At 40.9% G+C, this 72,089-nt stretch overlaps 1 protein-coding gene across 1 annotated transcript; it reads left to right on the top strand.

Moving 5' to 3' along the window:
- Window positions 1-16,742: 16,742 nt before the first annotated feature.
- Window positions 16,743-59,747, top strand: BEST3 (bestrophin 3). Its single transcript, XM_049783027.1, has 9 exons — window positions 16,743-16,894; window positions 20,789-20,883; window positions 21,356-21,589; window positions 30,511-30,665; window positions 32,242-32,319; window positions 32,428-32,580; window positions 34,943-35,023; window positions 35,406-35,557; window positions 58,805-59,747. The coding sequence occupies exons 1-9, from the start codon at window positions 16,743-16,745 to the stop codon at window positions 59,745-59,747; spliced, it is 2,043 nt and encodes a 680-aa protein (XP_049638984.1).
- The last annotated feature ends 12,342 nt before the right edge of the window (window positions 59,748-72,089 follow it).

Genomic DNA, 72,089 nt, shown 5'->3' with positions numbered 1-72,089 from the left:
AATAGGATCCAAGTGTTCATCAAAGTCATACACCCTGGCCAAGTAGGATTCATTCCCTACATACAAATATGGTTTAACATATGCAAGTCCATCAACATAAAACATCATATCAACAAAAGAAAAAATAAAACCATATGATCATATTATTAGATGCAGAAGAAGCATTTGATAAAAACCAACACCCATTCATGATTAAAAAAAACCCTCTCAGCAAGATCAAAATTTAAGAAATGTTTCTCAATATAATCAAGGCCATTTATGACATTCATGACAATATTGGCAAATATTATACTTAATGGGGAAAAACTATAAGTCTTTTCTCTAAGCTCTGGCACAAGACAAAGTTTCCCACTCTTGCCACTTCTATTCAACATAGTAAAACCAGAGATAAACAAGTCAGACTATATTAAACTGATAAACTTCTGCGCCTCAAAGGAAACAATAACTATATACAAAGGCTACTACAGAATGGGAAAAACTATTCAACCAATATCCATCTCTAAAGGACTAATATCTAAGATATATAAGGTACTGACAGAATTGAACAAGAAAAAATCTAAACCATCAAAAAAATGGGGAAAAGAAATGAACAGACAGTTCCTCAAAGAAGAAAAACAGGGGGCCTGGAGAGATAGCACAGCAGCGTTTGCCTTGCAAGCAGCCGATCCAGGACCAAAGGTGGTTGGTTCGAATCCCGGTGTCCCATATGGTCCCTCGTGCCTGCCAGGAGCTATTTCTGAGCAAACAGCCAGGAGTAACCCCTGAGCAGCGCTGGGTGTGGCCCCCCCAAAATAAAAACAAAAAAAAATAATAAAATAAAAAAGAAGAAAAACAGGTAGCCATAAGAGACATGATAAAATGTTCCTCATCACTAATCATCAGGAAGATTCAAATCAAAGCAACAATGAGGTATCATCTCACACCATTGAAAATGGCACACATCACAAAGAACAAGAATAATTGGTGCTGGTGTGGATGTGGAGAGAAAGGAACTCTCATTCACTACTGGTGAGAATGCCATGTAGTCTAGCCTTTCTGGAAAACAATATGGATATTCCTTAAAAAAAAAAAACTGGAAATTTAGCTTCCTAATGATCCATCAATACCACTCATAGAGATATACCCTAGAAACACAAAAACACAATACAAAAATGCCCTCTGTGCTCCTATGTTCATCACAGCACTATTTACAATAGCCAGAATCTAGAAGCAACCCAGGTGCTCAACAACAGGTAAATGGCTAAAAAAACTGTGGTACATAAATGGAATACTATGCAACCATTAGAAGAAATGAAGTCATGAATTTTGCTTATCTGTGGATGGACATGCTGAGCGAAATGATTCAGAGGGAGAAAGATAAATATAGAATAATCTCACTTTTCACTGGAATATAATGAAAATAAAAGACATTGTGGGGATGATTTCCAAAGACAATACAGATGAAAATCAGGAGAACCATTCCATGGTAAGTAGCTTGCCACAAAGAGCAGAGAATGCAGTTAGAGTAGAGCAGGTATTCTATAAAAAGGACATTCATGGCATCCCATCATTTGCAGTAGTTCAAACCATAATGTCACAGGAAAAAAAAAAAGAGATGGAGCAGAGAAAGAGAACTAAAATGCTTGCCCCCAGAGGCAGAGGCAGGCAGGAGAGGGTGGGTGGGAGGGAAAAGGGCATCAGGAAGGGTGAGAGGGAAACCGTTAACATTGGAGGGAAATGTGCACTGGTGAAGGTTGCTATGTATTATATGACTGTAATTCAATCATGAACAACTTGATCCGTAAAAAAATAACTGTAGTATGAACAACCTTGTAACTATGGTGTTTAAATCAAAAATAAATAAAACTAAAAAAAAATGTAAAAATAGAGTTTCCATATGATCCAGTTATTCCACTTCTTGTTATTTATCACAAAACCATTAATTAAAAAACATATTTACACCTTTTTTAATTGAATCAATTAAGATAATAGCTTAGGATATGGAATCAACTCAGGAGCCCAATAGCAGAGGAATAAATAAAGAAGGTGTGGTATTTATACATAAAGGAAAACTATGCAGTGGAATAGAACAATGAAATCATGTAACTTACTGAAAGGATGCAACTGAAAGGTATCATATTGAAAAAAAAAAGATATATTGAAGTAAATCACAGGAAAAAGGAAAAATACTGAATGTTCTAACTTAGCCATAGTATATAGAATAATATGACAAGGGACTGGAAGATATCAATAGAGGAAAACTTTAGGGCCTCAGTCTGCAGAAATAAAAAGGCCATTCAGAAGAAGTGAAATAGAGGATTAAATAGGAAAGGTGATCTCTAGGTAACTTAGAAGCAAGGTGCTCAGGGATTACTCCTAACTCTGAACTCAAGGCTCAGAGAACCATATGGGGCACTGAGCATCAGGTTGACGGCATGCATGGCAAGTGCCTTACTAGCTGTTCTGTCTCTCCTGCCCAAGAATGAGAGATAAATTTAAAAAACAATATCATACACAATTGTGCCTCATAAAAATAAAGTACCTAGAGGAATCAGAATTCTCTTGGGCATATCAGGGGTGTAGAAACGAGATATCTGTGTACAAATGAATCAAAGTCATAAAGTCTGGCTTCTCTTGCTGGAATCTCATCTGATCACTTTCTTTCTTTAGGGCAGGAAATGGAACAAGATTAGGCCATATCTAACAGTTCTTAGGGCTTATTCCTGACTCAGAGATCGAGGATCATTTCTGGAGGTGATATGAGGACCCGATGTGATGCCAGAAATTAAACCCAGGTTGACTGCAAGCAATGTAAGCATCCAACACTCTGCCGTGACTCTGACCCTATCTCACTGTTTTAAGAACCTCCAAATAGTTTCCTCCTCCCCTACATTCACACAGCTGTACCATTTTATGTTTCTACAGCAATGTACAAGGATTCTACTTTCTCCGCCTCCTTCAGCAATGCATGTTATGTTCACGGTTTTTCTTTTTGTATTATAGTCACTGTTGTGTATGTAAATATTTTATGAGATTATCATGTTACTGATCCTACCCTGATCGGTGATTGTGCCATACCCTAGGGTGTGACCTGGCATTCTGCCCCACCCTAGGGTGGTACCTGATTCTGCTTTCACCACTGGGTGGTATCTGATCCCACCATTGGGTGGTACCTGATTCTGGGGGATAAAAACAAGGGTCTGTGGAAGGCGAGAGGTTTTTGGCTGGAACTTATGCTAAGTCTTTGGACTTCAGTCTTGTCCACCGAATAAAGCTAATATTTCCACAATCCTGACTGTCTGCAAGCTGTTTACCCGCTGCTTCACCTCAAAACCGCCGGCTGAACAGGGTGGCAGACGCGTGCTCGGAGCTGGAGGGGAAAGACCTCAACCTCCATCCCTCCATCAGTCAACCTCTTCAGGGGCTGACTTGCCACAGTCACTCGTAGGCGTCAAGTGATATCTCACTGTTGTTTTGATTTGCTTCTTGTGACTAATAATTTTAGCATCTTTTTGTGGGATTATTAGATAGTCTTTGAGTATTTTCATGTATTTCTTGTTGTTGTAGATATGCTTTTACGCCATGTTTTTTTTTTTTTTATCCAATTCATGTTGGAAGTCATTTCTTATTCTTTTTGTACCGACTTGGTACTTACAAGAATATTGGCATAAGTAGTAGGGTTTTCTCCACATTAAGCACAGTTAAAACTTCAACCTGAAGGAGCTACATCTTTATTGCACATTTGGGAAGCCCAGGACATGAATGAGTCTTTGAGCCCATATGATGAAGTGGCACATGGTTTGCTGAATTTAGAAAAACAGATGCTCTTTGGTTTAGGGAAAACAACAGGCCTTTGAAAATGGGTCTTGCAAGATGCAGTTTGCTGACAAATGGATGGAACTGGTGAGTATCACGCTGAGTGAAATAATTCAAAGGGTGAGAGGCATACATAATGATCACACTCATTTTTAGGACATAAAGAAACATAGCAGAAGAATAACTAATGTGCAAAGACTATAGAAAAGGACAGAAGAACTAGTCCTTGTCACAGTGTGAAGAGGAGGGTTAGGATAGGAAAGGGATGACAATGATAATAATAGAGGGAAGTGGTTGTTCTGAATGAAAACTGGGTGCCTAAAAGGAGAAAATGAAAAGTGTCTTTCAGAGAGGAAGGACTGGAGGGAGGGGATGGAAGAAAATCTAGGGGCATTAGTGAAGGGAAGTGGACACTAGTGAAGGGAAGAGTGTTTGACCATTGTGAGACTAATGCCCAATCATGAATAACTTTGTGTTTCCTGGTGATTCAATGAGTTAAATAAAAAAGAATTAAATAAAAATGAACAGTGACAGTGAGAGAAAATATTTGCCTGAAAGACACCATTCACACCCTTATTCTCAGTTCCTGGCTTGGTCAGCAAAGGACACAGAAACTCAGAAGGTAAACAGCCACACAGAATATAGATGTGATATTCCATAACACAGAGAGAATGCAGGGTGAAAGAACTCAGAGTCCCTAACTGATGCCTATCTTTAGGCTTCTGGAATGCAGAGAAACCTATAATTTCTTGGGAAATATAGAGAGACTTTGTTTAAGTTCATTAAGAATTATTATTAATGGGCTGGCTTGGTGGCACTAGAGGTAAGGAGCCTGCCTTGCCTGAGCTAGCCTAGGAAGGACCTAGGTTCAATCCCCCGGATCCCATATAGTCCCCCAAACCAGGCGCGATTTCTGAGCGCATAGCCAGGAGTAACCCCTGAGCATCACCGGGTGTGGGCCAAAAAAAACAACAACAACAAAAAGGAATTATTATTAAGAATTGCTGGATCAATAGCACAGCAGGTAGGGCATTTGCCTTGCATGCAGCCTACCGGGGACAGACCCGGGTTTGATTCCCTAGCATCCCATATAGCCTGCCAGGAGCAATTTTTTTAAGACAAATAATATTTATTATGTTTAGGATTGTTTCTTTTATAATTCTATTTTTAACAATATCTTTATTTAAACCTTGATTACAACATGATTGTGATTAGGTTTCAGTCATGTAAAGAACACCCCCTTCACCAGTGCAACATTCCCACCCAATGTCCCAAATCTCTCTCTACCCCACCCCACCCCCACCTTATCTGATGGGCACTGGGCGAATAGTTTCTCCCAAATGGTGGGTGGCTCTTGGCCAGGAGCAATTTTTGAGCACAAAGCCAGGAGTAGCCCTTGAGCACCACCAGGTGTGCCCCTCCCAAAACAAAAAACAAACATATAGATGACCAAAAGGTGTATTTTTAAATACTATACATAACTTATTATCAGAAAAATGCAAATTAAAACAAAAAAGAGATATCATCTCACACCAGAGAGACTGGCATATCAAAAAAAAAAAAAAAAAAAAACTAGTGTTTGGTGCTTTGGAGAGAGGAGAACATGATCTTCATTCATTGCCAGTAACAATATCAACTGATCTAGCTTTTTTGAAAAAGAAAAAAATATATCCACTCCTTAAGAAAGTAAGAATTGGGCCCGGAGAGATACACAGCGGTGTTTGCCTTGCGAGCAGCCGATCCAGGACCAAAGGTGGTTGGTTCGAATCCCGGTGTCCCATATGGTCCCCCGTGCCTGCCAGGAGCTATTTCTGAGCAGACAGCCAGGAGTAACCTCTGAGCACTGCCGGGTGTGGCCCCCCCCCCCCAAAAAAAAAGTAAGAATTGAGCTTCTATATGATGCAATTCCTTCTTGGCATCTATGCCAAAAGTCCAGGAACTCTATTCAGAAAAGACATTTGCTTTCCTATGTCCATTGCAACACTACTTATCATAAACAAAATCTGGAAAAGATCCAAGTACCCAAGAACTGATGACTGAATAAAGAAACTATGGTATATATACACGATGGAATACTCTTCAGTTATATGAAAAAATGAAAGCATAAAGTTTGCTACTACATGGATGGCCTGAAGAGCAACATGTGGAGTGAAGTTAGTCAGAAGGAGAGGTACAGACATAGAAAGAATTCTCTCATATATAGGATATAAAGAAACATGCCCAAAAGCAACATAAATAGAACCAATTTTCAGCAAGAAGCTTACTACATGGCAGCTATGGAGTGAGGGATGGGAGGGGACATCAAGAAGGTGAAGAAGAGCCCAGAGTGGTGGCGCTAGAGGTAAGGCCTTGAAAGCGCTAGCCTAGGATGGACCGCGGTTAGATCTCCCTTCGTCTCATATGGTCCCCAAGCCAGGAGCGATTTCTGAGCACATAGCCAGGAGTAACCCCCGAGCATAAATGGGTGTGGCCCAAAAACAAAAACAAAAAAAGAAGATGGAGAAAAGTGGGGAAAGTCATGGTATATTCTGTTATGCTGAAATCCTAGTATTAACAATACTATAAGCAGGTTGCCTAAAATGCAATTGTTTTAAAGATATATTCATTTTGTGAATATTTATTGAGTGGCTACTCAGTCTTCTGTAAACATTAAGGTATGCTTACGAAAGCCAGTCACTTTTTCTGAGAACTGGACAAAAAGCAATTAATAAAAAGAATCATGGGAACCCCTTCTCATCAAATCCTCATTCATGAGAAGTGGACACCTCAGCCTCTTTATAAATGTATTTAATAAAACTTACTGAACTGTCTATACTTTAGAGCACTTTGTTTTCATCAAGAACAAATCAGACAGCATCCTACCCACATGAAACTTCCAGTTTAGCTGGAATATATTGACAATAAATACCATAAATATGTGAATTCTGGTATGTGTATTCAAGGGAAAGCATATAAGGAAAATTAGGAGTCGCCTGGGGATAGTGCTCCTGATATGTACAGAATCAATATGGCAATTGGGGATGAGAAATGAAGCAAAGCTTAAGGGGCCTGGGGGCCACTCCCAGCAACAATTGGCCAATTGAAGTGGAATATGTCATTCACACCCTCACTCTCAGTTTTTTTTTTTTATCTACAAAGGACATAGAAGGTCACACAAAATGTAGAGATATAAAATGCTTGGGCTTGGCAAAGTGGTATTGCTTACACCCTAACCCTAACCCTAAGCCAGTAGTGTGTTGAAGATATGCAGGGATCAAACCCAGGTCCCAAACAAGCAAATCTGAGTCATCTTCCTAGTCCCAGTGTGCAATTTTAAGTCAGCTGATTAGTTCATTGAAAAGACATTTGACCTGTCTCTCAGATACTTAGAAATCTATATACTAGGCAGGAAGACTAACCATTACCACGGTTTTAAGATGGGACTATGCCCAGTGTGTCTGAGTTGAGTACATGGAACAGGATAAAGTTTTCAGAAAAAGCAGAGTAGAGTGATAGCCAGGCATGAAGACATTGCAGATAGTTTAAGGTCCAGAAAGAAACAGGGGGCTATGAAGGGATGCTGACCAGAGGAGATATGCCACTCGCCAGGCTTTTTTATGCCTTTTTGTCTAGAGAGACTAAAGGGAGAAAGTTGGATACAGGTTATACCCCCCTGAAAATGTGCTAAAGTAACCACTGAAAAGAAAGATTATGGTTCTACTGAGGTGGAAAAAGTGGAGACCCAGATGTGAGATGCATGAAAATGAAGTGACAGATTCTGACTAATGTTTGAAGAGGGATCCAGCAGAATTGGCTGAAAAATTGAACTGTGTTCTGAGATACAGAAGGCACTGAGGATGGCTGCTTTTATTTTGCCTATTTTTTTTTTACTTTTGATTTTTTTTTCCTTTGGGAAGAAGGAGATTTCATCAACCTATAAAAGAAAGCAGAGCATTTTTTAGGGAGAAAATCAGAAGTTTAGTTTGGGGGTATGTTGGGAGTAAGATGTTTAAGGAAATATCATTGATAAAGCTAGACTTGGGTGAAGGATCTGAGCAAACGGTATAAATCTGAAAGTGGCAACTAATATGATTCTTCATTGCATGCAGTTAAACATGACTATATAAATGTTACTTTAAAATTTAAAAAATAATTTGGAGGGCTCGGAGAGATAGCACAGCGGTGTTTGCCTTGCAAGCAGCCGATCCAGGACCAAAGGTGGTTGGTTCGAATCCCGGTGTCCCATATGGTCCCCTGTGCCTGCCGGGAGCTATTTCTGAGCAGATAGCCAGGAGTAACCCCTGAGCACCACAGGGTGTAGCCCAAACCCTCCCCCCAAAAATAATAATAATTTGGAGGGGCTGGAGAGATAGCATGAAGGTGGGGCATTTGTCTTGCATGCAGAAAGACAGTGGTTCAAATCCCGGCATCCCATATGGTCCCCCGAGCCTGCCAGGAGCAATTTCTGAACACAGAGCCAGGAGTAATCCTGTGCGCTGCTGGGTGTGACCCAAAAACCAAAAATAAAATAAAATAATTTAGAGCAAAAATGGAAATTTGTCATTTACTCAGATGACTGCCTCGGTTCAATCCTTGGTCCCACCAATGGAAGGGGGGAAAAAAACCTAACAAAATGTCTTCCCAATGCTCAATATTAGAGAATCAGAACCAACAGCTTTTCATTTATACATGCATCTTACCACATAACAGAGTGTTTGAGTTGCCCAAGTATGTATTATAGACTTTTCTAATTCACATGTATTTCCCTTTGCCCAAATAGTAGCACAATTTCCAGAATGGCTACCTTCTACAGCTATGGTGGTGAAGAAACCACCATTTCACAGCAACATTCCGACAATATTAGAATAAGCAATATACTTGGGCTTGCATAACTGTCCTTGTGAACTTAAACTGAGTTTTAATTGACTCTACTTGCATTTTTCCCCCAGCAATCTGGAAAGTTCCTGAGCTAAGCGGAACCATCCATTTAAGAAATATCATTGATTATAAAGTACAGGATATACTTTCGGCCCCATAGTGGGAATTCTCTAGACTCTAAGCTTTCAACCCCAAAATAGAACCAAATTTCTATACCTTCCATTTGAAAAAGATAACCTTCAGAATGTGAACTAATGCATTTCTGTTCTGTTGAGTCGGCAAGTACTCTATGCAGAGAAAATAGTGATGACTCCTCAAATATCCCATCTCTTTTAAATTTGAAGCTTCCACTGTAATAAAACTCCTTGATAGTCATTCTATTCCTAGGAGTTTGCTATTTTTCTCCTAATATAAAAGAAGTGGGAAAAGTAATTGAACAGTTTCCCCACATGCTGTGCTTTGATTGTTGGCTTCTGCCGGCAATTCTGTCTTCAGAGTCATATTAGAAATCTCTGTTGAGTTTGGTGCAATGCTAGACTATCCCAACCAGCTATCACAACTCCATATGCTGTCACTGAATCCTTCATAGCATTCTAGGAGGTAAAAAAGGAAAGAAGGAAAGGAAAGGAAAGGAAAGGAAAGGAAAGGAAAGGAAAGGAAAGGAAAGGAAAGGAAAGGAAAGGAAAGGAAAGGAAAGGAAAGGAAAGGAAAGGAAAGGAAAGGAAAGGAAAGGAAAGGAAAGGAAAGGAAAGGAAAGGAAAGGAAAGGAAAGGAAAGGAAAGGAAAGGAAAGGAAAGGAAAGGAAAGGAAAGGAAAGGAAAGGAAAGGAAAGGAAAGGAAAGGAAAGGAAAGGAAAGGAAAGGAAAGGAAAGGAAAGGAAAGGAAAGGAAAGGAAAGGAAAGGAAAGGAAAGGAAAGAAGGAAAGGAAAGGAAAGAAGGAAAGGAAAGAAAGAAAGAAAGAAAGAAAGAAAGAAAGAAAGAAAGAAAGAAAGAAAGAAAGAAAGAAAGAAAGAAAGAAAGAAAGAAAGAAAGAAAGAAAGAAAGAAAGGAAAGAAAGAAAGAAGAAAGAAAGGAAGGAAGGAAGGAAGAAAGAAGAAAGAAAGAAAGAAAGAAAGAAAGAAAGAAAGAAAGACAGAAAGAATGAAAGAAAGAATGAAAGAAAGAAAGAATGAAAGAAAGAAAGAAAGAAAGAAAGTAAGAAAGAAAGAAAGAAAGACAGACAGAAAGAAAGAAAGAAAGAGAAGAAAGAAAGAAAGAGAAGAAAGAAAGAAAGAAAGAAAGAAAGAAAGAAAGAAAGAAAGAAAGAAAGAAAGAAAGAAAGAAAGAAAGAAAGAAAGAAAGAAAGAAAGAAAGAAAGAAAGAAAGAAAGAAAGAAAGAAAGAAAGAAAGAAAGAAAGAAAGAAAGAAAGAAAGAAAGAAAGAAAGAAAGAAAGAATGCATGAAGGTTCTGAAGGGACAAGGGCAGAAATAGGACAGGGAAGAAAACACTAAAATGGTGAAGAGGAGTCAAAGAGATAGCATGGTGGGTAGGGTGCTTGCCTTGCATGTGGTTCAATCCCCAGTTCCGCCACATGTAACTGAGAACTGCCAGGAATGATCCCTGAGCAGAGAGCCAGTCAAGTGGCTGTAAAACAAAAAATAAAACAATGGTGGAGGAAAGTGGTAAACTGAAGAAGGGGGATGACCCCCAGTGAGGTGGGGGTGCTGAAAGGTGGTAAAGTGTGACTCATGAAACTCTATCAGTATCAGTACTATAAACCACACTGCCAAAATTTATTTTTAAAATATGCCTATCTGTTGCCAAAGCGATAGCACCATGGTAGGGTGTTTGCCTTGCACGCAGCTGATCCAGTACAGACAGACAGTGGTTCGAATTCCAGCATCCCATATGGTCCCCCGAGCCTGCCAGGATTTGAACCACTCTGTCCGTCCTGCATTTCTGAGCGTCACTGGGTGTAGCCCAAAACTAAAATTAAATTAAATTAAAAATGAAAATAAAATATTCCTGTCATAAAGGCACTGATGGGAAGGAGGGAAATGGGAGACATGAGTAGAGGAAGTGGCTACTGGTGAAGGAATTGATGTTGGAATCCTGTATGCCTGAAACCCTATTATGAATAACTTTATAATTCACATATGGTTCCATATGGTTCCCCTAGCCAAGAGCAATTTCTGAATGCATAGCCAGGAGTAACCCCTGAGAATCATCGGGTGTGGCCCAAAAACCAAAACATGAAACGTGTGTGTGTGTGTGTGTGTGTGTGTGTGTGTGTGTGTGTGTGTGTGTGTGTGTATTTTAAAATGAAGGAAAAGAAAAAAAAACATATTCTCAAGAAAGGCAAGTTTCCTCTGGGTCAAGAAAAATCCATTACCTATCAGAAAAATAGCACATTGAGTATTTCTCACAATAATCACTACAACTAAGGTAGTATTCTTTTTTGTTGTTTGTTTTTGGGGGGTCACACTCTGCGCTCAGAAGTCACTCCTGGCAGGCTCAGGGGACCATATAGGATGGTGGAATTTGAACTGGGGTCTATCCGTCCTGTATTGGCTGCGTGCAAGGCAAACGTCTTACCGTTGTGCTATCGCTCCGGCCCCAACTAAGGTAGTATTCTGTGAGAGAAAAAAATAAATAAGTACCCAATGGAAAGCTTATGAATCATGGACACAGAAGCTGCTTTTATTGATTTTTCTCTGCATCCTATTGTTGCTGCTGTTGCTATTTGTTGCTTGGGGGGCTTTGGTGTGCTTTGATGCTCTAGGAGTCATTCCCAGTGGTGCTCATAGGACTGAGAATCCAACCCAGTATCTGCAAAGCAAGTGCACTTCCAATAAATCCCATCCGCAGTCCTATTTGCATCCATTCTTGTAAATAAATGTTCCTATTTACTGGATCAGAGAAGACAGCAAAATTACACAGTGCCCACCAAGAACATTTCACCTAAGCGAACTTGAGAATCATTTTATGTAATGTTTGTTCTTCATAATTAAATGTCTCAAGGGATCAAAAACTAAAATAAAAAAGACAATATTAGAAATTCTCTTTTTCCTTCTCCTCCTCCTTATCCCATTTCCCTCCTTCCTTCCTCCAGTGACAGTTTTCCTGTGGGCTTCCTCTTACCATCATTCCTCTACCTAACACTCTCCCCAAACCTAATGCAAACCAATAAAACAATAACCTTAAAACTGCCCTCCCTGAAGTCTCTACCCACTCAAAGCTATCATATTCCCTTCTCATCTTTCTGCAGCAGAATTATTTTCAAAGTCTCTTTCTTCTTCTTCAAAACATTGATACCTCACTCCCCATTCAATAATGTCCTGAAATCTTGAGTAAAAATATGTTGGTGTCTAAATCATTGTGTTTCTATTGTGATGATAGTACTGAAAGATGTGGAATTGTGAAGTCCAGTAATTCCAAGCACTCTGAATAATGCTGTGGCTTTCATAGGGCATACTTTCAGCTGCCAGGCCTTTCAGAAATACAAGAAGGTGGGAATAGGGTACCCACACAAAGTCCAAAAACGTTGTAGTGTTATCTCCCTAAATACTAGCATGCCTGAAGTTTTGGTTAGATTGGTGTCTCTGGGGCCGGGAAGGTGGCACTAGAGGTAAGGTGTCTGCCTTGCAAGCGCTAGCATAGGACGGACCGCAGTTCGATCCCCCGGCGTCCCATATGGTCCCCCAAGCCAGGGGCGATTTCTGAGCGCATAGCCAGGAGTAACCCTTGAATGCTGAATGGAAATAAAGTGACTTGCACGTTACCCCATCATTAACATTAGTGCAAACCATAATATCAAAAAGGAAAAAAAGTGGGGAGAGAGAGAGAAGTAAAAAGTGTCTGTCCAGAGGCAGGCAGGGGGAAGGATGGGAGGGAAACTGGGGATAGTAGTTATAAGGAAATATGCACTGGTGAAGGGTGGTGTACATTGTATGACTTAAACTTAATTATGAACAATTTGTAACTATGGTACTTAAATTAACTTTAATTTAACTTAAATTCTTTTAATTTAAAAATAAAAGAGATTGGCTTTTTTTTTTAAATAATGAATTGTCCCGTCACTTGGGGTTAATTGAAGTCAGAGACTAATTTATCTGGACTACTGAAAATTAGAGTGGACAAAATCACATAGTTCACTGCTAGCTGTCAAAAGAATAGATATGGAGCCAAAGTGATAACACAGCAGGTAGGGCATTTGCCTTGCACATGACCACCTGGGTTTGATCCCTGGCATTCCATATGGTACCAGAAAGCCTGCCAGGAGTGATTTCTGAGTGCAGAGTCAGGATTAACTCCTGAGCATCTTTGGATATGTTCCCCCCCCAAAAAAAAAGAATAAATATATAAGATATACTTTACAGAGCCCTGAAATTGCCTAAATATCTTTCTTATTATTTGCCATAAATCATAATAATAAAATAATACTCCTTTCTACAAAAGTACAAAATTATTAAGTGCTTACCCACTCACCCTTTAAGACTCTCACAACAGCATATTACTGATTTTATTTGTTGTTTTACTTTTTAGTTTTTAATAAGTATATGCTATTATTAGCAACCTGAATAGGTATCTGTTTTAGATAAGAAACTTTCGTTTTCTTTTAAAAGTCATCTAACTGGAAACTGCAATTTGATCTTTGTGGGCTATTTTGATATGTTATGATGACTAGTGGGTTAATTTCTCACTGGCAGTGAAAGCCACCAGTCAGAGCACAAGGCTGGGAGTTCCTTCATTCAATTTACTCTTTACCCACTAATTTGCATTTAGAATATTATCTCCACTGGTAATTAGTCACAACAGCCTGAGTGAGCTGAGCCTGATTACACATTTAAAAATGAGACCAGCAGGAATACTTACAGCGCCCCACACTGGAAGCAGATCTTGGTTGCTAAGTCACTGCCGCTAGTAACATGCAGACAGCAGGAGATTCTTTTGTTTTTCTTTAAAATTTTAAATACCTCTTTCTATGTCATTACCGCTTGGATTTAGATATGCTCAAGCTCATTGCTTGTTCTTGCAAACCTTTATAATTGCATTATCGGGTCTACCCAGCTGCTTTCCATGACAGCCCAAATATAAAACGTGCATTGCACAATGTCTTTCAAATGTTCACAAATTACCCCCAAAGGTACTGAAAAAAAGTATAATAAAGAAAATAAGAGGAGAAACATAGTGAATATGAGGCAAGGAAGAAGACATCTCCAGCTCTGTCTTTCTTTGCTAGAAGGTATTCCGTTTGATAAAAAAAAAAAAAAAAAAAAAAAATCAGTCAAATTAAAAAATGTATTTTTCTCCACTAAAAAAATACCATGGTTACATAGGCATATTATTAAAGCTGAAGATGCAATATTTGTACATACATTACTTTAGAAATTCAAAAGTATTCTAGGAATCAGCCCTTAAATTATTTATTTCCTTAAAGAGTGCTAATGTACTCTTTCTAGAGGGAAAATACATGGCCAGAATAGCCCCAAGAGAATAAATTTTGAAGAATTTAATTTTTTTCCAATCTGATTGTGGAAGATAACAAGGTATTATTTCTTACTACATTAGCCATTGCATGTTATGTCATGATTCTATATGCTACACTTGACACACACACACACACACACACACACACACACGCACAGCACTTTGAAACACATGCCATGTTTCTTTTAATGAAAAGATCTTCTCAATACCTCTCAATGTGTGACTATCCTTCTTATGATTATATTCTGCCCAAATATAATCACTTCCAAGAATGTATTCTTCACTTTAAGCACAGGCCTGTTCTAGTTCCCTGCTCGAGCTGGCAGGGAACCTTTTCAGGACTCATGAGAGGGAGAAAAATGGATCTTTCTTCCTTGTTCCCAGGGTTGAATCAAAATGAAAATGGCCCAGCCTCCTTCACGTCACCTCCTTCTTCTCATTCAGAGGGCCACTTTGGGCGGCAGGTGGAGTTATAATTATAGATTAGAAAAAAGCAGCATCAGCAGCTGTTGCTTCTGTTTGTTCCCGGCTATAACTGTCATCAGTGGGCAAATTGGCATAAACAGGCCTCCACAAGTGGAAAATCTTGCACTCCGAGACCGGTCTCACTCTGGGTCCTCTTAGTGGCCAGAGCACAGAAAGAATCTGACAGTGCACGAGCGAAGGGTGAGAAGGGGACTAAGGACAGCACTGACCCAAGGCGCCTCTTCAGGGGAAGCCTGGCATCTGATGATTTTTCTTTCCTGTTGGAGCAGCCAAACCAAATAAATAGGTTAGTGCACCCAGAGTATACGAATGCTTCTAACTCTGACCTTGACTCTAACCTGTGGTTTTTGGTTTGGTTTTTCTGACTCAGCTAACATAGAAGGGTGAACTATTACATGAAAGAAAGGGAGGTTATTTCGAACTACCCTGCCCATGAGAACCGATTCTGAATTTGGTTTAACTTAGTATACACCTCTCTCAACTTGGGCTCTTGTCACTCTAGAAAAATAGACAAGGTACAAATGGAAAATGAAAATGGTTTTTGTGGCCTGAATCCTATTCTTACATAAGTCAGAAGTCTATAGCTTCTTTGTTAAATTGAGTAGAGTTGAAGACGTATTTATGATGATTAAAAAAAATTCCGTGAATATAGTGTTAGAGTTTCATTTCCTTCAGAAAATTAGGCAAAAGGGGAAGGCTTGTTTTCCTACCTCTGCATAAAAATAGAAAATGTTCTTATTATAGTAAAATGTATTCAATGAGCTATTTTATATAATAAGTTTACTCATAATAATATCTTATGTCTAATGTAATCTTCCCCAAAATCTTCATAATTTCATATATAAGTCTGCAAGATGTTCCTTAACATGTATATTAGTCTGTTAGATGTTCCTTAGGATCCTTTTAAGAAAAACAAGAAAGTTTCAAAAAATATGATGTGCATGCTACATATTGGAAGGCTTTTGAGCAGAATTCTCAAGCAAAATTAGCTGTAGGTCATCCTCTTAGAACTTGAATGTTCAAGATCTTGGTGGAAAGAAATGGAATTCGAAATAACTCAGTAAAAATTAGGCTTTGGGGTACAATTTTTGTCCCACACAAAAATTTGGAACAGATCCCAACTGAATACTATCCTCAGTAATAGCTTTGTTTGGATCAGCTCCGAGCAGACACTGAGCCATCCTTAAGCATTTTATAAGATTTTTCAATGAGAGACATTGTGTTTTTCATCATGTATTTGTGGTCCCAAAATTTATCTACCTTTTAAATAACAGGGTATAAACTCATATAAATTCATAGATCCTCTAAGGAGACACCCACACCTCACTAAAACCACTGAAGAAAAAGAAAAAAACCTCACCAATTAAATTCCAATGAGGGAATTGTTTCTTTCCCACATATCTTCTGATTTCTATAGAAGAGAGACATAATTTCTTCTTAGGAAATGCAAGTTAAATAAATAGCTCTTAAAAAATGGAAGCACATAAAGATTCAAACAATACATTCAAACATGAGTTTTGAAAATATCAATTAACATAGCATATCAAGACCCCAAATTTTTCTATGATTAAAAAGTGTGTGAGAGCCAAAGAGATAGTTTAGGGGTTAGGGTGCTTGCCTGGTATGCATCAGGCCAAAGTTCAATCCCCAGCAATCGCATTTGACCCCCTGAACACTACTGGGAATGAACCCTGGGCACAGAGCCAGGAGTAAGACCCAAGCACAAACAAATGTGACCCTATATATATATTGACCCCAATATATATATATATGTATATATATATGACATTATATCATCTTACACTTTCACCTATTCATTCAAATATTTATTGAAAACTGGCTGTATAATATAAAAACAAAACTTAGAAATTAAGAAAAGCTTAAGAGTTCTGATATTTCTCTTTCCAGAGACTCCTATCTTGCTCTTTTCTACCAAAATATTTTGCAGTGAGGTATTTATTATCTACCAACTCAAAATTGTGCAAACTGAGAAAAGCAAAAGGAAAAAGCAAAGAGACTGACCTATTGCTGGCTTGGGTTTCCTTGGAGATACATGTTTATACTCTGTCTTAAACATGACTTTTTTTCTTGTGTTTTTGTCTTTTTGCCCTTCTAGAAAACAAAACGATTCGAAATGACTGTCACTTACTCCAGTAAAGTAGCAAATGCGACTTTTTTTGGATTTCATAGGTTACTCCTCAAGTGGAGAGGGAGCATCTACAAACTCCTATACAGGGAATTTATTGTTTTTGCTGTTCTTTACACAGCAATAAGTTTGGTGTACAGGTACTTTCCTTTGCATGTCTCTTTAAATGGCCTTCGAGTATGATGTAAAAATACAGTCTCAAAAATCAACCCTGTGGTTGCTTCTGACTTTTGCATTATGTAACCTCCTCCTTTGCATGATCTTTTCTATTGCCTTCTCCTTAGGACAGGGTGTTTTAATCCACACCTAACCATGTGTAGGCTGCCAAAATAGACTCTAACTATCATGTTCAGGTGAGACCCAGCCCAGCCCACCTTCATTGGCCACTATGAGATAATGTACTACAAGAACATGGCGATAGTCTAAAATGGAAGATTTATACTTATATCCTAACTATGCAATCATTTCAGATGGCAAAGTTCACAAATTATTTGTGCCTTTCTCTACTGTGTCGTTCAGGGTTTAAATTTTTTTGAGCAGGACATTTGGAGCAACTATCCATGTTATTTACATGTTTGTGAGTGGTGCACACACCAAGCAGGTTCTTTTTCCTGTGCCTGGAATAACAAGACCTATCCAAGAGAGCTCTCATCAACCTGGCCAGTTATTCAGCTAAAGGAAGGGTCAGAACAAAATTAAGTTAATTTTTTTTATGTCTTCTGAGTTTGGGGAATATTATATTCACAAAAGAATATGTTTATTTTGGGGCCGGGCGGTGGCGCTGGAGGTAAGGTGCCTGCCTTGCCTGCGCTAGCCTTGGATGAACTGCGGTTCGATCCCCCGGCGTCCCATATGGTCCCCCAAGCCAGGAGCGACTTCTGAGCGCATAGCCAGGAGTTACCCCTGAGCATTACCGGGTATGGCCCAAAAACCAAAAAAAAAAAAAAAAAAAAAAAACAGAATATGTTTATTTTTATAATATTATAACTTATGCCTGTCAGGTTTACAGCAAGCACTTTTGAACCTATCATGTTCAAAAAATACCTTTATGCTAAAATTATAGTCTTAATAACTTTTTATTAGTATTGTAAAAGGGACGATTTATGAGGCTCTTTTTTTTTTTTTTTTTTACTAACAAATGATGGCATACATTCCTTCTTCAGGGGGAAATTAAAGTTTAAAATAGAAAGTTTATGGTTTTTGAGGCTGTATTTCCACCTTTTCTATGTACATCTATTTGTTGTTTTTCTTCTGCATACTGATGAACAAATTTGTGTATCATTTCTCTCACCTGTTTCTTCCTTGCAGCAACAGGAGGGATAGTTGAAGAGGAGAGATTTTAATCTGGCTGGCTGATATTTATCAGAAGTAAAATAGGAAGAATTATTTTGCTATATTTTGAAGCTTTTATTTCAAACAAATACTTATGTGGGTCTACAAAGATATTTGGGGAAATATCTTTAATGGAAAGTTTATTACTCGTTTTGACAATTTGTTTGTCACCTAATTCTTCAAAAATGAAATGGTGGAAGACACTTGACCTGTTGGGATCATTGTCTCAGTAGTTTATTTTTACTAATGGGACATTAGTGGCTGCTATTGCCACTTAGAATAAATAGAATAGCTCTTAAAAACAGTTGCAATTTAGCCAAAAAATGCACCAGTATTTGATTTTTATCCCCACAAAATTGTATGCATGTATTTTTTCTAAAAACCAAATATACTTACATTTATAACAATAATTATAAGTTCAAGTCATTCTTCATGTTAAAATTTAACATTTCAAGTTTGTTAGAATGGATCATGTATCAAAGTCATATAAGAATTTGAGGCTGGATTTGTAAAGCCAAACATACCTGTTAAAAATATAATTTTATTCTCACCCCTATTTATGACCTTATCTATTACAAGTTCATGTAAATAAACTCAATTTATCATAAGTTCTTGTAAATCCTATGTAAGCAAAAAATACTTAAGTATTTTATAAAAAATAGCATGAGGCAAGGCCAGAATTCATTAATTTGATTCTACTTCTCCCTATCTGGATATGTATTTGACAACATAATTACTGTCATACTTACTAGTAGTAATATTTCTATTAGCTAAATATTCCTTTCCATTATCTAATTATTAATAGCAACTACCTTATAACTGACTGTGACACCATATTGTTATACATATTTTTTTTTTGTTTCAGAGTCACTGCTGGCAATGTGCAGGGTCTACTCCCATCTCTACTTGGGAATCACTCCCAACAATACTTGGGGAACCAAGAGGGGTGCTAGGGATCAAATCTGGGCCTTTTATATACAGAGCATGCACACAGCCCCTTGAACGATCTCTCCAGCCCTCATGTATTTTCCATCCTGTCATCTTCATAAATATCCCTGATGCATAGATATTATGTATCTCACCATTTAGAAATGAGAAAACTTTAAGAGATTTCAAAATACTCTCAAAATTCAAATCCATCTTGTGGTATACCTGGATTCAACTTGACTCTGTCTAATCCCTGGCTCATGCCTTCCAGGTAAAAATCTCCTTGGAAAGTTGCACAGGACGTTTTTTGGGAGAGAAGTGGCTACACTCTCTAGTAATGGACTGATATTCATAGCATTAAATATTAGCCCAAAAATGTTTTATTTTGCTCTATGTTGGTTTGAGAAGAAAATCAACATCTACTCAAAAAATTAACCTAATCCAACCTCTCTGACCATTACAATTTGAGTATGAGAAATCATTCTAACATCACTAGACATTGGCATGCTACTCGTTGCTACCTCTTCTGTCAGCTTTTCCTGAGCTGGGAAATTCTGACACCTCCTCCAAAGCTGAGACAGGAACTCCAAGCCCACCATCACTCACACAATTCCCTTTGGGCAACTTCCAACCTCCCAGCAGCTCCTTCTCTGCAGTCTGAGTGCAGCTTCCTGTTACCTCAAAAGCCTTCTGCTTCCTCTATGGAAGTTCTGCTGACCTAAATGGACATTTGACACATGTTACGACAGGACTTTCCCAATACTTTCCATATCCTTTCAACAGCCACATGCGTTCACTTGTGAAAATTCATCAAACATTCTTCTCTTTCTGGATTTGGATCATATATCCTGCCTGGAGATGTTGCTTCTCTGCCTAGCACATAAATGTCAGCGATGAATGACTGAAGACTGGATTTGGGTTTATTGTAAACAATTGGTTATTTATAGGATATAAATGTTAACCCACCAAATTTAGTAATAAAATATTTGCTTTTAATTGATCAATTTGTTATTTCACATTTTAACTAATAGTGAGGCTTAACCAACTGTCAGATCTCCTGAAGCAAAACATGTACAAATGTAAATGGGCTAAGTAGTACATGCAGGAAAAGTCATCAAATTCAGGGTAACTAATTAATAATAATGGTATCTAATTAATAATAAATTTAATCAAGACACTTTTTAATGTCTGCCTGATAAATCATTGAAAAATAGAATCTTTGAAAAATAGATATCTTAGGGGCCGGGAAGGTGGCGCTAGAGGTAAGGTGTCTGCCTTACAAGTGCTAGCCAAGGAACGGACCGCGGTTCGATCCCCCGGCGTCCCATATGGTCCCCCCCAAGCCAGGGGCGATTTCTGAGCACATAGCCAGGAATAATCCCTGAGCGTCAAATGGGTGTGGCCCAAAAACCAAAAAAAAAAAAAAAAAAGAAAAAGAAAAATAGATATCTTGCTCCAATTCCAATACATTCATCATATAAAGCTTAGTAATGTATAGTATTTAAACTCTAAATGTTTAAAAAAAAACTTTAAATGTTTAATAAATCCCATTATTTCCTGGTAATATCTATATCCTAAGAATCTAATGACAAGAACATTCAGCAACTTTCAAGATTTTTTTTTGATCCATCAGCTTAGATAGAAAAGAAAAAGTTATTGCTCCTTTAAAAGCAACTAAGATTATTTATGGCTAATTGTTTGCACTGAATGTCACTTGCAAAGTAGGTGCAGAAGAATAATATCATAAAGGGCTGTGCATTTTATTTTTGCTCCAGATTGTTACTTACAGGAGCCCAAAAACGTTACTTTGAAAAATTATCAATTTACTGTGACAGATATGCTGAACAAATTCCAGTAACCTTTGTTCTGGGTAAGTATAGGTGACACGCCAGAATGCAGCCATACAGCTGTCTCCGTTAGGGTGACATCAGTGACTCTGCATGGGAGTGTGTCCAAGCTGAGAGGCATGCCAGAAAAGACACCGCTTGCACTAGAGCCAACATCATCCATAAGGTTTGCCCTTAGCTTTTGCTGAATTAACACCGAACAAGTTTGAGGTAATCCTATGCTGTTTTGTTGGACAGTTATGCTTTCTCTTCACTAACTCCATTTTTAGCATCATTTTTTTTTCATTCTAATTCCTACTTACTGGGTGTTACAGCATTGCCAGGCACAAATTACTTTTTTTCTGGAGGGGAAAAAAAATTCATAAGATCTGGGCAAACAATCTTTGCCCCTCTTCCCCCCTGACTCCCTATAAAGGCTAAAATAATGCTAAAGCATCAGTACCTACAATGCGTCCGTTCGAAGAACTTGCTTCATCATTGTCTATTGCTCTGCAGGTTTTTATGTCACTCTGGTGGTGAACCGATGGTGGAACCAGTTCGTGAACTTGCCCTGGCCAGATAGGCTCATGTTCCTCATATCCAGCAGTGTTCATGGGACCGACGAACATGGGCGCCTGCTGCGAAGGACACTGATGAGATATGTCAATCTTACATCCCTGCTCATCTTCCGCTCCGTGAGCACCGCCGTGTACAAAAGATTCCCAACCATCGACCATGTGGTTGAAGCAGGTATTGTGCGTGGCTTTTCCTTCCATGTTCCCTTCTCAGCCTAGATAGGTTCTCCAAATTCACAGTTTTTCTGTGAAATTTCTCCTTCTTCATTCCTTTATTCAACAAGAAGTTACTGATCAACCAGGAAAGGTTTTAAGTACAGAAGGCACTTGCTTTCTACAAAGTTGGCCTGGGTTTGATTCTCAGCACACCATATAGTCCCTTGAGCACTGCCAATCGCTGAGCACAGAAACAAAAGTAAGCCCTGAGTACTACCGAGTGTGGCAAAAAAAAAAAAAAAAAAAAAGAAAGAAAGAAAAAAGATGCCATCTAATTATGAATTAACATTAAAGTATAAAAAATACAATAAATTTAATGATTAAGCATACTTATTAAGTATTGCAAGCTTTTGATAAAACTCAGAGAGAAATAAATTAATGAAGTTTGGGGGAACATTTGCAATTTAAAATATAATGATCAGGGAAAGTCACAGTGCGAAGATGACAAAAACCCTTAAGATGGGTCGGAAAGATATTGGTTAAGGCACTTGCCTTGCAAATAGCCAACCCTGATTTAATTCCAACTACCTCACATCCTAAGCACTGCCTGGAGTGATCCCTGAGACATAAAGCCAGGAATAAGCCCTGAGCACCCCTAAGCATAATCCTACGTAATAACAACAACAATAACAGAGTATATGACTTCCAAGCCTGAGACCTGGTTTTGAGGAGAAAAAAAAAAAAAAAAAAAAGAATTTACTGTCACTGTATGCCTGAAACCCAACTATGAAGGACTTTATAATTAACAATAGCTTCAATAAAAATTTTCCAAAAGAAAAATCAAAGATACCATAGTCATTCCTCTGGAATAAAAATATAACTAGGATCCAGGGAGATGTCTAAAGGCCTAGAACATATGTTTTCCAATGAGATGCCCAGGTTTAGTTCCCAGACTACAAGACCCTAAGCACTGCCAGAAGAGAACTCCAAGCAATGCATCAGTATTAGCCCCTCAGCTTCACCATGTGTGGCCTAAACACCAGCAAATAAAAATAAAATCTTTTTTAAAAAAGCATTACTAAAGCTAAAATTTCTAGGCGTTTTTATCATTTACAAAAGGTTTATTTCATGGGCCCGGAGAGATAGCACAGCGGCGTTTGCCTTGCAAGCAGCCGATCCAGGACCAAAGGTGGTTGGTTCGAATCCCGATGTCCCATATGGTCCCCCGTGCCTGCCAGGAGCTATTTCTGAGCAGACAGCCCGGAGTAACCCCTGAGCACCGCCGGGTGTGGCCCAAAAACCAAAAAACCAAAAAAAAAAAAAAAAAAAAGGTTTATTTTATATAGGCTATCTAGTCTCTGCTCTCAAAGATCAATAAAAAATAACCACAAATCTTTCATACATTAAAACTTTACACTTCTGGGGCCGGGCGGTGGCTCTGGAGGTAAGGTGCCTGCCTTGCCTGCGCTAGCCTAGGAAGGACAGCGGTTCGATCCCCCGGCGTCCCATATGGTCCCCCAAGAAGCCAGGAGCAACTTCTGAGCGCATAGCCAGGAGTAACCCCTGAGCGTCACAGGGTGTGGCCCAAAAACCAAAAAAAACCCAAAAAAAAAAAAACAACAAAAAAAAAACTTTACACTTCTAGATTATATTTGCTTCTCTAACAAATGGTAGTTTATAAGAGTCATTAGAAGACAGTCACATCTGGGATGGGATGATGGCTTCAGTGGTAGAGCCTAGAATGTATGAGGCTCTGACTTTTGAGCACCCAGCATTGCATGATCCCCAAGCTACACTGGTGTGGTCGCTAAAAAAAATAAGAACTGGGCCAGGAAAAAGTACAGTACTCAGAGTACATACCCAGCTGATGGAAGCAACTTGGGTGTGAACACCAGTAGACCATGTCTCCTAAACATCGCTGACGTGCCCTGTAGGCCCTCAAGCATCACCACTATGGTCTACATCTCCACATCTTTTTTTTTTGGGGGGGGGGGGGTTGGGGTCACACCCAGCGGCACTCAGGGGTTACTCCTAGCTCTGAGCGCAGAAATTGCTCCTGGCTGGCTCAGTGGGACCATATGGCATGCCGGGATTCAAACCACCATCCGTCCTGGATCAGCTGCGTGCAAGGCCAACGTGCCCTACTATGTGCTATCTCTCCGGCCCCTGTGGTCCACATCTTTAAGCATTGCTGGAGGGATGCTGGCCGTCCCTGGCTTCATGCCTACATTATCCAACCCTAGCACTGAATTTCTGGAAAGGTAACCAGGAGTAATTGAGAGCTACCACAGGAACTTTTTTTGTGGGGGGGGGGAAGGGCCCAACCCCAAATAAACAATACATTTTAAAATAACAACAAACAAAATACCGTTTAAAAATAAGGCAACAAGGAGAAAAGACTCCTTGTAGCTTAAAGTCTCCCTTTAAAGTCCTGGGATCTTCACATGCAGTTCCTTGGGCTTCTTTAGTGATAAGCATGAGCGCGATGGGGCCACACCAGGGTTTCTAACCATACTTACACAACTAACAGACATTAACACAAAGCAAGCTCCCATTTGTCAAGGGGTTGTTGAGATAAAAGTGCTAACTTTAGCTGCACTCAAACGCTAGGCCCATACTTAGATCGCTTACCCTTTGGTCTTCTCTCACGACATAGAATGAAGTGTTCTTGTGACCTATCTACTTTTTGCCCTTTAGTCTTGTTTTGATTTTTTCTGACACAGTCTGAGGCTCTGAGGCTCCTTAAACTTAGGGAAATTTAAAAATCTTTACCTGCTCCATTCAGGAGAGGTGGTCAAGGGGACAGAGGTCTTCCCAGCTGTGCCAGACTTCCCTGTGTTGGCTGAACTTTTCCAGGCTGAGTCAGTTCCCCCTATAGTCTCACATGATGAGCCCAGAACAGACAGAATGTCATCCTGGCGGTGAAACCTGACTCACCTATGCGCACTTGCTCTGCAGAGGAGGGAGAGTACAGTGGGGGGAAGCTGATGGCTTTGGAAGGTAACTCACAGCTCTGTTTCAGGAGTTAAAACCAAGGTTATTGTATTCAAGAAACAAATGCTTCTCAAAGTCTGATTGTAGACCCCCCCCCCTTCAGTCAAGTCAGAGGCTACATTGAGATTGCAGATTTAAGCAACTTTCAGAATTAGCACCAACGAAGCCATATTTTAAGCACGTTTCTCAGATGCCAAAGGTGGTGAAAAGGCCGGTTGGTTGTTTTGAAACTTGAATGCAGTAGCTTAGAAAAATATTGATGTCTTATTCTCACCAAAGACATTAGTACTTAGTAGGCATAAGGGTCAACCTTGGCATCAGGTTTTTGAAAATCCCCTCAGAATAGTCTGAGATAAAGAAAACTTTAGGATTTCCTGCCCCATGGTGTGTCTATTAATTCTTCAACTTTATCTACAAATGAACTCCTACCTACCTATCCACCAGAGCAAATAAAACTTTGATTCTCAAGGATAGGGGAGAACTTAAAGGGACTGATTTATATGTCATTTCCTTAGTGGCATGTATAGAAGGCAATGAACTATCAAAAAGAATACTAAATATAGCCGACTAGAGATGTTTTTGCTCTTAAAAAGAAAACTAAAGTCTCTGTCTTGTTTACACTGACTATCCTCAGTAATTGATTTCATTCAACTACATCCTGTTTTAAACTCTTGTAGCTTGTAACTTATTACTTGGTGCTTAAATCATTGTAGTAGATTGAAACAGTACTTAGAATGGAATGGTGTAGAACGGAATGAAAGAAATCAGAAGAAAGAGGAACAGAGAACATATATTTTAAAAGGCAAATACTTGGTGGTCATATGTACCTAACTTTGGTTCACGGTTAAAAATAATAACAACTGGACCGGAGAGACAGAACATTTGCCTTGCATATGGCCAACCCAGGACGAACCTGGGTTCCATTCCTGGCATCCCATATGGTCCCCTGAGCCTACCAGGAGAGATTTCTGAGCACAGAGCCAGGAGTTACCCCTGAGCACTGCCAGGTGTGGCCCCCAAACCAAAAAATAATAATAATAATAACAACTTCTGACCTCTGCACTATACAATATCGCTTTTCACTATGAGTCTACATCTCTCTGTCACATTTTTCCCCCAGTGAATTTACAGAATAGCTGGAATTGAATCTAGTTAGCCTTGTTCCATTCATTGGGAACAGGGAGATGTAAATGAACCTGGCACAGTACAATCTTCCTGAGGAATTTTCTCTGGGAAGGCTCAGAGGCTGAAAATACAACTTTTTCTTTCAGAAAGAACTGGCAGCAAGCCTATTGTGCCTGTAAGTTTTGAGAGACAGACCTTTCAGTTCTCCTGCTCCTAGAGTCTCATTTGCACATTCTGCTTCAAAGGCGAAAGACATCTGCCTCAGTTCAACCTAAGGGGGAAAAACTCAACTGCACAGTCAACAAAAATCTATGACAACTAGAATAATGTTTCTAATTGGATTTAATTAGTTCTTTGACTTGAGGGCAATGAAATTTTTCCCTACTATAAGTCATTCATCATTGCAACCATATACATGTTTCATGTAAATCTATTTTCTGTTGAGTTAGAAATCTTAAGAAGGGCCCTGTGAGATTAACAGTATGAAAATAGCAGGGCAGTGCTGAACCAAACAGGAGGAGAACAGAGTGCAACAAAAACCGTAGGCACATGCAATGGTGAAATAAAATAGCAATGTCACGGGTGTGGCAAGGACCGGAAGCAACATGGCATAGAGACAGGTTTATAAAGGGGACTGGGTAGTGTGAGGACCAGACAACTGGTCTGTACTACCACTCAATAAGCAAGTCAATGCCTATAGTTAAAATTATTTCAACATGAGAATTATAATCACTTTTGGGGGGTGGAGGGGTTGGGCCATACCCAGCAGTGCTCATGGCTTACATATGGGGTGCCACCAATCATACCTAGGTCTACTACATGCAAAGCACCCTACCTACATACTATTGTGTGTGCCTTATAACCACCTTCTGATACAAGATCAACTTTCTCTGCTTAAAATGACCCAAAGTGCTGGGGGCCGGAGAGATAGCATGGAGGTAAGGCGTTTGCCTCTCATGCAGGAGGTCATCGGTTCGAATCCCGGCGTCCCATATATGGTCCTCCCGTGCCTGCCAGGAGCAATTTCTGAGCCTGGAGCCAGGAATAACCCCTGAGCACTGCCGGGTGTGACCCAAAAACCACAAAAAAAAAAAAAAAAAAAAAAAAAAAAAAAAAATGACCCAAAGTGCTAATAAGGATAACATTCTATATTTTATTATATATATTTTGGTTTGGGAAACCACAAATCACTGTGCTCACAGATCCCTCCTGGCAATGCTCAGAGGACCATAGAACCAGATCAATAGTATCAGGATCAATCAATCAGTATCAGAGCATACTGGGATCGCCTGCAAGCAAGGCAAGTGCCTTATCCGCTGTACCATCTCTCTGACCCTAAACTCTATTTCATAGCAAACACTGAATTGGTTTGACCAACAGCAAGAGGTCTTCCTTCATTTGAATAATAAATTTATTTCCAAAAATAGGGTTCTTCTGGATAAGATATGTGACTCTATGTGAATAAAATATAAATTGTTTTGTCTGCACATACCTAGAGGCCACAATAATGTTTGGATCATCATCATTCATCTTTTACAGTATCTAGCAAAGCATTCAGTCAGTTGGAGATATAAATGCAAAACCAACAGCTTTTCTAACTTTATATGTCCCCTTCAGTGGGGGACCAGGTGGGAAAATTTAGCCTCCTCTTCTGCTTATTTGCTTTTGCTCTGAAGCCAAGGAAAAGACTTACTGTCATATTTGAATAAACTATCTGAAAAATAACCAAAGATGTCGTTATTCTTTGGTCAAGTGACAGACTTCAGCCATTATATAAATGGGGTCACTTTTTAAAATTGCCTGACAAATCCCAAGAGCGTAACTGTTAAACAATGGCTATAAAATGTCTAGAATCAACTGCCAAAGAAAGGATGGATTATTGTGGCAAATAGGTAAGCCTGTACTCAAGACAGGTCAAGTTTATCTGTTGACTTTCTTTTTTTTTTTTTTGGTTTTTGGGCCACACCCGTTTGACGCTCAGGGGTTACTCCTGGCTATGTGCTCAGAAATCGCCCCTGGCTTGGGTGGACCATATGGGACGCCGGGGGATCGAACCGAGGTCCTTCCTTGGCTAGCGCTTGCAAGGCAGACACCTTACCTCCAGCGCCACCTACCCGGCCCCCATCTGTTGACTTTCTAAATAGGAGCAGATTATATGGATCACACACCACTTTGAGATACACTGAAGGAAAAAAACAAAAAACAAAAAACAGAATTCTCAGGATCTGAAACCTGTCTCCTGTTGGTTAATGTTAGTGTTGTAGCTAGTTTTCTGTTTATTCAGATTTTAAATTCAAGTAACAAATTAAGAGTTTTTTACGGGGTGGGGGAGTTTTTAAAATAAAATTTCTTATTTTAAATACTGGTTTACAGAGTTGCTCATAATACAGTTATTTCTAGCCTTCAATATTTCAATACTAGTGTAACATTCTAAACCTCCTAAAGCCTATTCCTTGGCAGGTAAGAATAAATTACTTAATATTCCTTGGTATAGCCAAATGATAATGAAATTTTCTAAAAAATTTTATTAAAAGAAAATTTGTGACGGTTGTCATCTCACAATGGAGTCATCATATGTCATTATCTGAAGATATGTAAGCTGTTTATTGCTAGTTGAGAGTTCTGTTGTTGGTTTTGTTTATTAAGCTTATGTGGCTTTTGTGATAATTTTACATCTAATTTGATATATTCCTACTAGAAAATCAGTATTAAAATAATAGGGGAGGTGTCTAGAGTGATAGCACAGCAGTAGAGCATTTGCCTTGCATGAGGGTTTACTGAGTTGTTCATTGCCTATTCAAAAGATGATTAATTAATTGACTAATTAAATAAAATTTGTAAATAACTATCTAGTGTACCATCAAAAAAATTTTTGTTTTAATAACCAAAAATTATTTTTAAGATATAACTGGATAATAAAAACCAAGAACAGTCTAAGTAGGCTTGTTTAAAAACTTGTAATTCGGCTCTTTTAGGTTTTTGTGCCATTTGAATTACTCAAAATGTTTTTTTGGGGGGGTGGTTTGGGGCCACACCTTGTGGCATTCAGGGGTTATTCCAGCCTCTGCTCAGAAATGACTCGTGGCAGGCTCAGGGGACCAGATGGGCTGCCAGGAATCAAACCCACTTGCAAGGCAAAAGCCCTACCATTGTGCTATCCTGCTGGCCTCAAAATATGTGTCTGTCTGTTTGTTTATTGCTTTTGGGGCCACACGCAGCAGGAGTTAGGGGTTACTCCTGGCTCTGCACTCAGAAATCATTCCTGGCCAGCTCAGAAGACCATATGGAAAGCTAGTGATCGATCCCAGGTCAGCCAAGTGCAAGACAAACTCCTTTCCCACTGTGCTAAGTCTCTGACCCCTTTACTGTTGTTGTTGTTGTTGTTGTTGTTGTTGTTGTTTTATATTTAAACACTGCAATTTACAATATTGTTAAGTTAATGTTTCAGGAATTTGTCGGGCCCACACGGTGTTGCTGGTTCCCAGGGGCTGGGGCTACTCCCCTAAATGCTCAGCCACGTGGTGTGGGCCTGGCAGTGAGGTGCTAATGGAGCCTGCTAACAACCAGAGCTGAGCTTGTGCTCCAAGCAGAGCTAGTGTGAGTCCAAAAAGTGCCAAAGGCTGAACTCAGGGCCTGGGGCATTGTGAGCATGTGCTCCTTCATTCTGAGCCGTAGGCCCGACACCCACCTTTCTTTCTTCTTTTTTCTGGATTTCCCATGCATACTCGTGAGGGCCAGGGGCTCCTCCTGGAGATTCTCAGCCAGGTAGGCCAGTGGTTGAAGACAAAAGTCTATGGATCTGGCATGGGCCAGAGAGATAGCACAGAGGCAGGGTGTTTGCCTTGCACGTGGCTGACCTGGACAGACCTAGGTTCTATTCCCGGCATTCCATATGGTCCCCAGAGCCAGTCAGGAGCAATTTCTGAGTGCAGACCAAGGAGTAACCCCTGAGCAGTGCCAGGTGTGGCCCACCCCATCCACCCACCTCCCCAAAAAAGAATCTAATGATGCGATGATATTGGGCCCAGCAGTTCTTGGGCCACTATGGCGGGGCTGGAGGCCACACCCAGTGGTATTCAGGGATCCATCTAGTCTCCAGAATGGAATATGGTCATATTGTATTAAAAGAGAACACCTTAATTAATCCCTAGAATATGTCTTTGATCCCACTATTTTTCTTTTTGTTTGTTTGTTTGCTTGCTTGCTTGCTTGCTTGCTTTTCACACCCAGCACTGCTTAGGGCTTACTCCTGTCTTTGCATTCAGTGATCTTTCCTAGCTGGGCTTGGGGCAGCATATGAGGTGCTGGGGATCCTGTCCAGATCAGCTAATTACAAGGCAAGCACTTTATACACTGTGCGATCAGTCTGGCCCTACATATTTCATATTTTCAGGACAAACATAAACCATTTGAGGGGCCGGGACAATAGCACAGTGGTAGGGTATTTGCCTAGCATGCATCCAACCCAGGACTGATCCGGGATCAATACCTGGTATCCTACCTGATCCCCTGAACCTGCTAGGAGCCATTTCTTAGCATAGAGCCAGGAGTAACCCTGAGTGCCTCCAGGTGTGGCCCTAAAACAGACAAACAAAACAAAAACACCATAAACCGTTTTAATTGAGACCAACACTATCCTTCCCCCAGTGCCCATTATGTTCATAGAGAAACAGCTTTGTTGTGTTTTCTAAAATTGATAGTTGAGTTTCAGTCCTAGAATGTTCCAACACCTGTCTCTTCATCAGGCAACACAGATATTTATGGTAATGTGTTTTAAAAAAAAAGCCTGTATCATCTTGCTGTGTTTTATTTTGCATAAAGGTTTTATGACTGCTGATGAAAGGAAATTGTTTGACCATCTCAAATCTCCTCATTTGAAATATTGGGTCCCATTTATCTGGTTTGGGAATCTAGCAGCAAAAGCCCGGAAGGAAGGAAGAATCCGAGACAGTGTTGATCTGCAGTCCTTGATGACGGTGAGTACGAGGTCAGTCAACTTTATTTGAGAAAGACCTGGACATGAAGGATCAGACCAGCAGGTCTGATCAGACCAACTGCTCAGCCATTATTGCAAAAGGACAGGAAAGACTGGGCTAGCATCTGAAAGTCAGCATGCAGGAGAGAGCAAGCATATAGACTTCAGGTCAGACTGATTGTCTGGAAGCTTTGAGAATTTTGTTTTGTTTTGGTTTGTTTGTTTGTTTGTTTGTTTTTGGGTCACACCAGGCAGCACTCAGGGGATACTCTTGAATCTAAGCTCAGAAATCGCTCCTGGCAGGCTCAGGGGACCATATGCGATGCCGGGATTCAAACCACTGTCCTTCTGCATGCAAGGCAAATGCCCTACCTCCATGCTATCTCTGGCCCCTGGAAACTCTGTTTTAACAGAGCTTTGTATAAAGTTAGGCCTTATATAAAGTTCTGTAAAAGAAACAGCTTTTGATTGATTAGAAGCGTCTGCCAAGTGCTCAAAAGATCTGACTCCCACGCAGGAGATCCGCTCTGTTCTTGGTGCCAGGCTCCTAACTTAACCTCTGGAATAACAGTGAGTCTCCCCAGGGCAATTGCCCAAATTTGGATTATCCTGAGCACAAATCAGTTTTTCAGGTACTCCAGGCAACAAAATTATATTTTCATTAAATGAAATAATTCTGACTTTGTCTGAGAAATAAATGTGTGTCTGAGCCAATAGATTTTGGGCACAACCTTCTCTTGCCTGGATGAGACAAGAAATGACTGATTTAAACACATCTCCCAGAGTAATGTAAATTTTCTTACCCAGTCTTAATTTAATTTATATTCAATAATAGGAGAAAAATCAATTAATTCCAGTTCTTTTCTGATCCAAAGATTGATTTTTTTTTCTGTCAATATAAGCTTTCTCAAGTTCTCATTTGTTAGGGGAAAGATCTTGGATGCATTTATCATTTTATAAGATCCATAAGTGAAATGTTTTCAGAAGAGATAAACAAAAATAATTTATCCTACAATTTACTAAAAATGGTTAAAAATTGTTCATTTAAAATATTAACCGTTACCTTTTACAGCATCAAGAGGCCAATAGTTGTTTTGGAAATGACAGAGTCAAGGCCCAAAAAAACAGTACAACACGTCAGGCATTTATTTGCATCTGGGTTTGATCCCTGGCACCATATATATTACCACTAGAATTACTAGGACCAATCACTGTGCACAGAGCCGGGAGTAAGTCCTAAGTGTGGCCCCAAACTCACACAGCCTAACTGAAAAAAATTATAAATTTAATAGAATAGGAGCTGTTCCAATAAAATTCTGACTTATCATCATGTTAAAAATAAGATCGACTGTACTATCCTTCTTACACATTGTTGAATGATGTTCATTGCTTATCGTTTTCAGAGTTTTCATTTGGGAATGACCTTCAGAACCCACCAACCCACCATTAATCTTACAAAGTTGGTCCCATCTCTGCAGACAGATTCACAAAAGAAGTGGCCGCATTCTGAGAGTCAGTAAATATTATTCCTGTCCCCATCATTTTAGTGAATTGTGTCTTATCTGTTTCTGGCTTAGGAAATGAACCGCTATCGCTCTTGGTGCAGCCTCTTATTCGGTTATGACTGGGTTGGGATCCCACTGGTTTACACTCAGGTATCATAAAATTTGCATGTGATTGCTATTTCACCTGGCCCTCCAGAGTCCTTTGTTTGCTCTGGGAAGCTAGTGTTACGTTCTCACTTGAGTTTTTCTCTTTCCCAGGTAGTCACTCTGGCTGTCTATACCTTTTTTGTTGCCTGCCTGATTGGAAGGCAGTTTTTGGATCCCACCAAGGGCTATGCTGGCCATGACTTAGATCTCTATATTCCAGTCTTTACCCTCCTCCAGTTTGTCTTCTATGCAGGATGGCTCAAGGTAACTAAAACTCACTCCATCATCTCAAACAGGTTTGAACTCTGCACACAGACCCTGAACTGAACCTTTAATAAAGTATTTCTGAGTGACCCCAAGGTAGATTCCATATGCAATTGTTCAGAGAGGCTTGTTATTTTTTCATCAGATAAAAGTGCCAGGGAAGCAGTGAATGCCACCGTCTAAAGCAGCTCATTTATGAGAAAAGATGATAAGAATATTCTCACAGCTACTGTCTTTCTGTCACTGTGTGTTCCCATTAGGATTATGATAAAATTTAAATAACAGCTATATCTTGTATTGATACTTTATACCGCAAAAATTAAGCTGCAAGGTAAAAGATAAATAAGAATCATTATATATTAGACTCATGTATTATGGTTACTTTGCTTCAATTTTCTCAACTGTTATAATTTCATAAATTCCACATTAATAGAATTCCATTTTCAAAACCAGAACTGAGATTTAGAAAAGAATTGACTTGGTGTCAAAGAGATAGTACGTCAGGAAAGGCAATTTTATATCACACAACCAAACATGGTTTGCTCCCAAGTGCCATTTCAAGCATCTCCAGGAATGATCCCTGAGCACAGCTGGGTGGGAACAAAACAGGCAAACCAAAGAGATTTGATCAAAATTGATCAGAATCAAAACTAGAAATACCAAGGTTAATGACAACATTTAGTTGACCAAAAAATTTAAAACATGTCATAGTGGTGAGAGCAACTTGTCGGTCCTTAGTGTAGAATTTTACTTGTTCTTACCATTCACAAGTCCCCCTCCTCACATCCCTCCCTATATGTAGGTTGTAAAGGAAAAATTTCCCCTGAGTTTCCTGACAGCCCTGATCACCTACCCCCCTTCACAGTTCTGGGAATTTGTAGACCCAGTTACAGTTTAACTTTCTTTCTGTTCTGACATGGTTCTGACCTGGTCATGTTAACCCTGTAAGCTTGCACCTAAACCTTGCAAAAATGTGATTGAGCAAATGCCAGATGCCATGTACTTCCTAAAGCAAATCAATCTACTGTAACTTTCTATTGTTTGAAATACTATATACAGCTTGTAAGCTCATGGCTCGAGGCTGGCAGTTTCTGGCTTATGCTGGATTCTAGCACAGCCCCTGCATATGCTTGAAAATAAACCCTTTGCTTTTGCATGAAACTGTGGTCTTGGTGTCTTTGAATGACGCATCGTTCTCCTGGACTTAACATAGGTGAAAATGTCAGAGGACTTCTCTCTCTCTCTCTTTCTCTTTCTGTATCTCTCTTTTATAATAAAAAATGGAACAGAAGACAAATCTAGTGGCAATATAAAGATGGCTTTCAGAAAATGGGATGGTGGCATGTTTTACCTTCCAAACAGCCACATGTTGACATAGGCATCACCAAGACCTTCCTGTTCCTGTATGGTTCCTGCCGATGCCTTTACTTAAATACAAATAGATTGGCATTTCAAATTGCACTCCAAAGAGAAAAGGCATGTCCTTTTCAGATGTCAGAAACATTTTTTCACCAGATGTCAGTGTCTCTTAATTATTTGTATCCATTTAAGAAAGAAACAGCAAAAAAGACTAATAGCTCTCATTTTCCCTTAGAGAAAAAGGTACAGACTGCTTTTATAGGCGGGTGGGTGGGGAACCACACAATTGGTCCAATATTCATTCTGTCTTTTATTGTCCTTTTCCCCCTGAGTTGAGCAAAGTTTTGATTCTTTGCTTTTATTCTTTGTGTGTTATTAATTATTTTCTTTTTCACTCTGCCTCTTTATTTTGTTCAGTGATTGGCCATCTTGTAGGAATATTAGCATTCCTTCTACCATATTTTCTAAACTAGTAATAATCTTTTCCTTTGTAAAATATTTTCTTTTTGTTTGTTTGTTTTGGGGCCACACCCAGCGGTGCTCAGGGTTATTCCTGGATATCTGCTCAGAAATAGCTTCTGGAAGGCACGGGGGATAATATGGGACGCCGGGATTTGAACCAACCACCTTTGGTCCTGGATCGTCTGTTTGCAAGGCAAACTCCGCTGTACTATCTCTCCGGGCCCGTAAAATATTTTCAAAGGCAAAATCTGGAAAGAATATCAAGGCTCCATTAAGAGATAGGACTCTGGGGCCAGAGAGATAGCATGGAGGTAAGGCATTGGCCTTGCATGCAGAGGGATGGCGTTCCAATATCAACATCCCACATGATCCCCTGAGCCTGCCAGGAGCCATTTCTGAGCGTAGAGCCAGGAGGAATCCCTGAGTGTTGCCAGGTGTGACCACACACAAAAAATAAGCCAAGAATTGGCTGTCTCCTTCCTCCTCCATTCTCCATCCTCAAAAGTATGGTGTCAAGTTAATTCTGTGTTTTCAATTGTAGGTTGCTGAGCAACTTATCAACCCTTTTGGAGAAGATGATGATGATTTTGAAACTAACTGGTGCATTGACAGAAATCTACAGGTTAGATAAGCATTTTTCCTTCATAAGCATTAACAAGAAATCAATTAGGATATTTCTTTTGGGGGGCCCACATCTGGTGACACTCAGGGGTTACTCCTGGCTATGTGTTCAGAACTCACTCCTGGCTCGGGGGACCATATGGGATGCTGGAGATTGAACCCAGGTCCATCCTGGATCAGCCACATGCAAGGCAAATGCCCTACCGCTGTGCTATTGTTCCAGCCCCTCACTTGGGATGTTTCATTCATTCATTCATTCATACAAACTATTCTGTTCCTCATTATTCATCCATATTGGATGTCAAATGTCATCCAGCCACCTCTGCTCATGCTTTGTACTGCCACATCTAATTATTCTAACAGTGTCATGATGATGATTTCAGGTCTCTCTTTTGGCTGTGGATGAAATGCACATGACCTTACCTAAGATGAAAAAGGACATTTACTGGGATGACTCTGCTGCTAGGCCCCCATACACACTGGCAGCTGCTGATTACTGCATACCCTCATTTCTGGGGTCAACCATCCAAATGGGGTGAGTGCAATTTTTATCATCAATATTTAGAAAATGAAAGCTACTTTAACCTTCAGATCTTTTGGTGCCCTAATGTTGAAGTCACTTTCATGACAACTGTTATTAGTATCTTCAAACAGTAGCTTCCCCAAATTTTCAGAGCCAATTTATATGCCTAGCAGAGTAAAAAGGTAAAAAGGACCTTAGTTTCAATAGACTCTGTAAGTTTGATGATATTTTCATTTTACTTTGATTTTTTTGTTCCAGAGCAAACTTTTCAACAGTTGTGACTCTATACATTTTTCTTCCAACTTCCAACTTTTCTTCCAACTTTGTCATTTTTTAAACACAACTATCATAATTTAATGTCTTTTTAAGTATTTATTAAGCATATACCATGTTGTGTTAGACTCCTTGTTTAAAAAAAAAAGTAAATCTTAGGAAGTAAAACAAGTTTTATCAAGTTTTTTTCTAAGAATATAATTAAATCTATGTTGATTTTATAAGGTAGCTTCAATTATAACAAGAAGCTTTAGATAAATGGAATGACGTAAATCCTGCATAGTTCTTGAAACTTGTATTAACCTGATCAAATATTTTAATTTGGAGAAATGTGTGAATGAAGGCAAACATTAAGTATATTTGCTGAAAGCAAATGTCATGGTTTCCAAGTAATATAGAGGGAAGAATATAGATATATTTAGAAAAGTGAAAAGAATCTCTCCAACAACTTACAGAAAGGGGGAAATGGTAAAATTTTGCTTACAGTTTTTGGCAAAGTTGTGGCTGTGAGTTCCCTGAGGCCTCTTCAGGCAGATCTGTGAGGGATTCTGTGCTGTAGAAGACACCTGTTACCATCCCTTCCTGTCCCTGCCCCTTGCTCAATCCCCCCTCTTTCTACTTAGCTGGAAAACAAAACTCAACTGAGTAAAGCTTAAAGATCTAACTGGCTTTATTTAGCAATTCATGAACTGGGCAACATCCCAAATAGCAGATGGAAAGTAGCTCTGAGGAGCTGTGCAAAATGAAAGACTTTGATGAACAGAAAAACTCAGGAACTGAAAGAAAAAAATAAAGAATCAGAAACAGGAAGTAGTACCTGGAAAGACGGGAGGAAGGTCAGTCATTCTGAGGTTACTTTCTGTAAAGAAATCGCACGAGTCTCTCAAACAGAGTACCTAACTGGTGCTAAATAATACTAAGATGGTGCTTTCTTACTGACTGAGAATTCCATTCATGAGAAAACTAAAGCTGTAAGTCTTTACTGGTGTAGGCTTAGTATAAGTGATTCCATTTTGAGCCTATTGTTTTGTTCTTTGGGGAGAGGGATTTGGGACCACACCTGGCATTACTCAAGGATTACCCTGGCTCTATGTTCAGGAGTCACTCCTGGTGGGCCCAGGGGACCATATGGAATGCTGGAGATTGAACTCAGGTCTACTGCATGCAAGGCAAGCACCCTACCTGCTGTGCTACCACTCCAGTCCCTTTGCTTTGTTCTTAACACTACTATTAGAATATTTAATTTCTGCTCTATGCCTTTACCCCAAATATCTCCTAACTCTCATAAATTATGGCCTATAAAGTAAGTCTCTTAAATAGTGGGGGGGGAAGCCTCATAAATTTGGCTTTTAATCTCCAAAGGAACATCTGAGAGTAAAAGTCCTTTAAGACCCAACATGAGAGGAATTTCAGGAAACTATAGTGCATACTTAGGAGATGTCTCATGTCCATCTTTTGGCCAAGAGATGTGATCTATATGGAGTACATGATGACTCAAGCAAAATCAAGTTGCTTTGTCAGAAGAGTGAATGTCTTATTAAAAAAAAGAAAAGAAAAGAATGGAATACTATGCAGCCATTAGAAAAAAATAAAGTCATAGAAATTTTCCTATATATGGATGGACATGGAAACTATTATGCTGAGTGATATGAGGCAGAAGGAGGGAGACAGACACAGAATAGTCTCACTCATCTGTGGGATTTAAGGAAAATAAAAGACAGTATAGGAATAATACCCAGCGACAACAAAGATAAGGTTTGGAAGAATCAGCCCCTGATATGAAGCTAACCACAAAGATTGAAGTCTGCAGTTAGAGAAATAACTACATTGATAACTATTATGATAATGATAGTGAGTGAGAGACAGAATGCCTGTCTCAAAGACAGGCTGGGAATGGGGAAGAAGGAAGATGAGGGACATTGGTGGCAGGAAGGTTGCCCTGGTGAAGTGGGGTGTACTTTTTATGACTGAAACCCAACTACAAACATGTTTGTGACCATGATGCTTAAATAAAGATTTTTTTTAAGTATGGAACATAATGAATGTTCCTAAATTTATAAAGAACAGATCCTTAAGCATTACAGTATTTACTCACCAAATAGAAATTTAAATGTCAATGAGTCATGTGTCTGAGACTTAGGATAAAGGAAAAGTAGAGGAAAGAAGTATTGTTCCAAGGGGGGGTGGTTATTGATGATGACTAAATTCATGGCTCCTGGCATTAGGATGCAAACAGATGTCAACAAAACACGAATGCAAACATTTCAGGAAAGTATTTACTAATTAATAAACATATCCAGTCTTTTCCTGGATAAGAAGATTTTGTTTTCTTTTTCTATTTAAAGTATCTTCTCCCAGCATATTTAAAAATCATATTTTCCCTTATCTTCTCATATTCACCTTTCAGGTGTGTTCAAAATTCCCATGACCCAGAAATTTTCAAATTAAAACAAATTCCTTCAATAACTAAGCAAAATGCAATCCCCACACAGCCTAAGTAATTATTCTTGCTCAAATTCTTTTTCATATTCAGCACTTCTACCCATCCCCACATCAAAAAGAAACTCTTTGGAGGCCGCAAGATTGTACAGCGGTTAAGGCTCTGCCTTACAAGTAGCGGGCCTGAGTTCAAATTCTCTAGACCTCTTATAGTCCCCCATGCACCATAAATAGTGATTTCTGACAGCAAAACCAGGAGCAATCCCTGAGCACCATCAAGTGTGTCCCAAAAACTACAACAAAAAAGAAATTCCTTGGAGACAATGTCTTTGTTTTCTATATTCATGAATATGTTCAAAAATAGTGTCCTATTTTCCAAACACTTATAAAATATTCATTGTTAAATTAAATGTTTTTTTCTATTTTAATCTCAAATATACGTATATAATGTCATGTATTCCCTGCATTTTCCCATAGGGGATGCATGCATTCATTTATTCAGGTAAAAAAAATTAGTGTCGACCTCCATATAGTAAGATGTTAGAGACAGGTAAAGACACCCCAACAAAGAAATTCACATCAATCACTCAAAAAGGATAAAGAAACAAGGCATTGGGGCTGGAGCTAGCACAGCATTCCTTGCATACGGCTGATCTAGGTTTGATCCCCATCATCCCATATGGTCCCCCCCAAGCCTGCCAGGAGCAATCTGAGCACAGAGCCAAGAGTAACTCTTGAGCATCGATGGGTATGAGGAAGGAAGGAAGGAAGGAAGGAAGGAAGGAAGGAAGGAAGGAAGGAAGGAAGGAAGGAAGGAAGGAAGGAAGGAAGGAAGGAAGGAAGGAAGGAAGGGAGGGAGGAAGGAAGGAAGGGAGGGAGGGAGGGTGGGAGGGTGGGAGGGAGAGAGAGAAGGAGGGAGAGAGAGAGGGAGGGAGAGAGGGAGGGTATAGAGTTGACATGTAAACTGTAAATTATGTAAGTATATTTCCTAGTGGTTAGATATGCATATAAATTGTGAAAGGATTCTACCCCTCTAATTCATTAACACCTCATATATATGTATATGTAGTTCCATTTACATATATACAAATATATGTATTAGGCATATTAGTATGTATATATATATAATTTTTTTTATTTGGGGGCCACATTTGGTGCGCTCAGGGGTTACCTGGCTCTTCACTCAAAAATCACTCCTGGCAGGCTCAGGGGACCATATGGGATGCCAGGGATTAAACCTAGTCGATCCCCAATCCGCCACATGCAAGGCAAACACCCTACTGCTGTGCTATCTATCACTCCAGTCCCATGGTATGTGCATATTTTTTCCTCCCTTGCTGGGACCTCAGACCATGAGTCACTCTGATCACGGCACTGGGGTTTAAGTCTCAGCTAATTTTGCTCTGAGTATGTTCAAAACCACCAGGCATCTATCTACTGGACCCTTTCTTGCTAAGGAGTCAAGATCGCCTCAGCATGTATGGGCAGCACCAGGTTTGAACTCACAGCCTTGTATTTTCTGGGCAAATGTTTTAGCCCACTGAGCCATCTCCCAAGCCATGTGTGTGCATCTGTACATGTGAAATTAAGAGAGAACATTTAAGTTCTACACTCCTAGCAGATTTCAGTTATACTATATAACCTTTTGTTTTGTTTTGTTTTGTTTTGTTTTGTTTTGTTTTGTTTTGTTTTTGGGCCACACCCAGCGTTGCTCAGGGGTCACTCCTGGCTGTCTGCTCAGAAATAGCTCCTGGCAGGCACGGGGGACCATAGGGGACACTGGGATTCGAACCAACCGCCTTTGGTCCTGGATCGGCCACTTGCAAGGCAAATGCTACTGTGCTATCTCTCCGGGCCCTATACTATATAATCTTATCAATATGGGCAACTTGATTACATCAGTTTTTCAAGCCCTATTCATTCTAATCTGAAAGCTTAAACATTTTTATCAACTTCTTATTCCCCACCCTCACCTAGCCTGGTAAATATTTTTTCTACACTGTATTTAAATCAGGGTAATAAGTTCTACATACAAATGTATTTGTTTTATGTCAACAATATTATTTGTTGGTATTCAAATATTCAACTCATGAGAAGCCACAACCTGATTGTGAAGAAGGAAGTAAGAGCAGATTATAAAAGTCTGAGTGGCAGGCTTCCATTTTGGTTCCCAAGTGATTAAATGACATGGTCACATCTGTTGACTAAATAGGTTATCCTAGCAACTGACAGAAAGATGAATTTTTGAGATAAAGATGAGACCATAGAGACCAATTAGTAGATTAATATAGTTTAGGTGAGAGATGAACATGAGACATGAACAAGGGTGGTAATGTAAGAAATGTAGATAGTGGGGGTGACAGAGAAAGAGTAAAGTTAGAATAGGATTGTTGAGAAGGGTAGAAGCTACTCTAAGGAAAAGATGATGAGCTCCCCCACCATTTGCTGGTATTCTGAATAGAGATGACTATTTCAACTTCATAAAGAACATGCAGGGGCCCGGAGAGATAGCACAGCGGCGTTTGCCTTGCAAGCAGCCGATCCAGGACCAAAGGTGGTTGGTTCGAATCCTGATGTCCCATATGGTCCCCCGTGCCTGCCAGGAGCTATTTCTGAGCAGACAGCCAGGAGTAACCCCTGAGCACTGCTGGGTGTGGCCCAAAAAACAAAACAAAACAAAAAGAACATGCAGACATTAAACTAAAGGACAGAACATAGGGTTTTTCCCTTCTATGACCATATAAATAATAAGTAAAGATACTATCTCCCTATTTATGTTCAATATTATCCTGGTATCTTACTAACAAATTAAAATGGATCAAGGAAATGATGTAAACACAATTAGGAAGATGAAATAAAACCAACCCTTTTTTATCTCTGACAAGAGTATCCCAAAGGGTTAACAATAACAAAAAGCTACTAAAATTAATTTTAAAAAATATAGCAAGGTTAATGTACACAAGGTTAATAGCAGAACTCGATCAAGCTCAGGTTAAAGAAACAGTCTCTAGGTAAAGGATTGACTTTCCTTGACTGTTTCCTTAAGTTTTTTAGAACCATCCAAGTAGGTGGGGACACCAGACATGATGTCAGGTAACCAGAACAAAGGACAGAATATTCCCACTTTGGGAAAGTATTCCCTCAACTTCTTCAGCAGTCAGAGAAAAGGGAACCATGGAAAGATTCTCAGGAGAGATGATGAGATACAGGACAAGAACTCAGAAGATCTGAGGTCTAGAACTCAATGGTATCTAACTACAAAATCACTGTAGGAATTTGCCTTTTGAGGTCATTGTAGACTAAAATAAAAGTGTTGATGCAGAAGGTGAAATAGTGATTGGGGGTAAAGAGATGAGCACAAACTTGTTTATTTATTTTGGGGGGTTTTGGGCCACAGCTGGTGGCACTCAGGGGTTACTTACTCTTGGCTCTGCACTCAGAAATCACTCCTGGCAGGCTCAGGGGACCAAATAGGATTTGGGGGATCGAACCCAATTGACCTGGAGGTCGGCAGCATGGAAGGCAAATGCCCTATCCACTGTGCTATTACTACAGCTCCTATTTTAAAAATAATTTTAAAGATAATTTTATCTTAAGTACCACAGTGTGTATGTAGCCCACACAATAATTAATAAATAATAATAATGTTATTATGAAAAAATTCCACAGATTTCAAAGAAGAAAACACACTCCAATAATTTCCCAGCATTCAATTTCCAAATTCCCAGATTCAGCCAATCCCATGTCATCAAAACTTCCTTCTGCACCCTAGATCAAGATGATAAAGCACAAAAGTAGTTTTTTGTATCTGAAAATAAATAAGTAAAATGTAAAGCACAAGTATCCTGGTGTAAGAACGATAGAACAGGAGGTAAAAGTGATTGTCTTGCATGTGGTCAACCCCTGGTTTGATCCTCAGTACTACATCTGGTGTCCAAGCACTTGCTTGCATTTGCCAATCCTGAATACCTCTGGGTATGACCCAAAACCAAATAAACAAAAAAACAAAAGAAACCTTCTACTCATTAACTACCATAAACTTTTTTGACCATTCTAGGATTAGGAGTGGAGGCTGTCCCAGAGAGAGAAAAAAAATTGGAGTGCAGGGAAAGGGTCTATTTTTTTTAATTCACTTTTGACATTTTAGGAGAGAACTTTGAGCACCTTTAAAGGGAAAGGTGAGTTGTGCTCCCTCCGCAGCCTTGCTTAGAACCACTTTTAACCAAAGCTACTGACTTCCACTTTGCTGTTAAGCCCCAGTGGTGTCTGAACAGATCCATTAAGAGTCCCTGTGGATTTTACTATAGAGCTGAACACTGTATGACTTAGCCTCCTTTTTATTAAAGGATCCACAGAAAAAAAACTTTCATCTCTGACAGCAGTGGGGAGGAAAAAAGCTTTGCCTCTTCTGGGAAGCTCTTCCATTATTTAAATTCCAGACTGTGAAGTTGATAATGGATGGTTGTCCCTTTTTCAATTTGGCTGCTAGAAAACTGAACGCCAAAGATACACTAAAGCCTACCTTTATTTATTAAGTCTGTAAAATTGTTTTATATTTTTTAGGAATTGTGTCTGTGGATCTCATCCTGTTATTACTCCTTATCCTTGTCCTACTGTTTTAGTCCAACTATATTTATTATGACATTGAATGTCTATTTTTAGAAGCCACTCAAATCTTATAGAAGATGAAGCAAGATATAATAAAAAAAAGATAATTCTTTTTGTTCTGAAAAATAAAAGGGGGAACGAATCAAGGCAGCAGAGAGAGAGATAGATTTCAAAGGCCTGGAATTCATGCATTATATGGAGGCTTGGGTTAGATTTCTGACAGTGCATGGTCCTCTGAGTACCACTAGGAATCAACAGTGACTGAGCAAAAGAGGTCCCTGGAGGAGAAGGAAGGCACAGGAACTAGGAGGATGGATGACTGGGCAGGTCCTAGAGAAGGTGGAAGGTAAGGGGCATAGGGCTAGTCATGAAATGGGTTCTCCTAGTGCCTGAGCCAAAGGGAAGGAGGAGAGGTTGAGTGTGGTAAGGAAATGAGAAACTTATATTCTGTTCACTCAACCATCATAACATCTTAATTCAAAGGGCGGTCTAACAGGTCCTTTTCTTCTCTGTCCAATCTGAGGTCAAATGGTAGTTTTAAAGTTCTATTTTTGCCAAAGAGATAGTACAGCGATAAGGCACTTCCCTTGCATATAGCTGACTGGTTTGATCCCTGGCACTAAATCATGAAATCACTAAATACAGTAGTCCCTGAGCATTGATAGAAGAGATCCATGACACAAAATCAAAAGTAAATTCTGGACACTTCTAGGTGTGACCCAATCCCCATCCCCCAAATGATAAAATTATATTTTATTATTTTTTTTTTGGTTTTTTGGTTTTTGGGTCACACCTGGCAGTACTCAAGAGTTATTCCTGGCCCTGCACTCAGAAATAGCTCCCGGCAGGCTTCACAGAATTAGAATCACCATCCACCCTGCATCAGCTGTGTGGAAGGAAAATGCCCTACCACTGTGCTATCTCTCTGGCCCATTTTATTATTTCTTCTTTTTTTTTTTTTTTTTTGTTTTTTTGGGGGTCACACCCGGCAGTGCTCAGGGGTTATTCCTGGCTCCAGGCTCAGAAATTGCTCCTGGCAGGCACGGGGGACCATATGGGGCACTGGGATTCGAACCGATGACCTCCTGCATGAAAGGCAAATGCCTTACCTCCATGCTATCTCTCCGGGCCCCCATTTTATTATTTCTAATGGTGACATTCCAGTTCCCAAAGTTGGGATGGGAGCATATTAAAAATGAATTTGAATTACTGTTTTGAAGATAAAATATTCCACTGAAAATCTGAACTCTTAGGGGCTGGAGCAATAATACAGCTGATAGGGCATTTGCCTTGCACGCAGCCCACCCAGCTTTGATTCCTGATATCCTAATTCATCCCCAAAGCACACCAAGAGTGATCCCTAAACCTAGAGCCAGGAGGAATCTCTGAACACTATGGGTATGGCCCAAAAACAAAAGAAAGAAAATCTAAACTGAGCATCCAAAAGAGAAATGTTTCAAATGAAATAAAAGGTGTTATTTATTGTATGTCCAATATTTCTCAGTTTTAAAATACCCTATGAATTAATTAAGCAATGAAGGGGGGAAAAACGTTCCTATTTAAATTATTTCCCCTTTTCCTTTATCATCCGTAAGATTACAAAATAATTTCAGTTGAATCTGTAGAATTTACTCTTGTGTCAAGTTTTCTGGTCTGCTGTCTTAATGAAGGCATCTTTTCATTAGCTTAGCCATGGAGACTCTATTAACCAAGATAAAGAAAACACCTGTCTGCGGCCCCAAGAAGAGTGGTCCATAAGATGCAAGATGAAAAAACATGCCCAGCCCTAAAATGAAACACAGATCTTCTTTGGGCAATGATTATTAATTTGCCTTGAACAAAATAAACTTAGAATGCTTAAACTCAAGTTAGCATTGATGCAAGTAATTTTTTATTAAGCAAATAAAAAATAAGATTCAAGCCTCGCTTACCTTAGCCAGATTGAGATAGAAAACCTGTTCTCACAGATTGCCAACAGGAATCACTCCAAAACCCATGCAATTGTTAAATATTTGAGATTCTCCATTAGCACAACTTTTATGTCTTTGAAAAATAGAAATCATAGAAATTATAAACCCAAAGTCTCATATCTCCCTTTGATCCTGTCTTGGAAATCAAAACAGTCCATAGTAAATAAGTGGCAATCTCTTGAAAATATTGAAGTATTTGACAGAATCCACCTATGAGAGAATAAGGACTCAAAATTCTGGAGAAGGGAATTGAGTGACTGTACAGCAGGAAGGGTGATGGGGGTGATGGACTTCCATGCTGCTGACCTCAGTTTGGATTCAGTACCACACATGTCCTCCTGAGCCCCTCCAGGAGTGATAGTCTGAGCATGGTTGGGTATGGCCAAAAAAAAAAAAATAGGAAGAAATGTAAAAAAAAGTTATGAAGTAGAGGGTTGGGGAATGTGGGTCAGGGATAGATAGCTTGCCTGGCATAGGTGAGGCCCTACATTGTACCGCAATACTACCTCCAGATAATGATTTCTAACGAAGAAAGGCTGTAGCTGTCTAGGACACAGATCACTCCAGCAGAACAAGAGAGACGTCACTTGATTAATCTAACTGTCCTACCAATCTATAACTACATTCCAAGTCCAGGAACCTTAAACTGCTTTCTCTGCCCTTGTTCAATTGAAATTTGGGCCATAATTCAACTACCATGTTAAGATTTCCTCATGCTGCCAAAGAGATAGGCTTTTGCCTTCTTTGTGGCCAACACCGTTTTGATCCTTAGCGTCACACTTGGTGCCCTGCTAGGGTCAGTCATGAGCACAAACCAGTAGTTAAATATACTTTAAATTTAATGTTTTATTTAGTAAACCTTTCTTAGTTAACTATACACACAAGACTATGTTCGCAATTCTACACAGAAATATATTGCATACTATATTCTTTTGCATCATTATGTCATTAATATCTTAAGTCATATATTTTAATATATAACAATATCTTAAATTCTGAACCACTAACCTCACCAAAATGGGTTTGGGGAACATTGATTTTTCACTTGATATATTACAAAGGAAGGAGAGAAAGAAATTCCTGAGGAAATTAACATATTAAGTCTATATTTTTTTTTTTTTTTGGTTTTTTGGGCCACACCCGGCAGTGCTCAGGGGTTACTCCTGGCTATCTGCTCAGAAATAGCTCCTGGCAGGCACGGGGGACCATATGGGACACCGGGATTCGAACCAACCACCTTTGGTCCTGGATCGGCTGCTTGCAAGGCAAACGCCACTGTGCTATCTCTCCGGGCCTTAAGTCTATATTTTTATTTTTTATGTATTTATTTTTGGTTTTGGGGTCACACCTGATAGTGCTCAGGGATTATTCCTGGCTCTGTGTTCAGAAATAGCTCCTGGCAGGTTTAGGAACTCTATAGGATGCTGGGAATTGAACCCAAGCTGGTCCTGGGATGGCTGCGTGCAAGGCAAACAAACACACTACCGCTGTGTTATTGATCCAGCCCATTAAGTTCAGATCTTTAGTATTTAGGATTCTTCCCTATACTGTCATGGGGTCACCACTGGCACTAAATTTTGGTTTTCTAACCCATCTGCGAGGTAAATATGGTTTAATTTCCTTTTCTAATGAAAGTCCAGGTGATAGCAATACTAAATGAGGACTTCAAGTGAACTCCCACTTTTAGCCACAATTGTGCTCTATATCAGCCAGAAGAGGCCAGGTTAAGATAACCAAAGTGAAACACAAGGTTGAATATGCCTAAGGTGTGTGTGTGTGTTTTACTGTGTGTGTGTGTGTGTGTGTGTGTGTGTGTGTGTGTGTGTGTGTTTTACTGGAGACTGAGCCCAAGACCTTGAACTTGCAAGTCATCTATGTGTTCTACCACTGAGCCACAACCTACACCTAGACATAGCTCTTCTTTGACCAGATTTGTCATGATCTAATAGTTCAAACTGTCAGAGAAGGAGCCGGAAAGCACAGGAAGGATCATCAGGTTCAGGTACAGCTTTCTGAGCTGAGTGTCCATCTGTTCCTCCACTAGCCAGAAGCTGGTCCCAGAAAGGGAGTAGAAAAGAGGGTAAGAAGACAGAACCTTCCAGATCACTGGAAGACAGTTTAAAATAACAGTATTTGGGGCCGGAGCAGTAGCGCAGCAGTAGGGCATTTGCCTTGCATGCAGCTGACCCAGGATGAACTTCAGTTTGCTCCTTGGCATCCCATATGGTCCCCTAAACCAGAATAGATTTCTGAGTGCATAGCCAGAAGTAACCCCTGAGCATCACCCGGTGTGGCCCAAAAACCAAAACAAACAAACAAACAAATAAATAAAGAATAATATTTGCTTCTAGTAGGTTAAAGCATGTACTCCATTAGCACGAATGAGCTAAAGTATGTACTCTGCTTTGCTCCTGTATATACACCCCAACCCTAATTTCAGACTTAAGGAAATTTAGCAATTCCCTCCAGGGCTCCTGACTTTGAGTATACCAGCTTGATTTTTTTTGTTATTTCTGACATGATTGGGGCCAGAGTAATAGCACAGTGAGTAGGGCGTTTGCCTTGTACACAGCCAACCCAGGTTTGAACCCATAGGGTTCTCTTAACCTGCGAGGGATGATTCTTAAGTCCAGAACCAGTAGTAACCACTGAGCACCGCCGGGTGTACCCCCAAAATTTAAAAAATATAGACATATGATATAGAACTCATTTCTCTAAGTTCCTCATTTCAGTCCTAGTCAAATGACTGCTTATTATTTGAATTAAAAATGTCAAAATACCACTTTAGAAGAGGCACTGAGAAAACAAATAGCCTCCTGTAGCTCTACCTGCAGTCTTCTGAAGCTCTTCGTTTAACTGATGGTACTCGAGAGAGAGAGAGAGAGAGAGAGTAGTTGCTTTACCAAAAGCTTGCTTTGGAGAAAAAAATGCATTAAGTCTGAAATCTTCAGAGCCCTTTTAGAGTCTTCCCGCATAAGAGCTCCCCTTTGCCCTACATTTATGAAGTCTGAAAACAGGCCTGGTCTGTCCTCACACAACAGGAGATAAAAAAAAAAAATGCCCTCCTGCACCCTGACCAAACTGTACATCCTTAAAGAGACCTTCATGAACTAACCCTTGCCCAAAAAAATTTGTCATTGGCAAAGGAGATGGTGAGGTTGCTGGCTTTTAGGTGGCCAACCGATATTCTGAAATTTGGGATGGTTGTTTTTTGTTTTTTGGGGTATACCCGGTGCTCAGAAATCACTCCTGGCTTGAGGGACCATGTGGGATGCCAGGGGATCGAACCACAGTATATCCTAGGTTAGCACATGCAAGGCAAATGCCCTACCACTTGCACCACCACTCTAGTCCCGGATGATTGGATTGTTAACCACTAGATTAAAAATTAAAAAGAGGTGTCCATGTGCGCTGGAGAGATAGCACAGCAGGTATGCAGCCAACCTGGGTTCCATCACTAACATCCCCTATGGTCCCCTGAGCATGCCAAGAATGACTTCTGAGGGGCCGGGCGGTGGCGCTGGAGGTAAGGTGCCTGCGCTAGCCTAGGACGGATCACGGTTCGATCCCCCGGCGTCCCATATGGTCCCCCAAGAAGCCAGGAGCAACTTCTGAGCGCATAGCCAGGAGTAACCCCTGAGCATCACAGGGTGTGGCCCAAAAACCAAAAAAAAAAAAAAAAAAAAAGAATGACTTCTGAGCACAGAGCCAGGAGTAACCTCTGTGCAATTCTGGGAGTGCCCCCCCCCCCCAAAAGGAGGTATACATATGTACCCACATCTCCCCTCTTGAGATCAGGTTTTTCCTACTTTTATCCTAGATTGTGTACCAGGGCTTTTCCACCTTTGTTAGAAGCCCACACTCTCCCTTGAGCTTGTTATTTGTCATTGTCTCTTTCTTACCCTCTTCGTTCCATTCCTCAGTACCTCTGAATAAAACCTGCCATTACTTCAAAAATGAAAAGGAGCCAAAGAGGTAGCACAGGATCTAAGATGCTTGCCTTCCATCTTGCCAACCCTCATTCAAATTCCTGGCACCGCAGAAGGTTTTCCAAGCATCACTACTGTTCACCCCTGGATGTTGCATTAAATAATTAATGATGAATCTGGATGGAGGTGGATGGAGGGATTTTTCCCTGCCATCCCAGGCCACTTGGCTCCGCAATCCCCATTCAGCTGGCGGGTCCCAGGTTTAGGTGAACGGCAGAATCAGACTCATCCAGAGACAGGCATCAGGAAGCGTCAGCTTTATTCATACCCTATCCACCACATGTGTGGCCTATATCATAACCTTTTAAGCATTAAGTCATTCTTAGCTAGCCCTGCATCTTAACTCCTATCAGCCATCTTCCATTTGACCTCCATCCTGGCCAAAAACCAAAAGGGCCTAATCCCCTGGGTCAAAGGCCTTATCTACCTTTTCCAAGACCCCTCCCAGGAATGGGCGGGGTCTTGCAGGTAAGGTCAAGTTACCTAGGGAGAATGGAGGAAGAGGCTTCACTGAACACAAAGCCAGAAATAGTCCCTGAGCACTGCTGGGTATGGTTCAAACCTCCCTCCCCAATAAATAAATAATTAGAATTAAAGTTAAAAGAATGTATGCCTCTGTTCTATAGAATTTATGCATGTTCTCCCCTCTAGATTCATATAACCATCTAGCTTGGCACACCTAACATAGCTTACAATCTCTGTCCCATCTTTTTTTCAACCTTTTCAAAAATAGCCTAATATGAGGGCCCGGAGAGATAGCACAGCGGCGTTTGCCTTGCAAGCAGCCAATCCAGGACCAAAGGTGGTTGGTTCGAGTCCCGGTGTCCCATATGGTCCCCCGTGCCTGCCAGGAGCTATTTCTGAGCAGACAGCCAGGAATAACCCCTGAGCTCCGCCGGGTGTGGCCCAAAAACCAAAAAAAAAAAAAAAAAAAATAGCCTAATATGAGACACACCCTTTCTCATGATTATGTTCTCTATTTCTGTGTTGATAGTGTATATTGTTCAATCATGGATGCTGTAGGCTTCAGCATTATTGATCAATATTGGGACAATATCAAGCAGCATGGTCAGGCCAATTGGATTCTTCCTTCTTTTGAATAACCCTGCTCTCTTCTATTACTTTCTCAGTTCCCTGTCTTGCCTGTACCTGACTGTAGTATTCAGTCAACCCTTGCACTCTGTCAGCAGTCAAGGGCAGCTCTTGGATGTAGTAGATTCTTTTCAAGGACAGCTTGAGGGAGGGAAAAGGCAAAATTAAAATTGCCACTGGAGGGGACCGGAGAGATAGCATGGAGGTAGGGCATTTGCCTTGCATGCAGAAGGACGGTGGTTCGAATCCCGGCATCCCATATGGTCCCCCAAGTCTCCCAGAAGTGATTTCTGAGCGTAGAGCCAGGAATAACTCCTGAGCGCTGCCAGGTGTGACTCAAAAACAAAAAACAAAAACAAAAGTGCCACTGGTATCTCTCCAGCATGGCAAGAAGTAAAAAACTGAGTTGGAAATCATGTCTGGAGACTTGTCAGTCTTTTTTCATATCTTCTCCCTTTTCAAAGCTTGCTCACACATATTCCTCCTTTTGAGCTCATTCACACACTGAAAAGCTGAGGGTGGGAGGACATAGCTGAGCCTCAGAGACTAAATGGGCCTCTCAAGGTCCCTTCTAGTGAGCAGCAGGCAGGCAGTGGCAAACCTCACTCTACAAATTCCCAAATAAATCATTTTCCTCCCCTCAAAGGCATTTCTCCAACTCAGACCTCTCAAGACTAATGGCTAGATGGCACTTTCTATGAATGTCCTTTGATCTCTCATGCCCTGACCAAGTAAATTCCAGAATATATACCCTCAGTTTTTCAGCCAACCTTCTCTGATCTATAGCAAAGAGCTTGCATTTTGTCACATAATGTTTCTGCTATCATAGTTTGGGGGTACGTTAACAGGCATTATATATGGGCCTCAAAATTGTTCTCACCCTGGCTGCTCTTCAAGCCCATGTTCTCTTTTTAAAGGTGTAGCTCATTTGCTTGTCTCAATGGTTTGGGTTTTGGTTTGTTTTTGGTTTATTTTTGGTTTTGGGCTCACACCGGCGACGCTCAGAGGTTACTCCTGGCTATGTGCTCAGAAATCGCTCCTGGCTTGGGGAACCATATGGGACGCCGGGGGATTGAACCGTGGTCCATCCTAGGCTAGCGCAGGCAAGGCAAATGCCTTATCACTTGCTCCATCGCTCCCCCACCCTTTTTTTGCTTGCTTATTTATGGCTGGAGAAGCATTGTTCTGTCTTGAACACATATTTCCCCCTTTTTCTCTCCTCTCACCTTTCTTTGGTTTATTTTTTTATTTATTTTTTTTTTTTTTTTTGGCTTTTTGGGTCACACCCAGCCGCGCTCAGAGTTTATTCCTGGCTCTATGCTCAGAAATCACTCCTGGCAGGCTCGGGGGACCATATGGGATGCTGGGATTCGAACCACCAACCTTCTGCATGCAAGGCAAATGCTTTTACCTCCATGCTATGTCTCCAGCCCCTCCTCTCACCTTTCTTAGAAAGTTTTGTTCAATAAAATTATCGCACTTCACTAAAAGGGAAAAAAAGGTATACTTAAAAAAAAAAAAAAAGAGCAGATAGTCTAAAATGCCTGAAAAGGTAATTCAGGCTTCTTGAGTAGGACAATAATTTTATAAAATATTCTAGTCCATATGCTCTAAGTTTTAAGCCATTTTGTTCTCAAACCCACAGCATCTGCTGTTCTATCTGGAACCATAACTATCAAAATATGGAGAGGGTTATTCTGTGTGTGTGTGTGTGTGTGTGTGTGTGTGTGTGTGTGTGTGTGTGTGTGTGTGTGTGTGTGTGCCTACAGTACCAGCCCCAGCATGGAACCAGAGGCAAGGTCTCAGGTTCATCACGGCAAGATACTTCAGAGTTGTTCCATGATTATAAGCCTGCCAGGCTTTTCTTCTTCACTTCAAGATGAGATTTTTCAAAGCTCCTGTCACAGCCTCACAACCTCACAGCCCACCAAATGCTCTTCAAAGACTTTCTGACTAACAGTGTGGAAATTCCCAGCTCACATATCTTGTCTAAAGCTTTTCTGAATAGTGCCCTCATATGCGCTTCTCTCGGTACAGCTTTTCTAACTTATTTGTATGTTATTATTTGTGATATTCAGGGGTTCCTCCTGGCTATGCACTCAGAAATCGCTCCTGACTTGAGGGACCATATAGGACACCAGAGGATCGAACCATGGTCTGTCCTAGGTTAGCGCATGCAAAGCAAATGCCCTACCACTTGTGCCACCACTTCGGCCCCTCTAACTTATTTTTAATATAGCTTTTCCAGGACACACAGCACTAGAGCTCTGCTTTCCAATCACAAAGGCAATCAGGAGTTGCCTGAGGCCTCTGGGAGAATTCCTAATGCTTCAGCCAAGTAGAGAAGATCTAACCAACACAATCCCTTGCTACTTCCAGCTTCCCCTGAATTATCTATATGCATGACAGAGACTCAATTCATTCCCATTCCTCCCCTACTGCTTTTCTGCTGCTTTATTGCAGCTGGAATCCTTTGTCCCTTCCCTGCCTGCCTTGATTCCCACTTAGGATCAAAGTTCAGCTCAACAGACTACAGAGGTAGTACAGAGGGTAAGGTACTTACTTGCCTTGCTTGCAGCTACCCTGAGTTCAATCCCCAGTCCCTAAGCACTGCCAAGAATAATCCTTGAATTAGGAGGAAGCTCTGAGCACTGTTGGGTGTGGCCCAAAAATAAAGTTTGTAGAAGTTCAGCTCAATATGTTCTTTGCTACCAAATTTACATATTTATATGTATATAAAAACTTTATATATAATTATAGGCTTAAGTCTATATTTATATACATGTATATATTGTTATATAAATATGTGTATATATACAAATTTTTATATATAAGGTATATATATTCCTTTTCTCTGTTATATCATACATATATCATATGATCATATGTATCATATGATCATATGTATCTTGGCAGAAGCTTGATGAGCTGAATTAGGTGAGTGGCTAAATTTCACTATGGTCCACCCATAGTCTGAAACAGCAGAAAGGATCTCACTGACAGCCCCAGCCAATATCAGTTGGTGAAAACATATCAGTTGGGCAAAACATTCACAAGAGCACTGACCATTTTACAATTTACACTTAACAACTGATCTGTCACCCAGGGCCTCCATTCCCTTGACCATGTTGAATGTACAGAATTACATCAAGGGGCTGGAGTGATAGCACAGCAGTAGGGCATTTGCCTTGCATGCAGCTAACCCAAACCAAACCAGGTTCAATCCCAGGCATCCTATATGCTCACCCAAGCCTGTCTAAGTGCAAGAGTAACCCCAGAACTCGACCAGGTATGACTCAAAAAACAAATTAAAAAAAAACAGAATAACATCAAGTTATATATTTTCTCCCACCTTAGAACTTATAAACTCTTTTTAAATTAAATAAAACCGGGCCCGGAGAGATAGCACAGTGGCGTTTGCCTTGCAAGCAGCCGATCTAGGACCAAAGGTGTTTGGTTCGAATCCCGGTGTCCCATATGGTCCCCCGTGCCTGCAGGAGCTATTTCTGAGCAGACAGCCAGAAGTAACCCCTGAGCAATGCAGGGTGTGGCCCAAAAACCAAAAAAAAAAAAAAATTAAATAAAACCATTTATTTTTTATTTATTTTGGGTTTTGGGTCACACCCAGCAGTTCTCAAGGGTTACTCCTGGCTCTGCACTCAGAAATCACTCTTGGGAGTCTCAGGGGACCATATGGGATGCCGAGAATCAAACCCAGGTCCATCTTGGGTTTGTCACATGCAAAGCAAATGCCTACCACTGTGCCATCATTCTGGCCCCAGAACTTACAAACTTTTGAAGTGACAAGAAAATAAACATCATTGTCTCAAAAGTTTGTCCTTTTTTTTTTGTTTTGTTTTTGTTTTTTTTTTTTTTTTGTGGTTTTTGGGTCACACCCGGCAGTGCTCAGGGGTTATTCCTGTCTCCAGGCTCAGAAATTGCTCCTGGCAGGCACGGGGGACCATATGGGGCGCCGGGATTCGAACCGATGACCTCCTGCATGAAAGGCAAACGCCTTACCTCCATGCTATCTCTCCGGCCCAGTTTGTCCTTTTTTACAAAAATGTGCATTAGAAATAATTATGGAAGGCAAAGTCCAAGTAAAAATTATTTGATCCTGACTGTAAGTCAGAGAACAACCAAGAAACTGACAGACTCTGCTCTGAGTCCAAGGCAAATGGCGCGTAGGTGGCTGTGCCATATTTCCTAACTCGCTTGAGTCCAGAACTGTGACTGGACATCTGGCCTGCTGAAATCCAAGAACTGGGGTCGCTGAGGCCACTGAAGCATGAGTCTGCATTTCTCAAGTCGATGTAACCAAACCTAAGCCACACAGCATGGAGGGTGGACCAGTGAGCTATCCAGTAGACAGGGATATCATCAGCTTTCAGAATAACAGCACAAGGTTGTAATCAGATGCCAGCCTGGAACATTTAGCCCATTAATCATCTCAATCATCTACCTTTTATTCATAGACAATAATAGATAATTCACAGAGGAACGCTGTTTTCTTTGGCTGTTCACTTTACCCTTTAGCATTACACCATCAAAGTGCTGTCCTACCTTTTCGCTTAATGTCCCATGAAAGGCAGCTGGCATAGTTCAAGTAGCTTGTCAACAGCAGTGTCATTATGTACACTGGGGAGGGCTGGTCACTGTTGCGTGGGAGGAACCTTTATAGCACAAGGGCAAGGCTCAAGCAGTTTCTCTCAGAATCTTGCTAAGATTAAACCCACAGATGTGGAAAAGAGTTGTATCATCTGAGGCAGGAGTAAGTTGTCTCTACCAACTAGCTCTTGTCTTTATCTCCTGTACTTGCTTTAAAATCTAATTTAAAAAATTCTTATTAAAAGATAATTTATGGGGCCGGCGTGGTGGCACTAGAGGCAAGATGCCTGCCTTGCCTGCGCTAGCCTAGGACGGACTGCAGTTCAATCCCCCGGTGTCCCATATGGTCCTCCAAGCCAGGCGCGATTTCTGAGCTCATAGCCAGGAGTAACCCCTGAGCGTCACCGGGTGTGGCCCAAAAACCAAAAAAAAAAAAAAAAGATAATTTACAGAGCAGGAGGGATAGCACAGCAGTAAGGCATTTGCCTTGCACATGGCTGACCCAGGACAAACCCAAGTTCAATTTCTGGCATCTCATATGGTCCCCTGAGCTTGCCAGCAGTGATTTTTGAGCACAAAGCCAGGAGTAACCCCTGAGCACCTCCAGGTATGGCCCAAAAAAAAAAAAAAAAAAAAGATATAGCAAATCTGGTGCCGGAGCTATTAGCGCAGTGGTAGGGATTCACCTTGTAAGTGACCAACCCAGGAGGAACATGGGTTCGATTTCTGGTATCCCATATGGTTCTCTGAGCCTGCCAGGAGAGATTTCAGAGCACAGAGCCAAGAGCATGCTAACCCTGAGCACTGCCTGGTGTGGCCCCAAAACGAACAAATAAAAAAGACTAGAAATAGCAAACCTCTCCAAGTTCATCCAGAGGAAAGTGGAACCCAATCCAAGAGTACATAGCAGTGACATATGTCTTCTTTCCACAAGCCCTCCCTTCTCCCTCCTGAATCCTGAGTGAGCAGAAGAAAGGTAGAGTATTCATCCTCAGTATTCACAAGTTCCTTCCCTTTTTTGTGTTCTTTTTTTGGTTTGGGTTTTGGTTTTGGGGTCATACCTGGCAGTGCTCAGGGTTATTCCTAACTCTGCACTCAGAAATCACTAGGGATTGAACCTAGGTCTATCCTGAGTAGGCCACATGCAAGGCATATGCCCTACTGCTGTGCTATCTCTCCGGCCCCCACAAGTTCCTTCTACTGTCTTTTTTTTTTTTTTTGGTTTTTGGGCCACACCCGGCGGAGCTCAGGGGTTACTCCTGGCTGTCTGCTCAGAAATAGCTCCTGGCAGGCACGGGGGACCATATGGGACACCAGGATTCGAACCAACCACCTTTGGTCCTGGATTGGCTGCTTGCAAGGCAAACGCCCTGTGCTATCTCTCCGGGCCCTACTGTCTTTATCACTCTTCCACTCCAGCTCATCACCTCACCTTCTCTGGACCAGTTTCCACACAGGGATTAAGAACAAAGGTTTTAGAGTAAGGCCTTGGGGCTCCCTTGCTTCATTTATAAAATAAAAACAACAACATCAATCATAAGCACTGTCAAGATAAAATGAAGGACCACGTGGAGTTGATACATCAAAAGGTTAGTTGTTGGGACCAGAGAGATAGCACAGTGGTAGGTCATTTGCCTTGCAAGCAGCCAACCCAGGACCAACAGTGGTTTGAATCCCGGCATCCCTATGGTTCCCTGTGCTTGTCAGGAGCCATTTTTGAGCACAGAGCCAGAAGTAACCCCTGAGCACCGACGTGTGTGACTCAAACACACACACACACACACACACACACACACGTTAGCTGTTATGTGTCTTAATTTATGTATCTTATATTATGTATCTTAATTTAGTTCTGAGCTATTGTTTTGTTTTTGCTTGTTTGTTTTTTGCTTTTTGGGGCCATACCCAGTGACACTCAGGGGTTACTCCTGGCTATGCTCTCAGAAATTGCTCCTGACTTGGGGGAAGCCGGGGGGATTGAACTAGGTCTGTCCTAGGTTAGCACATACAAGGCAAATGCCCTACCGCTTGTACCACCGCTACGGCCCCAGCTCTGAGCTATTGTTGTGGGGCAGGAAAACTTTGCCTTAGTTTACCTGTAAGAAGGGCGAGAGAAAGCAATAGTCTTAATATTCAAGACTCTTAGTGTAGGCTAGAGGGTAAATCTCCGGTTGAAGGTCAATCCTTAAAGTGAAAACTATTTTTTCTTAGGAACACAAAATATGTTAGTTGCCTTTTTATTCTCATCTCTTTCATGAATACCACATTTCACTGTGTAATCACAAGTTTCATTGCAGAAAAGTGAGTATAAGTGATATGTAAAGCTTTTGCTTTAATCATGCTAACATCACAGTAAAATCAGGATGTATCCATGATGGGGTGAAGTATGGTAGACAATAAAGTTCAACTATGTGATGATGCCATCATTCCAGGGGTCCTCAAACTTTTTAAACAGGGGGCCATTTCACTGTCCCTCAGACCATTGGAGGGTCTGACTATAGTACAAACAAAACTTATGAACGAATTCTTATGCACACTGCATATATCTTATTTGGCAATGAAGAAACAAAACAGATACAAATACAATATGTGGCCCGCGGGCCATAGTTTGAGGACCACTGCTTTACTTGAATGAAGTTTGGCTGATTTTTGGACGTTCTCCTGATTTTAATAGCTCCCGGTTATCACATCTAATGCAATAAACAATAGCTACATTTTACAGGGGGGAAAATCTCTATCGGGTTCTCAACTCAAGAATTTAAAAGAGATCCCTTGTTCTGTGACAGGCAGAATGGGACTTTCAGTGATAATGTTTTGGGGAAAGTCATGGCCTTCCCAGCAATTTTTAAAGGCTACTTCTGGCTCTGCACATGGTGATCATTCCAAGTGGTGCTGAGATTCAAACCAGAGTTGCAGTAGATACAGCCATGTAGTGTCTTAACCTTTGTAATATCTATTTTGCCCCAGTGAGATTTTTTGGGGGGGAACCCACACCCAGCACTCAAAAGTTACTCCTGGCTCTTGGGCTCAGAAATTACTCCTGGCAGGCTCAGAGGATCATACAGGATGTCGGGAATAGAACCCAAATCAGCCTCATTCGAGGCAAATGCCCTACCTGCTGTGCTACTCCAGCCCTCCCTTAGAGAGAATCTTTTTGTTTTGTTTTGTTTTGTTTTGTTTTGTTTTTTGGGCCACACCCGTTTGATGCTCAGGGGTTACTCCTGGCTAAGCACTCAGAAATTGCCCCTGGCTTGGGGGACCATAGGGGACGCCGGGGATTGAACCATGATCGATTGAACCACAATCACAATCTTTCCTTGGCTAGCTCTTGCAAGGCAGACACTTTACCTCTAGCGCCACCTCACCGGCCCCTAGAGAGAATTTTTTTTTTGGGGGGGCCACACCTGGTGGTGCTCAGGGGTACTCCTGGCTGTCTGCTCAGAAATAGCTCCTGGCAGGCAGGGGGACCATATGGGACACCGGGATTCGAACCAACCACCTTTGGTCCTGGATCAGCTGCTTGCAAGGCAAACGCCACTGTGCTATCTCTCCAGGCCCTAGAGAGAATCTTAATGTAATATATCTATAGAGTTTGTTGGTTTTGATTTTGGTTTTGGTTTTTTTTTGTTTTTTTTGTTGTTTTTTTTTTTGTTTTTGGTTTTCTTTATGGAGTTTTGTTGTTGCTGCTGTTGTTTTGGGGTTTTAGGTTTTTTGTTGTTGTTGTTTGTTTTGATTTGTTTGGGAGCTGTTTGTCTTTTTTGGTTTTGGGTCACATTTGGCAGTGCTCGGTGCTTCCACCTACTCTGTACTCAGGAATCACTCCTGACAGTGCTCAGGGGAACATATGGGATGCCAGGGATCAAATCAGGGTCTGCCACATGCAAGGCAAGTGTCCTACTGCAGTTTAGCAGTAGGCTAAAATGGCTTGGTTTGGTTTTTAATGCTTGGTTTTTAAACTATCTCTTTGAGTTAGTTTTTTTAATGCTACACACCTGAAACTTCTCTAGTGTTCTAACACAATAATAATTCTTTTTTTAATTTAATTAAAACACCTTGTATTAATTCCATATTTAAAGTCTAAGCAAAATACAATTAAGAAAAGAGCTTTACAGGGAACTGGGTGGCATCAAAAGATTTGAAAACCTCTACTAGTAAATTCAAAGTCCTCTTCCCCATTCCTTGTCCAATTCCTGTGACTTAACATTGTCATCAATCTTCTCTCCATGCATGGAAACTCTGTCCCCAGTGCCCATCACACACTTTGTCATTGTGTGTTTCAGGCTGTCCGGGTCCGACATGCCTGCGGAGGACTGGCTGTGGGGCATTGAGAAGCATGGCCCTCACAGATCCGTGATTAGGAAAGTCAAGAGATTCCTGAGCACCAGTGACCATCCTTCCAGCCCCAGGAGGAGAACCTATGGACGGCAGGCGAGCGACAGCTCTGTGTTCTTCCCCTCGGTTGACCTCAGTCCAACCAGGGATCTGCTGGATGTGCCCCCAAGAAGCCCCTACCGGACCACAGCCTTCAGGAAGCAAAGCAGAGCCCGGGAGGGGAGCCCCAAGCTGCACACAAGTCTGGGAGAACTGTCTATGATCCGGGAGACCAGCCGCACCAGCACTTTGCAGAGCCTGACCCCCCAGTCCAGCCTGAGAGCCTCCCCCACAAAAATGCCACAGGTTCCTGAGGTGCTGATCACCACTGCAGAGGCTGTGGAAGACCATCAGCGGGACTCCACCAGCTCTACCCAAAGTTTGGTGTTTACTGGGGTTCAGCCAAGTGGACCTGGGCAGCAGCAGGACCTGATGGAATTGAGCCCACTGCCCTCAGAGGAGACACCTCAAAACCTCGCTTCCAAAAATGTTGTTGCTGGCCAACCTGAGAGAAACCCCCTCAGCTTTGATGCAGATGATTACCTGGACGAGAATGACATGTTCCCCAAAAGGTGGAGCCTTCCGGGGTTCCTGGAGTCTAGCCAAACCTCCCTGGCAGGCCTAGGTCCAGATCCTGTGAGTTCTGAGCCCACTCTCTTACTCGACACAGAGACTTCCTCAGAGATCAGTGGGACCAACGTAGTGAGTGACTCTTCCATCTTCCATAATGTGTTGTACTTAGTAGAAGACCTGGACACCAAGGAAACGGATATTATAGAGTCCAGCCACGAACAAGCTGAGGAATCTCTTAAGGGACAGCCAGGAGGGTCTAAGGACCTTGTTCTAGCCTAGAGTCTTACTTTTCCCCAAAGTCTAGCACTGGTTCCAGGACATACCACAGGGCTGGTCACTTGTTTTTACCCAATGATAATGCTGTCCAAGCTACTTCCACTTTGAAGGGCATTCTGATCCTGACTTTCTGAACTGAGAAAAATTAAATACATTCACATCACACATTGCAAAGTGGCTGACATGGAATTATTTTAAGCACATGGAAATATTTTGCTCAAATAAGGCATCTTTTAAAATTCATACATGACTTATAAATTTATATATTAACTTTGGAAAGAAGGGAAAGGGCCTTATAGTTCAATTCCTTTTTCTTTTCTTTTCTTTTCTTTTCTTTATTTTTTGTCTATGGGGAGATAAAAGATTCTCTATTTCTTTCTTGTTTGTTTTCTTTTCTCCTTTCTTCAACCATAGAGACAGGAAGAGGATTTTATAACTATAGAATAGTTATATATTATAACTATTTGAGACTATCTACTATCTTGCTCCCTTTTCCTATCACTATTATTACTTCTTTATTAATTAATTCTTATTATTAATCCTTTAGCTTCAGCAAGTAGCAATAGATTTCAGCTCTTCAATTTCTTTTTTTTTTTCCCTTCAGGATTTTCTTTTTTGCTCTTCCCCCTTTATTCTCTCCTTCATCCTCCCTGTTGTCCTAGTCTGTAGTGGCTCTAATCTGTCCAACCTTTCAGGTTCTATTTTCTCTTGCCACCTTCATCGCTTACTTGGTGCCATAGTTTTCAAAATATGAGACTTTCAACCTGACAAATTTCCAATTTCACCCTGGAAGGTGTGTGAGAGTAAATAGTACCCATAATGCCTTTGGGCCATCATGGCCATCACCAGTGTTGAACATCAGACGAAACTGAAGTCAAGAGTATGTGCTACTTATATAACCAAATGCTGTGAAATCAAAGAATGACAACAAGGGACCAGTCACTGAGTGCTGCCAGGTTGTTTTGGATGAGGTAGAGTGTTGCTGCTGGGAGGTTTAAGGGGGCCAAAGATAGATGATGTTAGGGGTAATGCATTCATTTACCAGTCTCTTCCAAAAATCTTTTGGAAGTGGCTCTTTGTTGGTAATGTCCAAGAGAGTTTGGAAGCCAGATTCTCACTATTTTTGTCATGTGACAGAGCTTAATTCCATATGACATAAGAGATGTTTCACTTTGCTTCCCATCACAAGTCAACTGCCCCACTCCAGCACAGTCTCCTAGCCTTGCCCTGTATTTGCCTTCACTGTATTTCCCATCTTCCTAACCACACTCAACCACTACCCCAACTCTTAGAATACTTGGTTTGAAATGGGACCTAGCTCCATTCCCACAATTCTGCAAGATATCCTTACAAGACAGCGGTGGCTGCCAGGAATCAATAGTGTCTTAAGCAGGTGCCAAATATTGTGAATCGGAATACTGGACCACTGCTCAGACCACCTGGAACCCAGAGCATCTCCCTTAAAACCTACAAAGTGCCAGGATGAAAGAAATAGAAGAAAGTCAGCTGCTTCAACAAATGGGGACAGAAATCCAGGTAAGTCCTCAAGTTCATCAGAGCATTCCGCACTGCCAAAGGATGACTTCAGAATCACAGTCCTCTCGAGTTCACTGAACTGGGGAGATTGTTGGAAAAGTGAGACAATAAAATGAAAAGAAGATTGGTGAGGGAAAATAAAATTAAAGAATCCATTCAAATGGAAGGAATTAAATACAGTAATAGGTTTCAGCGCAGACTGGAAAAAGCCAAACATTAAATCAGTGACCTAGAAGACAAGGCACTGGACATCGTCAATAAAAAAATGAGGTAACAGAAAAGACCTTCCTTATTATTTAAGAAATAAAAAATAGACACCTTCTTTTGAGGGCTTATAGTGTTCCAAGCAGCTACAAGTAAAATTCCTATTTAGGAAGTGATCATATTTCGCTGCTTCCATTTATCCCTTATGTATCTTTTTCCAAAGAATTATTTAACTTCCCCAGTGTGTCATCCAAATCTGGGAGAAGTCATCCAGTTCCTCTTTGCTCTGAAAATTGAATAATAACATGGTTGAATTCATCTATAAAGTCAAAGCAACCAATTACCCACGACAGGCAAAGAAATTCGCCATTCACTGGAAAATGAGTTTTGACCAGACTGAGAATACAATGACAAAATCCAAATTATTCCTTTGCAGGTGCCACTGGATGTCACTGACCAATTTGAACTCTTGAGTTCTGGAAACTTCTACATGCTGATGAATGGTCAAAGTGGCAAGGCAACTAAATCTTAGTGGCTTATCCAGTCTAGAACAGGCTCTGCTCTCCTCGACCTCAACTAACACACACCAGCAAGTGGAGGGGAAGTTCCTGATTGTCTCCATCCTCTCCCTGCCCTCCGGTGATAACCCCCCTGATTCCAGCATCCACAGGTCAGTAAAGACAAAGTCCATGAACATCTCTGTCATCCAAGAATGTAGGGATGACAGCCCACCTCGCCCTGCAAAATAAAGATGGCTGCTCTCTCCCTGCTTCTTTCATTCTTCCTCTCATCACCTCTAGTGCTCCAAGCATCCACTTTCACCTCAGTTCAGCTAAGCTCTTAAAAACTTATTTTAAATGGAATAAAGAAATGTGTGATTTACCATTCACTTTTGTTTTCTTCCTCTCTGGGGACCTCAGTTGGTGGGGCTGCAGAAGTCTGCTCAGAACATAGGAAAATTGGGGCCCGAGAGATAGCACAGCGGGATTCCAACCACCGTCCTTCTGCATGCAAGGCAAATACCTTACCTCCATGCTAACTCTCCGGCCCTCAGTTTCACATTCTTGTCCATGAAATAGGGTTCATCTGTTCTGTCTCACAGGTCATGTGAGGAACAGGAGTTTACATAAAAAGGCAGGAGCAAGGGTAACATTTAGAATGGCCATCATGTCAGTCAGTTCCATGCCAGGATTTATACATCAACATTCTACTCACCTGAATTTCTCCTTTGATTTCCCCCATTTATCCTCTTCCATGTATCTCCTGATGTCCTCCACATCCTTTTCGCCAGTATTTTTCATCATTTCTTCATATACCAGGATTATGTCCAGAGCAATAAATTACTGCCTTCATCTAATATAACCCTCTCCTCAATCCAAATTTTGGAACTAGAGAATAAGATACTTTCATTCTCTCAGCTATAAACCTAAAGTTAAGCCCCCTTGCTTCAAAGTTAGAGGGCCTCAAATTTTCCTTCACCTGGTTTTATGACAGTTATATAGAATTAATATCTCCAGGGGCCAGAGCAATAGTACAACTGGTAGGGCATTTGCCTCACTTATGGCCAATCCAGATTCAATCCTGGCATCCCATATGATATCCCAAGCACTACCAGGTTTCATTCCTGGGTACAGAGTGAGGAGTAACTTCTGAATACCACCAGATGTGGCCCAAAAAAACAAAAACAAAGCAAAAGATTAATAACTATATTTGTAAAAATGGAGTCAGAGCCCAAAGATAATTAAGTCTCTCTGCCCTATTACAATCAGTATCTATATGATCAATGAGCATTCTTTTTTCTTTTCTTTATTTGGGGGGGGCTGGGTTTTAGGTTTGGGGTCATACCTGGTGATGCTCAGGGCTTACTGCTGCTGATTCTGTGCTCAGGTACCACTCCTGGCATGTTCAGGGGACCATATGGAGTGCCAAAGTAAGGCAAACACCCTACAAGCTGTACTATCACTTCAGCCCAAAAATAAGTATTTTCTGATGCGATGTGGTGTTCATAGTAATAACCAAGGATTTCTTCATTTTGTCTTATTAAAATAATTATTATTTTCTTTTTTTGTTTTGTTTTTGTTTTTGGGCCACACCCAGCAGTGCTCAGGGGTTACTCCTGGCTGTCTGCTCAGAAATAGCTCCTGGCAGGCACGGGGGACCATATGGGACACCGGGATTTGAACCAACCACCTTAGGTCCTGGATCGAATTATTATTTTCTTGATTTATTTCTCTTAGATTTATGTTTAAAAATAATGGTAAACACGGAACCGGAGCACTAGCACAGTGGTAAGGCATTTGCCTTGCACATGGTCAACCTGGGACAGACCCAGCATCCCACATGGTCCCCTGAGCCTGCCAGTGTACAGAGTACAGAGTCAAGAATAACCCCTGAGCAACTCCAGGTGTGGCCCCAAACCAAAATAAATAAATAAATGTATAAATAATTAATTAAATAAATAAACAAACATGATGTTCATTGAGGCCTTCATCCACCAACATGGTGACCCAAGTTCACTGCAGAGCTTCAGAAGCATGAAAACCTCAGATCCTTGCATTGAACTTCCAGCCTAATTGGCCAAGAATCATCAAAAAGTCCCCTAAATATTCTGAGCACAGCTTGCCAAGTTCCAAAATAAACCCAAAAGTGGGGAGGCAACATAATAGTACAGTGAGTAGGGTGTTTACCTTGTACACAGACAACCTGAGTTCGATCCCCAGTACCTCATATGGTTTCTGAGTCTGCCTGGGAAATTCCTTGGTGCAGAGCCAGGAGTAGTAAGGCCTGAGTACAACTAAATGTGACCCCCCCCAAAAAAAAAATTTTTTTTGGTTTTTGGGTTACACCCAGCAGCACTCAGGGGTTACTCCTGGCTCTATGCTCAGAAATCGCTCCTGACAGGCTCGGGGGACCATATGGGATGCCGGGATTCGAACCACCATTCTTCTGCATGAAAGGCAAACACCTTACCCCCATGCTAACTCTCTGGCCCCAACCAAAAAAAATGTTTAATCAAAAAAAATGTTATGGGGCTGGGCGGTGGCGCAAGAGGTAAGGTGCCTGCCTTGCCTGCGCTAGCCTTGGACGGACCACAGTTCAATCCCCCAGTGTCCCATATGGTCCCCCAAGCCAGGAGCAACTTCTGAGCTCATAACCAGGAGTAACCCCTGAGCATTACCGGGTGTGGCCCAAAAACCAAAAAAAAAAAAAAAAAAAAGTTATGTCCAATGGTATCACTTAATTTGACTCTTAATTGTCTTTAGGACCATTTTCAGCTTAAAATAGAAAGAACCAGGGCTGGAGAGATAGCATGGAGGTGAAGCATTTGCATTGCATGCAGAAGGTCAGTGGTTTAAATCCTAGCATCCCATATAGTCCCCTGAGCCTGCCAGGAGCGATTTCTGAGTGTAGAGCCAGGAGTAACCTCTGAGCGCTGCCTGGTGTGACTCAAAAAACAAAAACAAATAGAAAGAACCAACTGAAGAATAACAGGAATGTTCTCTCCATGCAAATCCTAGAAAACGCTAATGGTTTGGAGTCTTTCACAATCAGCAAAAAGAATGCTATGCAGGGGCCAGAGTGATAGCATGGCAGGTAGGGAGTTGGCCATGCACACGGCTAACCAGGTTCAATTCCCAGCCTGCCAGGAGTAATATCTGAGTGCAGAGCCAGGAGTAACCCTTTTGTGTGACCCAAAAACAACTCAAAAAATATCAGCATAAAATAATATAAGAGTAGAATCAGGCCACCTCCCTTGATAAATCTGCCAGTGTGGCTCAAAAACAAAACAAAACAGGGGCCAGAGCGATGGCGCAGTGGTAGGGTGTTTGCCTTGCACGCAGCTGATCTAGGACAAGCCGAGGTTCGATCCCCTCACATCCTATATGCTCCCCCAAGTCAGGAGTGATTTCTGAGTGTATAGCTAGGAGGAACCCCTGAGCATCACCGGGAGTGCCCCCCCAAAAAATGTAGCATGATAAAGAACTGGAAGAAACGAATCAAGAAAATAACTGGTTAAATAGCGTGTCTATGCATGAACTTCTTATCATGTTTCCCTTGCTGCGAAAGGAGTTGATGTATCAAATCCAGAAAACTAAACTATGAACTCAGATTTCAAGAATTCTTTGGAGGGCCGGAGAGGTGGCACTAGAGGTAAGGCGTCTGCCTTGCAAGCGCTAACCTAGGACGGACCACAGTTCAATTCCCTATGCGTCCCATAGGGTCCCCCCAAGACGATTTCTGAGTGCATAGTCAGGAGTAACCCCTGAGCGTCAAAAGGGTGTGGCTCCCCCCAAAAAAGAATTCTTTGAATAGTGCTTATTAGTAAGAGAAGTTAAAGACCACTGCCAGCATAACTAATTTTCTGAGAATATAGCTTATGTAGCAATGACAATAAAGTATTCACTATGTAACTATGTAAGAAGTTGTGCCAATAAAAATTACTAGACTCTGGATAGATACTTGATATAGCATCAGCGTTATGGGCTTAAGACATACATGGTCTTACGTGGTCTTACTGAGAAATAAACAAATAAATCATACCTTCTAGAGCTAATTCAGTGTTTGACTTTCTTTTGTTTTTTGTTTTTTTTTTGAGGGGGGGTCACACCTGGCAGTGCTCAGGGGTTACTCCTGGTTCTACACTCAGAAGTAGCTCCTGGCAGGCTCGGGGAACCATGTGGGATGCTGGGATTCGAACCACCATCCGTCTGCATGCAAGGCAATCGCACTAGCTCCATGCTATCTCTCTGGCCCCAGTGTTTGACTTTCTTAATATAGTACAGTGGGTGGGCACTTGGGTTGCATGTGGCCCTTCCAGGTGCAAGTCCCAACACCCCATATGATTCCCTCAGCCCTCCAGGAGTGATTTCTGAGCATATAACCTTGAGTAAGCCCTGAGTGTGACCCAAAAACAAACCTAAAATATATTAACAGAAAATAATATTGGTATAGAATCAGGACACCACCGTTGATGGGTCAAACTCATGAATTTCCCTGAATCAAGGCTCCTGAGCATCTTGAAAAATAACATCAGAGAATGGGCCAGGTTGTGGGTATGGTCACCAACTATATTTTATTCAATTTTTAGCACACCCCTGACACTGTCCTTTAAAGAACAATGGCCCTATTGGTAGTGTTTTAAAAAAGGACAGAACTAAATATCCGAGCCAAAGCCAACAACAATAGATTCAAGAGACCCAACAATCTAAACCTAAAATGGGCCTGTTACACTGGCAATCTGGGGGGGCAGAGGGATGGTATGGGATTCACTGGGGGAACATTGTTGGAGGGAAATGGATGCTGGTGATGGGATTGGCCCTGATTCATTGTATGTCTGAAACCCAACTATGGCAGACTTTGTAAATCACAATGTTTTCAACAAAATAAATGTTTTTTAAAAAATTATGGATGCCCCTATTGTCAGTCAGTGGGTTTTGTGAATGATGGTTTGTGTGTGTATGTTTCCTTTCATTCTAAATCTCTTCCCCCACTAATTTGTTTATTATAGTGGTCTTTGTTTGCAAGACATTCTTACAAAATGTGGAGTGTGTGTGTGTGTGTGTGTGTGTGTGTGTGTGTGTGTGTGTGTCCAGGCAGTCTTAATTTTTTAATTTTATGTCTCACCTGTTTCTTTGTTTTCAGTTCAGTGTTTTTTTAGATGATCACAAGTTCCTTTGTGTACCTTGAAATCATGACTTCCGTTACTGTCAGGTGTTGTCTAGCTTAGTTATCTCTCATCCCTTGTCTCCAACCCTCAAGTAAGTTGTTTCATAGCCTCCTAGGAGACTATTGGAGATTTCCTTCATGGTGTAAACTCATATGCAGAGCTGCTGAGTCACAGGCCCCACATATGAAACTGGACTACATGTAGGCCAGGATAGTAGCACCTATAACCAACCCCACCAAAGCAATTCCACATGCCATACTTGGCATCACTTAGATTTTATACTTTTCTCTAAAATGTAGGAAGAACTGAAAATCAGAAAGAAAAATAAGAGACATAGCTAGATAAAATGGCAAAGAATTTTAAAGGGTGATTTTTTTCTGGAAAGTTGTAAAATAACAAAGACAGCATATGTTTCTGTGGTGTACCCCAAGACCCACCCATATCTGGGAGGAGTTTTGGGAACCGGATAATAGGTGTAACTACCTGCAAGACCTCCCATTTCTGGGAGGGGTCTGGAAAAGGATAGATAAACCTCTGAGCCAGGGGATTCGGGCCTTTTTGCCCTTTTGCCGTTTCTCTTTTGGCCCGGCTTGGCTTCCTGGCTTTTGGATCTTTGGGCCGCATGGAGCCCAAAGGGAAGATGGCTAACAGGAGATAAGATGCAGGGCTAGCAAAATATTGCTGAATGCTTGAAAGGTTGACATAGGCCACACACCTGTGGTGGCTAGGGCATGAATAAAGATGATTCTTCCTGAAGCCTGCATGTGAGTGAGTGATTTCACCTGGGCCTGGAACTCGCCGGCTGCATGGAGGTTGCAGAGCCACGTGGGCTGGATGGCATCCTTCACCATCCAACCCATCGTTATTTATTTAACACAACATCTGGCGCTCCGAACTTTGACCTGAATCCTGAACCCAAGAAACCAGCAACAATGGTAACATTTCTGCTTTTCAGTTTAATTTTGGCTCTTGTCGGGTGCACTGAGCCCAAAACCCTGGGCCACGTGCAACCATTTTTAAAAATGGCCGACACCCCATCTGGGGGTTCAAAGGCCATTAAAACAAGAGAGGTGAAAGCTTGCACCACCTCTGGCCAAGGCCCAGAACTAAAACTTTGTTACAAAAACCAAAAACCTCGGCCTCTTCAAAAACTTATTAAAAGTCTAAATTGGAAACGGAGGAGAAAAAAGACTGTATTGAAAATGGACTGATTTTCTGAGAATGACCTTTGGCTTGAATTTGAATTTCGACTTTGGAAATTTCGGACTAAACTTTTAGTTTAAATCACTTGGAACTCTGAACATCCAAAGTGCTCCCAGAGGGGAAAAAAGGCAGCGGTTAAGCCCCTGCGGCAAAAAGCTCCAAGCGGCAAGCTCCAAGCAGCTCGGCTCGGCTGGGATCTCGGCTGGAATCGGCTTGGCTGGGCTCAGTTTGGCCCGGAAAAGCGAAAAACCTGGAATCCTCGCTCCAGATCACAAACCGGCAGCGGAGCCTGGAACTACGGAAGAAAGCCACGTGGTAAGATCAGCGTGGGACAAACCAACATCTGAACTTTAAAAGTTTACAAAAGCCACGAGGTGAGATCAGCGTGGGACAAATTAATCTAAACTATGGTTTTAGGTGTAGAAAATTAGTGGGTAGTAATATTTTACTCATAGTTGGTGATGGAATAAGTTTTAATTAGTTAGTGGTTAAAAAATAAAAATATAAGGGAGGTAATACAGATTAGCCCATTTTAACATCTAATTTCTAACCACCTGCATCTTTGTCTTAGTCATTTTCTTTATGATTTAAATGTGTTTTGTTGTCTTTCAAAGTTAATATTTTCAATTGCAAAATGTTTTACTGTGTATTTTAATGTACTTAGCCTGTTTTTAAAATGTATGTTATGCATGTATGCTGAAGTACTTGTGTATAGGAAAAATATAGGAACAGTGAAGTTCCCCCAATATAGTTTAAAAATATAGGAACATGAAAGTTCCGAAATAGTGCTTGGTAAAAAAGCATTAATAAAATTTTAGGTTACAGGTGTAAAGTATATTTTGCAAATGATATGTTTTTGAAAAGGGCTGGTATATTAATTTTCACTTTATTACGTTGGCGCATGAAAATATTTAAAAAAGGGGGAAATGTGGTGTACCCCAAGACCCACCCATATCTGGGAGGAATTTTGGGAACCGGATAATAGGTGTAACTACCTGCAAGACCTCCCATTTCTGGGAGGGGTCTGGAAAAGGATAGATAAACCTCTGAGCCAGGGGATTCGGGCCTTTTTGCCCTTTTGCCGTTTCTCTTTTGGCCCGGCTTGGCTTCCTGGCTTTTGGATCTTTGGGCCGCATGGAGCCCAAAGGGAAGATGGCTAACAGGAGATAAGATGCAGGGCTAGCAAAATATTGCTGAATGCTTGAAAGGTTGACATAGGCCACACACCTGTGGTGGCTAGGGCATGAATAAAGATGATTCTTCCTGAAGCCTGCATGTGAGTGAGTGATTTCACCTGGGCCTGGAACTCGCCGGCTGCATGGAGGTTGCAGAGCCACGTGGGCTGGATGGCATCCTTCACCATCCAACCCATCGTTATTTATTTAACACAACATGTTTCATGCCATTAGTATAGCTGATAAATGGCGTACAGTTATTAGTAATGTTTAGTTGGTAGATCACAGTAAAAAACAATGCCTATAATTGTTAGATTAGAGAAATTATAGGCATTGTTTTTTACAACTTTCCAGAAAAAAATCACCCTTTAAAATTCTTTGCCATTTTATCTAGCTATGTCTCTTATTTTTCTTTCTGATTTTCAGTTCTTCCTACATTTTAGAATGACAGTAGACCCCTGTTTGGCAAGCTCTACAGTCTTTTCCAATCCTTCGTGACTCTAGCTAAAATGTCCATGCTGTTGTGTATTAAATAGAAATTATTAACTTTATTATAATCAAATTAATTAATGTTTAATCTATGCATCTGAAATTTTGGATAAAAAATTATTTCCCGGGACTGGAGAGATAGCATAAAGGTAAGGCATTTGCCTTTCATGCAGAAGGATGGTGGTTCGAATCCCAGCATCCTATAGGTCCCCTGAACCTGCCAGGAACGATTTCTGAGCACAGAGCCAGGAGTGACCCCTGAGCATGGCCGGGTGTGACCCAAAAAAAATTTTTTTCCCAGGGCCAGAGCAATAGCACAGTGGGTAAATGTTTCCCTTGCATGCGGCTGTCTTGGGTTTGATCCTCGACATCCCATATGGTCCCCAGAGTCTGCCAGGACTGATTACTGAGCACAGGGTCTGGAGTAGCCCCTGAGTGCCACCATGTGTGGCCCAACATCAAAATTAAAACAAACAAAAAAAGAAATTATTTCCCTAGTCCAGAAGATTGTACAAGGGTAATGGCTCATGCCAGTGGGGCTGGACCAATAATAATGCAGCAGGTAGGGCAGTAGAGCACAGTAGAGGCCAAGCCAGGTTCAATCCCTGGGACCACACATAGTTCCTTGAGGCCCCAGGAATGATTCCTGAGCACAGTTGCCTGTGTTCCCAAAGAGGGAGCATTGCATGTCCTTAATGTATCTGATATGGATTCGCCCCAATGTCACATTATCATATTGTCCCCCAAGCATCAACAGGTGCAGCTCTAGAGGGCCCTGAGTACTGCTGGACTGGGGTTCTAAGTGGTGCTCCAAAGCACCATATCCAGGGATCCTGGCATTGAACCACTAGCCATGCAGTCAAGTAGCATGAGGAGGGACTCGTGTTCCTCTGAGCAACTCTTGAGAGTTCCCCCCAAAAAATATTTCCCACACATGTCAAAATATTCTCTTACCTTTTTTACAGTGCTAAAATGTTTTACAATACTAGGTGGAGATCAAATTTTATTTTTTCATAGAATAAGACCATTTTACCCAAAAGTCTCAACTAATCAACCAGATAATAAGTTTCACACATTTTTTAAATAATTTTATTGTGATCAATATGAATTACCAGTCTTTCAAAGTAATATTTAAAGTACATAGTGACATTGAATCAGGGATATTCCCACCACCATTGTTGTCCTCCCTCCAACCCTGTTCCCAGTGTCCTCCCTCCTTTGCCCCCCAGACTGCTAGTACAACTGTGTATAGCTTGTTGAAGATTGGATATAGATTCTGTTGTCATTGACTTTGGGTTTGGTGTTGAGTCTGATTTTTTTTTCTACTCAATGTTCATATGAATATTTGATTCTGGTACCATTCATTTTTTCCCCTCAATTTATGAAGTAGAACAAGATCATTCAAGTTATGTGGTTCTGTTTGAAAAAAAAGAGAATAAGAAGATGGAAAAAGAAGAAAAAAAAAAACAAAATATTAAAAACAAAACCGACAAACAAAAAAAAACAGGAGGAGTTTGTCTAGAGGTTATAAATATCAATTTAAAAAGAAGAAAATAATAACAAAAAAGGCAAAAAAGAAAAGAAAGAAAATACAAAAAAAAAATCAACAACAACCAAATAGACAAAACACAAAAAGAAACAAAAGTCAAACAAAAGACCAAAGCCAGCAATTACAAAAAAGCACCACAGCAACAAATACAACAACCAAACAATAACCATGAGACCAAAAGAAAGAGATAAAAAAAAAAAAAAAAAAAAAAAGGAGCCGGAGAGATGGCATGGAGCCTGCCATGGAGCGACTTCTAAGTGTAGAGCCAGGAGTAACCCCTGAGCGCTGCTGGGTGTGACGAAGGAAGGAAGGAAGGAAGGAAGGAAGGAAGGAAGGAAGGAAGGAAGGAAGGAAGGAAGGAAGGAAGGAAGGAAGGAAGGAAGGAAGGAAGGAAGGAAGGAAGGAAGGAAGGAAGGAAGGGAGGAAGGAAGGAAGGGAGGAAGGAAGGAAGGGAGGAAGGAAGGGAGGAAGGGAGAGAGGAAGGGAGGAAGGAAGAGAGGGAGGAAGGGAGGGAGGGAGGG

The sequence above is a fragment of the Suncus etruscus genome, chromosome 11 (assembly GCF_024139225.1).
Source record: "Suncus etruscus isolate mSunEtr1 chromosome 11, mSunEtr1.pri.cur, whole genome shotgun sequence".
In the NCBI taxonomy this organism is placed as follows: domain Eukaryota; kingdom Metazoa; phylum Chordata; class Mammalia; order Eulipotyphla; family Soricidae; genus Suncus; species Suncus etruscus.
This window is presented reverse-complemented; position numbering and strand designations above follow the sequence as displayed.

Excerpts from the sequence above, each read along its gene's own strand:
- BEST3 (XM_049783027.1), top strand. The coding sequence starts at position 16,743 with ATGACTGTCACTTACTCCAGTAAAGTAGCAAATGCGACTTTTTTTGGA. Across the intron at positions 16,895-20,788 it reads GCAATAAGTTTGGTGTACAG|ATTGTTACTTACAGGAGCCC; the intron begins GTACTTTCCTTT and ends TTTTTGCTCCAG. Across the intron at positions 21,590-30,510 it reads CGACCATGTGGTTGAAGCAG|GTTTTATGACTGCTGATGAA; the intron begins GTATTGTGCGTG and ends TTTTGCATAAAG.